Raw genomic sequence first — 70,594 nt, 5'->3', positions numbered from 1 at the left:
CAGTTTTAAATTTTTATTTGGAAAGGTTTTGCAAGGGATGCATGGCCTTTCTCAGGAACAGTATGCATTACATTGTTGATTAACAATTATTTTCATTATTACAAGTTCATGTATGAAACCAGCTAGGTGGTTAAGAGAGTAAGAACGTAATCAGATTTGATGCCAGGGATAGGTTTGGATTTGGTGCCTAGGATACGAGCTTTCGTGTCCGGGAAAAACTCCATGTTCGGCAACGTCGTAATGGCTCCGGTGTCGCTGATTTCGATCGGATATCGAAGCAGGTGACCAGGCAGATCTTGAACCACTGCATCGCTTGAATACTCATTCCATAGCTCCTCCGCTAAGGAATTGACTGTCTGAACACATTGTGGACTCTCTGGATACTCGAAAATGGTGTGTGGTCTTGGAAGTCCAAGGTGCTCCCGCCACAATGCCATTCGGAAACCATAGATTTGACCCTTGGCTCGTTGGCGATCGGTTGCTATATGAAACGGTTGAAATGCTCCCATGGCAATCTCAGTGTCTCTCCCACCATCCATTGATCTCTGTTTGATGTTGGCTGATCCAATTATGATGTATTCATCATCCACTGCAACAACAAAAATTGAACACAACTGCGAGTTTAATGGTAAGCTAAAGCTTTATTTTACATTAATGATTAGCACGATTCATGGCATTACCAATCATCATTTTCGCGTGAACGTAGATCATGAAACGTCGCGACTGCTGAGCTCTAGCGTAATCTGAATTAGGATCCGGTTTCTCAGGAGGTACATATTCTCTAGATTTTGTGGTCTCCTTGTTTCCAAGGCAGAAAAATGTCAAATAGTCCCTGGGATTTGCATTCAGTCCCTTTTTTTTAAGAGCTTCAGTAATATCAGTGTACATCATCTCCATTGTTCTCCTTTGCCAATCTAAAATTGCTTGAACGGATTGACTCTCAGGTATACCTTCAGGCCACATTGGGATCACTATGTAGACAGTGAACCTTTCTCCAGCTTCAATTTTGCTCACAATTTTCAGTGAAAGCTCCTTTGGTATGAGATGCAAAGCACCAATGTCCTCCACCTTGATACCTTGTGATTTCCAGGCAAATGAGCTTCCCAAGAAATACTGATTCTCAATATAAATGAAATTCTTCGCCCTTCGGATAGCATTGATATAAGCATCTTGGATGCTTCGATCAATGGTTACGTTTTTTCCGCTTACGAGACCCATTTTGGCGGCTTCATTGGGTTCTTCAGGGAATCCAGCAGCTGCCCCACCGTCAATGGATCTGAATATCTGAACGTTCCATGTTTCAGGGTCGTTCCGTGATGTCAATGGCGACGGTTGAATCACCATTTCATCGAGCTTGGTTCGCGGGATCAGGATATCGGTCCCAACTTGCTTTTGCCATCGCTGCTCGAAATTGTACAACACGTCCCAAGCAACTGGACCTTCTAGCTTGCAATGAATATCATGCCAAGGTTCCCTCGGACCACCCTTCTTGATCGAAGAACCAGCAAAATTCGGCTGATGGAAATCGTCATGATGGACCGTCCCTAGAGTACTAAACAGGGGATGCTCTTGTGTATCGTATCTCCCGTCGCAAAGATCAATACCACCGACAAAACTAACTACCGTCCGCTTTCCGGACCTTTCGCTTGGCAATTCGCCGTCGACGACCACCGTCTTCTGATGGTGAGTAAACATGGTGTTTATATCACTTTCCTGAACAATACTTTCATCATGATCAGGTTTCCGAGGACATAAAACACAATGCACATTAGTACCCTTGAAGACATTAGCGGTTTCTTCATCATGAGTTGCCATTAAACCATCCTTCTTCAGCTCCTTAACCGAAGTTCTATCATCCCAAACAAGCATAAGAACCGTCACACCTTGTTTAGCCTTTTCTTTGAGAAGCTCTCCGAGTGTTAGGTCGCCACCAGGCTTCGGCCGTCTCGGGTCCCGTATCAAGGTTATCTTGGTGTATACAGACCACCCGGTTATATATATAAAATGTTTGGCATTGTATATTGCATCAAAGATGTCTTCCCAGCATCTATGAACCTGATAGCGCTCACCTCCAGCCAAAAACACCGGTTGGGAATCCTCTTCATTATGAGCATCTTTGTAAAGTGTAACTTTGCAGCCTTGTCGTTGAGCAAAGTAAGTGTAGGGAACTCCATTAAAATCTCGGTTTTTAATCCCTCGAGACCAATGAGGATCTTGGGTGACATTGAAGAACTGGAGGTGAACATGGATCTTGGAATCTCCATGAATGGGAACATGGTTTTGGTCCAAGATGTTAACCCACCGGTCCACTATGTTTCCATTAATGATATCTTGAACTGGAACATAAGCTCTGCCAATGAGTGTTGCACCAATAGGGTTAACATATTTGACTGTGAAGATGATGTGTGAGATTAAGTGTCCACAATAGATGCGGAAACTCTCGTTCCATGGAGATGCTTGGCCTTCATTTTTTACCGTTCTGGTCCTTGCCACCCTTGCCTTATCTAGATCAACTGTTGCATATATTTTTGAATCAGTGATCTGCAACACAATTCGGAGATATTAAGAGGGAAAAAGATCAACGAAGTTGCATAACTCTATATATATAAAGGTTGAGATTGTATAGGGTAGGTACTGATTGGCATAGCACGAGTCTCTTAAGCTGGGCTAGCAATATTTTCCCTTTCTCCAATAGTCCAACATCCTTCAAAATCCAACAAATACAAAAACATTATATGTTTAGAATTTACCAATTTTGGTTGAATGGGCAATTGTATATATAAAGTTTGATTTTGTGTAATTTTATATTAGAATTTTTATTTTTTTTAATTTTTACAAATTATTAACACAATTATTAATATAACATCATTTTATGTTTATTTATTGCATATACATATAATTGTATTTCTCCCATATAAAAATAAACTGATGCATTTATTTCTTTAAATGAGGATGGTTGAATCAAAATTAAGATTTCATATATACATTTAAACCACAACCAAAAGTTTCATGTATATAATTACATCAAATTAAAGTTAATGTATCAAAAAATGAGACAAAAAATTAAGTATTAAAATGAGAAATTTCGATATAATTTAGGAGCCAAATTATAAATAAAATCTTAAATTTAAAATATAAGAATTATAAATTAATTTAGGTATAAAAATCAATAAAATCAGATGAATTGAACTAAATCAATGGGTGGACTTAACTTTGCTTACTCAAAAACATGAATAAAAAATGAGAAATACTCTAATGATGAATTTGGTTATGAGACTGAAAGAGCTACTGGCTTTGTTTCCCCAAGTCTCTAGTTATACTAAATACATAACAATCACAATAATATGGGAAAAAGGAGATAAAGCAAAGTTGGAGACATGACAATGGAAAAAGGAGGTGCCATAAGAGAATTCATATATGTATCTACGTAAATATCTTTTATGCAATTGGTTTGTATAACAGATTCCAAATATATCAAAGATTAATGCTTATTGATTTGATTTTTGGTGGTAAGAGAATTGTTTTTAATTGCATAACCTCATGGAGTTCTCACCATTTAAATGCATGCAATGACAAAGTTATGTTGTGAGCAAACGCAGAGATATCAATGTATATGTATGCAATAGTGACCATACTTAAAAGGGTCCTAACAATTTACCTTGCTGAGCAATCCTCCAGAGATCTTTAGTCTATCAATCTCATTTATGGTCACATTAAGTGTGCCATGCAGCAAATGTTGCTCCATTCTTGACCTGCAAATATAGCTCTTTATGATATTGCTTACGACTCTAATGAAAAGTTACTTGGAGACAATGTTGGGGGAAGAAAAAAGATGGTACCGAACATATTTATAGTTAACAAAAAAGTGGGTTTCTCCATAAGAAATGTTTCTTGTTGAATGCATAGAGAAAGATTTACACGCAAGGGGAGTTTGGAAGTTAGAATAAGTTCCTGCCTTTGTTTCATGCAACTTTGGCATGGGGGAAGTGGCCAGCTTGACTAGGTAAAGATTCTAAATTATACGAGAGTAATAATAATTAATTATAGATCAGAATCAAACATTGGGTAAGTCATCCTTTGCTTGATTAGAGAAAAGCTATGGTTCTCGCTTGGAATCTAAGGCAGTACAATTAATCGACATTGGACATGTATATTATTTATTTCATTAACTTTTGCAAATCCTAAAAAAGCATGTTTCAAAGATAAATATAGAATTCGGATATTCGAATCAACAAAGGTTTTTACTTTTTTTTTTTTTTTAAAATGTGAAAGATTATTAGGCTTGCATTGCACAAAAGAGAATGAAAGAAGTCCTTTTAGAAAATAAAGAGATACAACTTTTGAACTGGTAGCTTTAGTGGGTAGATATGAGTAAAAATTGATTTTAATTAAAAAAATTAATTGTTTTAATTGGTTTTGTCGATTGGGATATCGATTTAGATAATTTGATCAGTCGATTATTAATTTTTTACTTTCAAAATTGAACTGACCGAAAAATCGTTTTATATTATTTTATTTTATAATATATAATAAATATATAACTCAATAAATTTATACCCAAACCATTAAATCTAATAAAATACATCCTAATTAAAAAATACGTTACACCCCTCGACATCTTCCCCCAATTTCTCCAAAAACAATTGCAGGCCGCAGCATGGTGCTAGTAAATAATAACAATGAAACCCCATTCCTTGAAGAAATAACAACCAAAACCCCCCATTTCTTTTTCCATTTTGCTTGGAGAAAGTGGATTACCCAATATTTAGGGTGCTTAATTTCATTTTAGTCCATTTAATAATTAACTTGTTATTATGAAACTACGATGACTTCATTAATTTAATTTTTACTTCAAATTTCAATTATTTAATTACAACTTAATTAAATAAAAATTTGAAGTTAATTTAATTACCAAGTCATCTATATTCATAGCAAGAAAATACATTTACTGCAGATAGTGATACATGCAATTTATTTCTCTAGTTCGTCGTTTTACATTTTCATATCATCAATTAATGCAAACTTTCAAGGTAGTACGGATCTAGCGGTGCAATACCCCTAACCCATATCCATCGCCAGAATAGGGTTATAGGGTATTACCAGAGTTTACAAATTAATTTACAAACATTTCATTATTTCATCAAGCATTCATATTTATAACCAATCAAAATCAAAACATTAATGAGCTAATGTTGGCCAATTTAACTTATTCATGCCATTATAACTAGAATCAAATCATCCAAAATTACTGATAGAACCAATGGATGGTGTGATATATCTCCGACAAGCTTCCAATCCAATCGAGCTTCCGGTAATTATTTCAATGCATCTAATAATTATACATATTACCAATAATAATTTAATCTCAATAATAAAATACATATTTATATAATATTCATCACCAAATAACATTCAATTTAATTAAATTTATACAAAATATAGTTCATACGAACTTACCAGGCTAAATTGCAGAAATACCAAAATTCAGGGATATTTTGGTAATTTTCTATTTTCCTCGAATTTCCACCCAATCTTGATCTAAATTAATATTTCATTCAATTTATTAATGTAAATAATAAAACAATTCATTTCATGTAATTTGGTCACTTTTTGACATTTTTACAAATTTACCCTTAAAATTTTACTTTTATTCAATTTAGTCTCTAAACCTAAAACATGCAAATTAGCCATTTTTAATGAAAACTCATGCTAGTTGCATAATTATATATATTTTTCTCCTCCTCCTCCTCTCCATTCCACATCCTTAAGGTATATAACATGTTTATATATAGCATTATCTATAATTTTACTATTTATTTATATGTTCATTCAAAGTTGTCCACTTGAGTCATAGTCACTAAATTATTTATATCTTGAGCTACGGAACTCCAAATTAAGATCCGCTAAATTTCTTTGAAACTAGACTCACATATCTTCTTACCATAAAATTTTCAGAATTTATCGTTTAGCCAATAAGTGCAGTTTATTCTTTAAAGTCATCCCTGTTCTGCTGTCTGACAGTTTCGACCCTTCTTCACTAAAAATTAATTATCTTCTCATATGGAATTCGAATGATGTTTGTTTCTATTGAAAATAGACTCATTAAGGATTTAAACATATAAATTTAAGCCCCTAATTATTTTTCTCAAATTTTTAATTATTTTCTAAAGTTAGAATAGGGGAACCCAAATTCATTTTGACATTGTCTCACAAAATTTATTATATCTCATGATTTACAATTCCATTACTTACACCGTTTCTTCTATGAGAATATAAACTCAATAAGATTTAATTTAATATTTTTTTCATCCTCTAATTCGATCTCCACAATTTATGGTGAATTTTCAAAGTTAACCTATTGCTGCTGTTCAAAACTGTTTTAGTGCAAGATGTTGATTACTAAGTTTATAACTCCCTTTCTCTATAATATTTCTCATCACTTTCACTTATTTCCCTTCACTAATATATCAAGAACATAAGACCTTATATAAGAAAACTCTACTATAACATCATTTCTATGCTTTTTCAATAATATCAAACTTAAAAATATATTGAAATCTTGATGTTCTTACCTTGTCCTATTAGTTTCAACTTTTAACTTGATTTTATCTCTCCTCCGGCTTCTCTTTCTTGAATCTAACTTGATATTTTAGCTCCCCATAGTCTCCTTGTTATCTTTCTCTCTTGATGGATATGAAAAGTCTTTTGATTTCTAGGTGAAAATGGTAAATTTTTGGTGGAAGAACCAAATTGTAAAGAAAGCAAAACTTTCTTTCTTTCTCTCTTCTTCTCACGTTGGATGCATGGAAAGATGATGATTTCTTTTCATCTTTCCTCCCCTTTATATTAATCATTTAATAATAAAATAATACTAAAAATCTTAATAAAATATTAATTAAATAACATTGATCTAATTAATTAATTAAAAATATCACCAACATCATCATTACCTTCTAGAGTTCTCTCTCTCTAATTGACCATTTTGCCCTTCATAATCTTTTAAAATTTCATCCTTGAGTCATCACTTAATTTGATAAATTTGTGATTTAGTCCCTCAAAATTCTTCAACTTTTCAATTTGGTCCTAATTCATCATTTGTTTCTAGATTATTCCACCCTTAAAATATTTGCACTATTGGTCCTTCAAAATTTTCAAAATTACACTTTACCCCCTCAAATTTTGAGTATTTGCTCTTGGTCAACAAAACTTTTCTCATTTTTGCGATTTAATCCTTTCTTGAATTAATATATCATAATATACTTCCCAATGTTGCCATAACTCAAAATTTCCCTTTTTGTCACTTTATTTCTTTTTTTTACTATATCAAGGATATCTAATTTCTTACTGTAGTAGTTTTCGGGGTATTTCAGTAGTAATTTTCGGGATATTACAAGCGGAGGATCAATTGGACATATATAATTAGGGCTTAAATAATTTTTAATTAAGTTCCAACTCTTCATCTATTAATTACTACATTATTTAGTCATGAAGTCATTCCACTAAAGTACCATGATTGAACTTTCCTCATTCTATACATTACGAAAGCTACTACACCAAGTGCTTGTCCAATGATCTTGTCATATGTGTGTTACCTTTATAGGATATCATTAATCTCTTTGGAATAAAATATGTTCTCCCAATATGATCCTAATTTATCTCACGGTAATCATTATATCTTCCTTCATGAGAAGTCAATTACTAACAAATAGTAGTTAAATTATTCATATTAGAGAAATGGCTTGGGACCTCATTACTTTTCATCTAATATGTAATGCCAATGAGAGGATATCATTTACCCTTTATTAGGCTATAAATTTTACTATTGTAAGTTAAGTTATGTCATGCAAAAGTTATATACCCAATGTACTATAGCTTTCGACTATTACCAATTGAACTCAGGCTATCAATACATCAAAGTATACAAGTTATGCACATATAGTTTGTCACTTACTTAAGATTGAGGTAAGTCACACTATGAACATCTGAAATGAATAAATCCACAAATGGGTCTAGGATTTATCCTACTTGGGTCCTATTCGATGTATTGTTAGTCCAGTTAATCATATTTATGTCTCTATCTTTTAATTAAGAGTTATATGTTCCAATACCCAAGACAATGTATCTCCCCAACTGGACTTGATAGACAATATAATAGTCTTCCAATCGACTTACTCAATTCTAATACAAGTTGTCTTCTTGCATTATGATTCAACCACATAATACAACTTAATATTAGTTAAACATTAGATAATCAATAAATTAATATTTACTTTCATTTTGCTTTGTGTACAAAAACCATTTGAGGATATTTATGCAAAAGATATTAATAGTAATGATAAAATTTATTCAATTAATTTGTTTGAAAAATTACAAGTACATAAAGTATATAAACAATATCACTACACTAAGGGCACTAGAACCCAACATTCGAGTCCACCTAAAGCGAAAAGAAAGAATCCCAAGAAGCCTAAAGACTTGTCAAAATCTAAATGTTTCCTCTATAGTAAAAAAGAGCATGTCAATGCTAATTGTAAAGAATGGAAAGACTACCTAGCCTTTAAGCATAAAGGTACGAAACTTTTGGCTATTGAAACTTATTTAGTGGAAGATTCAGTAGACCATTGGGCCATTGATTATGGATCCATTAATCATATTTGTGGTTTTCTTTTTTTGTTACAGGAGTTCAAAAAAATAAAAGATCTTCAAGATAAGAATCTCTTGTAAATCGAAGATGGGAGCAATGTAGTGGCAGAAGTAGTGGAAGATGCATATATTTATTTTGATAGTTTTAGGAATATTATATTTTAAATGATATTTTCTATGTATCGAATTTTACAAGAAATGTAATTTATATTTCATGTTTAGTTAGAGATGGTTACACCATGACTTTTAATAAAGTTATTGCAATTCATATTTGCAATGGATGGATGCAAAATAATCTCTATTTTATCAAATCAAATATGCACTCAATGTTAGAAACTGAATTTGTGAATAAGAAACTTAAAATTTCTTACTCTAATGATGCGTACTTTTATCATCTAAGACTTGGTCATATTGACCAAGATAGAATCACTAGACTTATGAAAGATGAGATTTTAAGTTCTCTTAAAGAGGTATATCTTATACAATGTGAATCTTACTTAAAAAACAAAATGACTAAAAGATCTTTTAATGCAAAAGGTACAAAGATCGTCGATCGTCCATCTCTTAGAACTGGTACACACTAACATATGCAAACTGTACAAAGCCTTCCTTCTCTCTTTTATTATTTATTATATTGTTACATTAACGATAGAAAAATATTTTATTTTTATTTTTGAAATTTAAATATTATAAAAAAAATATTTATGAAAACCAATTTCCATTATTTACTTAATCATTTTAAAATTTTACCACTTCAATAAATTTTTTATATAAAAGAATTAGAGAAAATTTATCAAAAATCGAATGAAGCTTGTACAAACCCAATAATGCCCGGGCCTAAACCAATAAACGGGCCCAAACCATTAACAGGCCCAACAACTAATTTTCAGACCCCAGCCCAAAAAAACATCAAAATTTCCAAACCCTAACAAGCGCCGCAGCAACTGCTTCCGCGCGTCATGCTCGTCGATCCAGCACATCGTGCCCCTCGCCGCCGCGAATCTCGCGCCTTCCCTGCACGTTGAACCTACAGCAACAAACACAAATAGAACGGCAAAAATCTTGCTAACAAAAACAGAGGGGATTTCTTTTGATTTGATTTCTTTATCTTTTCTTGGCTATTTAAAGGCCGATTTTAATTTGTATTTGGGGGAAAGATTTCAGTGTAACAGAGACAGAAATAGAGAGAAAATAAAGATATCAAAGTTGTTTTACAAAGGTTTTTTTTCTTTTCGTTTTTCATAGTATTTTTATTATTATTTACATATGTTTTATTTTCTTTTATTTTCGTTTTATTTCGTATAAAATAACAAAGAAAAAGAAAAAGAAAAACTTGCCTTCCGCCGGAGTTGCCGAATCGTCGCCGTCTCCGCCGCGATCGGAGCTTTGGCACGAAGATGAATGAACGGCGGCGTCAAAATGGGGAGAAGAGAAACCCTAGCAGAGCATATGTGAAAAAAAACATGAAACAAAATGATTAGAATCGTTTTTTTTTTGTTAATTTTAAATGCAGGTGAAACGGCGCCGTTTAGGGGGGTGGATCCGCGCGTTGACCCGACCCGCAAAGGGGGTCCGCGCGTTTCCACCCTGAATGGGGAAATTTCGCGCCTAGCCCTTTCCCTTTTGCTACGTGTTTTCTATTTTTAAATGCGGCCCTTAAATTTTGTTTGGTTTTCAATTTGATCCTTAATCGGTTTTTTTAATTTTCTTTTATATTATTTAACATTGTATTATTATTATTTTTTCATTTTATTATTTTTATATCCATATGCATGCCTCGGTTTTTATGTAATATATATATATTGTTTTGTATATATTGTCTCATATTACTTATACATATATCATACATAGGTTTTATTTTATTTCCTAACTTTTATATACATATATAAATATTTTTATATTTTAGTTTTTTTCCTTTTTTTGTAAATATGTATACATATTTATATATATATTATTCTTCATAATTTTTTATACATACATATTTTAAAATATACATTCATTTCCTATAATATATACATTTTTGTAAAATTATTGTGACGTTTTTTTTTTGTTTACATATTTCATTCATTTTTCTCACATGTAAACTTATATGTTTTTTAAAAAGGTACATGCACACTCATATTTTTAATTTACTTGTAAATTATACTTGTATATATATTTGTAAATATTTATTCATATATGTTTGAAATTTAAGATTGTTTCATATTATACATTAACTTTTAACATACCTTTCGGGAAATATATTTTGGTTTTGTCAAAACATTAAAATCATCATATTTTATAAATTTTCAAAGTATTTGGCATTCATGATTCTCAAGAAAGACCGTGTCCTAACTTACTGGATTGCGATTATTCTTCGATGAATTTAGAACGCTAAGTATTCATTTTGCATTAAATTCGCAAATTTTAAATAAAAGCTTATTCTTGGAGTTCAAAAATGTTGGGTCCTAACTTACTGGTCCAGATATTTTGACTTTTCGAAATAAGAATTTTCAAAAGCAAAAGGCAATATTCGGGTATTTTGAAGATTTAAAAATATTGTGCCCTAACTCACTGAGTGTGGTGTTTTATTTCTTTGAAATAATGTCTTATTATTTTGATTCATTCATGAAATAAAAAGTCTCATTTTAAAATCTTTTCAAATTTTCGACACCAAGGCATTAAAGAATCAATTTGGTACCGATTTTGGGCGTTGCGAGGGTGCTAATCCTTCCTCGTGCGCAACTGACTCCCGAACCTGTTTTCTCAAATTTCGCAGACCAAAATTATTTTTAAGGTGGGCCGATCACACCTTAATAAAGGATCGGTGGCGACTCCAATTTTTATTTTTAAAAGTCGACAACCAAAATTTTTGTTTTCAAAAAAACGGTTTTGACAGCTTGGCGACTCCACTGGGGACTTTAGAGAGTCGAGCCATAAATTGATGATATTTGTCTTTGTGTCGAAAATCAAAAGTTTTTTAAAAAAATTCTTGAGTTCCCTTCGCATTCATTGATTTTTCATCTTGGAAAGTTGACAACTTTGCATTTGCATTTTGCATTTCACCCTTAAGTGGGAGCGAGAAACTAGTCCTTCGTGAGGTTTTCACCTCCGTGCAGGGTAGTGGACCGCTTCCAGGATACATCCGTACCTATGTCTTCGTGAGATTTTCATCTCCGTGCAGCCATAGGGAAATGTATCCCCTTGAACTGAACTCGATCCACATGAGCCTATAATGGGTGAGGATTGAGGAATCTACTGGTTCGGGTACCCTTACTCTAGAGACTAAGCCTCATATAGTGAGCTTTAGGAACTTGCCCTAGGTAGAACCACTTCGATTCCCTAGTATTCACCCGAATAGGTGTTCTATTTATTCTTGTTTGCTTTTGCTTTGTACTAACCTGTTTTTTTTATGATTGCATTGCATTTTCATCATAAAAGAAGTGTTGATTCACGTTCGGTTGTTAAATAGAGAGCTTGTCATAAGGAAATGGGTTTCTTGATAAAGTGAAAAATGATACGGTTGCCCGAATATGTTCCGAGAAAACACAACAAGAGGAAGATGATAGTTTAATGGAGGACTACACAACCATTGTTCCGTTGCCCGAAGACTCAAGCTGACGAAGATTATTCGAGAGCCGCTGAACTTTTTTTAAGGGAAGCCAATGAGCATCACAACGATAAAGGAGCAATGAGTCACGGCCCGGATCAAGTAAAAAGGAGATAGAAGAGACATCCCTTTTGAAGAGTTCGTGAGATTTATCTTAATGCTTGAATGAAGAAGAGGATCGAATGACTTCGCCTATAAGGGCAAAATCGTATATATATCTACTTTATGTAAAGAAATTTATTTTCTAGTAAAGTTGTTCTAATATAATTGAACCAAGAATCAACGTCTCTTTTTGCATTCACTTCATGCATTTGCATTACACAATATCACGTGCATTAAGGACCATTAAAAGACCCTAATTGAGTAAATTTATTTCAGCTAAAAAACCAACACTCCTGCGGTACCTGAACAGAAACTAAAGGAATGGACCAAAGGTTGGAGAGATTAGAGCTGATGCAAATACAGATGCTAGAGCAATTGGCCAAATTTCAACAAGATATGAAGGAACAGATGCTAGAAATCCAAAGAAATTTGATGAGCCAGTTAACCCAGTTATTGGATATGAGGTTAGAAAAAGAAAAAAACCCAATAGTCCACTTTGGGAATGATAATGAAGGCCCTGCATATCTTCCAGGTTTTACCCCAACAAACATCCAAGCACAACCAAACACATATCCTCAAAGGGTAACTGTTAACATTCGACCGCAGTACCAGACCAATACCTCGACACCGGTGAATTTCGTGACAGGCTCAGGTTCCAATCTTAGGGGCAATTCAACTAATCCTGTTGTTCTCGATGATCTAGCAGAAACAAAACGGGTGAAAGTAGAGTTTTTAAAACAATTTGAAGATCGTTACAAACGGAATGGGCAAGAGTGGAACTCCCAAAACAATACTTCAAAAGTCTCGAAGAAGAGGAAAAATGAGGTGAATAATGTGGGTAGGTATAACGAGAGTTATTCAAAGCCGATTACCGCAAACCAGCTAAAGACGGTTACTATTGGCCATCAGATCCCCCCAAGACAAGAATCTGGCACAAAGCAAAACATTAAGAAGTCTCAATTTACACCAATCCTAATGTCGTACCAGGAGCTGTATCAAAGTTTATTTGACGCACATGTTGTCTCCCCTTTCTACTTGAAGCCTTTACAACCTCCGTACCCCAAATGGTACGACACAAATGCGCAATGTGACTATCATGTGGGAATTACGGGGCATTTTATAGAAAATTACACTGCCTTTAGAAAGCTGGTCGAAAGGTTTATCAATATGGGCATTGTCAAATTTGAGGATTCATTCAGTACAGAAAACCCACTACTCAATCATACGGATAATGAAGGGACTGCGATGAATGAAGAAATGTTGGGAAACGTACACATCAGTGCCAAATACGAAGAAACAACTGAAGAAGAGATCTTGTTAGATGTTCACCCTTTATAAACCTGGGAATGTTCTAAATAGTTGGACTACAGAGGAAACCCTGTAGTATTTAGAGTTTGTTAGAGTAATGTTCAGAACACACTTGTTGCTTTCAGCCTAGAAGCAATAAGAATTTCTTTGTGAAATAAGCTCGCGTCTGAATATTATTATTTTTAATGAATACATTATTGTAATCATCTTTGAGCAAATGTTCTTTTAGTATTTACGTTTTCGTCGTTCTTTTTTATTTTTTCTGCTAAGCCATTCATTCGCTCATTCATATTATTCATACATTCTTTTGTATATTTTTTGGTACCCACTATGGGTCCCCAAATATGAGTGACGCTGCTACAGACCCAGAATCTCCTTTTGAGTGAGACATGTGTTTAGAGGGATTTCACAACTTTGAAGATGACATGGATTGTAGTTTATTTCTAGACTTATTAAGAATGGTAGAGCAGGAAGGAAATTTTTACCTCATGAGGAGACAATAGAAACTGTGACATTGAGGGAACATGCATGATCGAAAAAACAAAGCAAGACATTGCTGAGTTACTTCAGGCATTCAAAGATGCCTTCGCATGGGCATACCAGGATGTACCCAATTTAAGCGCTGTCATTGCAATTTGAACAACAGCTCGATATCAGAAATTTGCAGTATGTTCAAGGTGAATATCATGAATGGTGCAGTGAAAACTCTACCGGGGCAATGCCACTCTTTTTAGTTTATCACGTTTTTTCATTAAAGCTGAAATTCCTTCTCTTCGAGTTTTGACTGAGCTGAAGTAGGATAAAGATCCAATCCCGACACGATTAGTTGAACTTAATTGAAGAAAAAGGCTAGAAATTATTCATCAGGGTCAGATGTACCAAGAAATGAATGATCGAGCCTATAGCAAAAGGTTTGTCCTAGAGAATTCCACGATGGCAACCTAATGCTGAAGAAGATCCTCACTCTACAAAAAATATAACGGATGCCAAATTGGGAAAAAAATTATGTTATAGAGAAGGTCTTTTCCAAAGGAGCTTTGATTTTGAGCGAGATGGATAATAAACCTGTAAAGTCCTGTAAACTCAGGTTCAGTCAGGAAATACTCCGCTTAAAGAATGAGATGACCAAGGTGAAAACCCACAAAGGGTGCTTTGAGTCCAAAAAAATAAAAATCAAAAAAGAGAAAAATGGAGAGGCCAATGTGAAAACCCGTAAAGGGCACCTTGAGACCAAAGGGGATTTGAGTTGAAAACTCAAAAAGGACGGCTTAAATATTGATCAGAATGGGGCATGAGATTATCGGAGCAGCTTAAATACTAATCAGAATGGGGCATGCAGTGGTCTTGCTATACCTGAATCAATAGGAAAGGGTAAGCGATATCTTGGGGCATCGACAAAGTACTTCTAAACACATGTTAAACTCAGAATGGTCTTCAGAAAGTTTGTACAGAAAAGTTCAAGCTACAATATCTGGGGCACCTAATCCTTATACCATTTTTGTTATTCTTGGAACACTTCATTCATTTCCAATATACACATTTCTAAATCTATTTCTTTGTCATTTATCTTTATTATCTTTGATAATTTATTCATTTCGAGCTATGCTCAGAACCAATTCTATTCTTACCCATTGTTATGATCTCTTGCAAGCATGTTGTATTATAATAATGATTGACAGGCTAATAAAACTTTCAAAAGGAAAGTTTTACATATTACTCTAGAAGCTTCTAAATAATACAGGAACCTGAAACAGGACTATTGTTTAGAACACACCGGGTTGGAAATCTGATAAGGAAAAGTCTAAATTCAGACCATCTTTTTGAGTTTTTGCTGTCTAAAACATCGATTGAACAATACGGCAAGATGTCGTGTTGGTGACAAAGCTTCAATGAACAAGCAAGCAATGATCACCGAATAACAAGAAGAAGTTGTTCTTGGAGAAGATTTCTTCATTTGTGCTTGAGCATTTGGTACAACACCTTGGGAATGGTGTAAGAGACCAAAGAGTTTCACATCCTGTATCCTTGAATTATGATAGCAGAGGATTGAGAAAAGGTCAAATCTTTCACATCTTGGTTTACAATGGGAGAAAGATGGTACAAATTTTTGCATCCCAGTAGATTAAACTTTGAAGGTTACAGTGGGGCAATCTGACTAAGTGTTTCTTTGGAGACGCCAGCTGAGTAAGAAGGTGTTATAACACATTAGTGATGAAACCTTAATAAACTTGGAGTAATAATAACCCAAGCGTTAAAATATCATTTTCATGACATTCTGCATTCATTCAAATGTCATTCATACATGTCTAGTTAGGAGCATTTGATTCATTCTGATCATGACATCCTAATCACTAGGCATAATTAGGTTCATAAAGTTCATTATACAGGTCATGTTCCCTAGAGAACAGACCAGTGATGATAACAGATCTTGCCTTCCAGCATCGAAAGTGAAGCAGATCGAAGACACCAACCTCGCCTCCCTCGGAGACAGTGGAGCAGGTTGAAGATAGCAGATCTTGTCCCCTTGAGCAGTAGTGGGGCAGATCGAAGATGACAGATTTTACCTCCCTGTGGTTACAGTGGAGTACATTGAAGCCAGTAATTCTACTTCCCTTGGCAGCAGTGGAATAGACTGAAGATTTTAGATCTTATCTCCCTAAGCAGTAGTAGAGCAGATCGAAGATGACGGATTTTACCTCCCTGTGGTTACAGTGGAGTACATTGAAGCAGTAATTTTACTTCCCTGAGCAGTAGCGAAATAGATTGAAGATTTCAAATCTTGTCTCCCTAAGTAGTAGTGGAGCAGATCGAAGATGACGGATTTTACCTCCCTAAAGTTGTAGTGGAGTACATTGAAGCCAGTAATTCTACTTCCTTGGGCAGCAGCGGAATAGATTGAAGATTTCAGATCTTGCCTCCCTAAGCAGTAGTGGAGCAGATCGAAGATAGCGGATTTTACCTCCCTGAAGTTGCAGTGGAGTACATTGAAGCCAGTAATTCTACTTCCCTAGGCAGCAGCGGAATAGATTGAAGATTTCAGATCTTGCCTCCTTAAGCAGTAGTGGAGCAGATCGAAGATGGCGGATTTTACCTCCTTGAAGTTGTAGTGGAGTACATTGAAGCCAGTAATTCTACTTCCCTGGGCAGCAGCGGAATAGATTGAAGATTTCAGATCTTGCCTCCCTAAGCAGTAGTGGAGCAGATCAAAGATGGCGGATTTTACCTCCCTGAGATTACAGTGGAGTACATTGAAGCCAGTAATTCTATTTTCCTGGGCAACAGTGGAATAGATTGAAGATTACAGATCTTATCTCCCTAAGCAGTATTGGAGCAGATCAAAGATGGCAGATTTTACCTCCCTGAGGTTGTAGCGGAGTATATTGAAGCCAGTAATTCTATTCCCCCGGTCAGCAGTGGAATCGATCGAAGAAAACAGATCTTGTCTTCATGTATTGGCATGAAGTAGAGCGAAAAAATAGATCTTGTCTTCCCATACTGGTGGTGAAGTAGATCGAAGATACAAGTCTTATCTCCCTGAAGTTGCAGTGGAGTAGACAAAAGTAACCAATCCTGTTTCTTTGAAGTTGCAATGGAGTGGATTAAAACCGCAGATCTCATCTCTCTGAAGTTGTAGTAGAGCAGATTGCATCAGATTTACCCTCAAGTTGTAACAGAACAAGTTAAAGCTATAAGTCTTATCTCCCTGAAGTTGCAGTGGAGTAGACTAAAGATAGCAAATTTTGTTCTTTTAAGAAGCCACAAGGTACGAATCCTATCTCCTTGACGTTGCAGTGGAGTGGATCGAAGCACTGGTTCCTATACCTCTGAAGATGCAGTAGGAAGGAATGAGGCTACCTGAAGAAGAGAAGCACTGAAGAAGTCAAGGTTCAGTATGACCGGGCGCAATTGGGCCTTATAGTCTTTGCTCTGTTCCCGTTTCACGACAACGAGCAAAGAGGGGCAGCTGTTAGGCTTAATTTTTGGCCTGGGTTTAAAATAACCCAAACAGGTTACAAAGGGCCCGTATGGCCCAACAAGACTAACTCTAATCCAAAAATTGAAACCCTAAGCAGCATGTGGCCTCCCCTTTTCAGCCGCCGCAAGGTTCGGGGCGAGCCTCCTCCACGTGCGCCACTCCTCTCCGCGCGCCGCTCCTTGCGCGCCACACCTGCAACAACAAACTGGAACAAGGCAAAATCGGGCAGCAAAATAGGAACAAACAACAGATTAGATTCGTCTTTGATTTTTCTATTTTTTTTCGGCTATTTAAAGCCATGAAAGATCAGTGTAATGTGGGGGATACGAGGAAAGGAATACAAAGAATACGAAATACAGAAAAAAAGAAAGGAGAAATACATTTTTTTCGTTGAATATAAAGGTGTTTTTTCGATTTTATTCTCTTTTCAGTCTTTTTGTGTTTATATTAATTTATAAAAGGGAGAGGGGGAAGAAAGACTTACCTTTTTCGCTGGATTGGGTGTCTCCGTCGCCATCAGAGCACTGGTCCAGGTGATCGGCGGCGCAAGGGGCTGGGGTTGAAGAGACCCTAGCAGAGAATTTTGGGTTTTTTTTTTCCTTTTTCAACTGCAAGTTTTTTTAAAAAAAAAAACTGTTTTAAAACTAAATTGCAAAACGGCGCCGTTTTAAGAGAGCAGGGTCTGCGCGTCGACCTGACCTGACCCGAGGGATCCGCGTGTTCCGTTGAATTTGGAGATTTGCGCAATAGGTCCCTCGCTTTTGCAGCGCACTCCAATTAGACCCGTTTTACGTTTTTTAAATTCGTCCGCATATTTTTCTTGTGTTTTGATTTGGTCCATCAATACACAGCGTTTTGGAGGGTGGGATTATTTTCCCTTTTAGTCCCCATTGTTGCTCGCGAGTTTAATTTGGTCCTTTTTTTGTTTTATTACGAATTTTTTTCCGTTTTAATTCAATTTAGCCTTTTCTTTATATTATTTTTTTCTTATTATTATAATCATTATTTTTATATATATGCATGCATCGTCTGTATATGTATATCTATGTTGTTATATATATATAGACATGTATACTTGTACGTATATTGTACATAGTTTTTATTTATTTTTTTAACTTTTTTAAATACATATATATATTTTATATATTCAATTTTTTTTATTTTTAATATATATGTATATACATATTTTTATATTTTTATTTTATTGATTCACATGTACATATTTTATTTATATTTTATTTATTATTATTTTATCTTCACCACTCCCACATTTCAAAAACACGTACATTTTCTATAATATATTTATGTACACGTTTTTCTTCAAAATCATTGTAAATATTTTTTTTATCATTTTATATATACATATTGTACATATATACATAAGCATTTAAATGTACACATATTTTCATGGTTTACCTACATATGCATTTTTTATTTCTGTAAATATATACACATATGCATATCTTTATACTTTTATTTTATTTTTACAATTTACATATACATTTTAAATTAAAGTGTTTGTTCCATGTTGTACCTTAACCCTTTTAGCATCCATTTTAAAAATATATATTTTGATTTTCTCAAAGTATTTAAATCATCCTATTTTATAAATTCTAAGATATTTGGCATTCATGATTCTCGTGAAAGATCGTGTCCTAACTTACTGGATCGCGATTATTTTTCGATGAATTTAGAGAGCCAAGTATTTGTTTTGCAATAAATTCACAAATTTCAAATGAAGCTTATTCTTGGGGATTCAAAATGTTGGGTCCTAACTTACTGGTCCTGATATTTTTGACTTCTCGAAATAAGAATTTTCAAGAATAAAAGGCAATATTCGGGTATTTTGAAGATTTAAAAACATTGTGCCCTAACTCACTGGGTGTGGTGTTTTATTTCTTTGAAATAAGAATTGTCTTATTATTTTAATCCATTCATGAAATAAAAAAGTTTCCTTTTAAAATCTTTTCAAATTTTCGACACCAAGGCATTAAAAAAATCAATTTGGTACCAATTTTAGGCGTTACGAGGGTGCTAATCCTTCCTCGTGCGTAACTGACTCCCGAGCCTGTTTTCTCAAATTTCGCAGACCAAAATTATTTTTAAAGTGGGCCGATCACACCTTAATAAAGGATCGGTGACGACTCCAGTTTTTATTTTTAAGTCGAAACTAAAATTTTTGTTTTCAAAAAATGGTTTCGACAAAGCTGAATTAAATATGAACCATTTTATGGATCCATCTATCCAAATTACTTTCATCCGTGCCTGGTTGTAAAAGGCAGCGAAGAAATGAGGTTTTGCCATAAAAAAATCACGAAGTCGGCTCAGTAATCAACCATCCAATTTTGCATTTCCTATTAACATGCCAACCCAAAAGTTGAAAAACCCCCCTCCTATTCCCAATCATAATTAATTCTCTCACCCGCCCCTCACTCAAAATCAACTAAATTTTTCATCTACTAGAATTATGTGACCTGAATCCTGTTTATTTTAAGTGCAAGTCACTTGTTAAAAGAATAAAATAGAGGGACAAAATTAGGAATAGTGCCACACAAGTTGAATCCATATAGAACTATACTTTTTCTATTAGACGTTGATTATAAAAAGATTGTTTAACTCTTAAAACATGTATAGTCGAAAATCTCTTTTATTGTTATTTTTTCAACATTAGTAAATTTCTCCTCTTCTCGTTATTATTTTTTTGATAAAAGTTTTTCATGTAAAATCTGCTTATTTTTATTTTTCTTTTTTATTACTTTACGATCAATCGTACTACCATTATTGATGTATAATATAATAATATATAAAAATTAAAAATTAATAGATAAACTTATTTGTTTGGATAGCAAATTTTAATTTATATCTCATAAAAAGTATAATCTCTTTTGGTACAAACTCACATCAACTTTTCATCCATCTTTCAATATTGCTTACTTTTGCTAGTTCCTTTTTTGTTTATTGAGACAAGTGGTGAGGATTGTTTTTATTTTTGGTGGTTTGGATTAAATTCAAAGTTTGAGTGAGATGAAACCTATTTCAAAGGGAAGAAATTGTGAAACAGTGTTATTCATTTATTCTTGGAGTTGTATGATGGATGTGTAGGTGAAAATCTTTATTGCAACAAAGCACACTAATTACTTGGATGACTTTTAAGACTTCCCAATCAATCCAATCCAATCCACCGACAACCTCATATAATTTCATTCTCATATAGAGAGAGACCTCTCCATTATTATTTTTATTTCATCCCCTCTTAAAAGCTACACACCTTATCTATCTCTGAACTTCTCTTAAGTGTTTGTTTCTCAAGAAAATTAAAAACATGGTACAAACAAAGAAATTCAGAGGTGTCCGCCAGCGTCAGTGGGGCTCTTGGGTTTCTGAAATTCGCCATCCTTTACTGTAAGCTCATCCACTCACCATTATCACCAAAATTAATTACAACGCACACATATAAATTCTGGATTTTAATTGTGTAGGAAAAGAAGGGTATGGTTGGGCACATTTGAGACGGCTGAGGCGGCGGCAAGGGCATATGACCAGGCTGCCATTTTGATGAACGGGCAAAATGCGAAGACCAATTTCCCAGTACCCAACAGTGGTGGTGATGATAATGGGTCTTCTCCGTTGCCTGCCGAGACTTTGTCTGAGTTTTTGGGTGCTAAGCTAAGGAAGTGCTGCAAAGACCAATCTCCATCACTAACTTGTCTCAGGCTGGACACCGATAATGCTCATATTGGGGTGTGGCAAAAACGAGCGGGGAGTCGTTCAAGCTCCAACTGGGTGATGAGAGTTGAGCTGGGGAATAAGAAGACAACAATGGAAGATGGAGCAGCTTCGTCTTCGTCAGAGTTATCGCATATGGTTGAGGAGACTGAAGCAGTGGGAGAAGAAGATAGGGTTGCAATGCAGATGATTGAAGAATTACTCAATTGGAATTGTCCTATGAACTCAACTTCAGCTGGAGTTTAGAAATATATATATATATGATGTACATCCTCTGCAAAATTTATCTGCCATACATACATGCATGTAAAACTAGGGCAATATATGCAGTATATATCTTACTTTCGTAATAGTGAAAATTACTATATGAAAATATATTATATATGAGAACAACCTAATCAAAGCTTATAGGCCTAGAGAAATGTTCAGTCATTGGAATCTTGATATCCCAAGTTTGACTCCAGCGTTGCATAAATCATGCTTTTTAAAAAAAAAGAAATTTAAGTGGAGATATATTTTCGATTATTTGTTATACTTTGTAATGCTTCATTGTGATTATTGTTAATTTAGATATATATTACACGTAATGAGGAGGGTCCACTTATCAGTGACGGAATCAAGGAGATGCTGATAAGTCCCGACTCCTTTAAAATGAAAAGTTTTTTTATTTAAATTTTTTATAATTTATAAAATTTTAAATTAATAATGATTAAATTACACTTTGGTCCTCTCAAAAATAATAAAAATTTAATTTAATACTTTAAAAATTATAAAGATATAGATTATAAAAATTGTAAAATTATATTTTTACTATCGTAAAAATATACAATTTAATTTTGCCCCCCCAAAAAAAGTTTCTAGCTCTACTACCGTCACTTATACAATTAATATTTTAAAAATTCAATTGTTATATTTTATATTTCATTCATATAGATTATGCATGTTAATTTGGCATAAATTAATTTTTTTAACTATTTTCTTTATGTAATAAAAATTTCAACTGTTCAGTAACTACCAATATATATAATATTTTAGATCAATATGATAGATATATCGGATGATCGTTAAAATATTAATAGTACAAAACTATAATTAGAACTACCCATAACCCCCCTCTCCAAGCTATAAATAAGAGAATAATACACTTCAACACATTCGAACTCATATCCTCATACATTGACGACGAAAACCATATCAATTAAGCTAAAACTTAATCTACTAAACTTTATAATTTTAATACATGATTATTGTAAGCAACATTGACGACGAAAACCATATCAATTAAGCTAAAACTTAATCTACTAAACTTTATAATTTTAATACATGATTATTGTAAGCATTGGTTTTGGAAAACACCCAAAAATCAAATCAAAATTTTGGTGGTTCGACTTGACGTGGATGAACGCTTTTAGCACAAAATAAATGCAAATTTTGTTGAAAGGTAAAGTACATGGAATAAAAACTTAATTAAAGCATGAATGGAAATACATTTTTGAGTCTATTTCTTTTTCAAATGAGAATGATGTTTTAAGAATTAAGAATTAAAACTCTCTTTTACCTTATATTCTACCTAAGTATATATACCTCTTTAATTTCAATCATATCACATATTTTTTTAATAAAATTATTTTCGTTTTATCAATTTATTAATATTTCTTATAATAAATAATTGGGTTTTTTTTTAAATTATGGTTCTGTAATATGATTTAACTTAAATGAATGGAATAAATATTTCATAATTTCTTTTATCGTATCTTTCTTAATTTTAATTGGATTATTTTGTCGATTTTGTTCGTTGCTTTGGACTATTCGGAATTGATTTTCTTATTGTGATAGATGCTTGCAATCTTTTCAAATATGTCATACTTGAGTTGTGACAAAACCGATTGTCAATATATTGTAATGTTCTATTGATGTTGAGGTTAAAACTTTTGTCGTGTTGATAAAATTTATCTTTCATCACCGATAATAAATGTTTGTTTTTTTTTCTAAATTATATAATCTCATAGAATAAATTAATGAATTTTCTTTTTAAAAACTACTTATTAAACTGCTGCACTCAATCATTTAGCTAATTGGTGCTAGCTTATTGTCAAAATTTATGACTTTACGCCAAGACTTTTTTAAAGTAATAGTTGAAGTTTTATATAACATGACACGGATTCAGAAAATAATTATAATATTACGAAATATTAATAGCCCTGGTCATGAGTCCGGTCAGGTCGGATATATAATTTTAAGCCCAAGTTCGATTTAAAAAATTGGTTTAAAATTTTGTTTAAGTTCGATCTAGATTAAAAATGTTAAGCTAGAGTTTGACCTGACTTGTCCATATTAAAATTTTTTGAATTATTTTTTATATAAAAATAAATTTAAAAAATATAATACATCAAATATACTAAAAAATATTAAAATAAATGCATCCTAGCAAATAGAAAATACATTAAAAAAAGGTATTTATACTTAAATAAGATAATTGTAACTTAGCATACAAATGCCTTTAAAATAGTAGCAAAATTAACAATAAAATAAGAGTTATACAATATACAAATAATAACAATAAAATAATATTAATATAATAGTAAAATTGTTGCAAAACAGTAGCAAAAGAGCATCAAAACAATTCATTTGGGTCGAGCCAAGTTTGAGCCAAAAAATCTTACCTTAGGCCCGACCCATTTACAAAATAGACCTTAATTTTTGTTCAAACTTATTTTTCGAGTCTATATTTTTATCTAAACCCTTCTACATTTCAAACAAGTCTTCGGGCCTAGATGAATAATCCTACCCATGATTAAACCTTCTTTCTAACATATCAAGATTTACTTAGATATGTATAAAACATACATCAACAAATAATAAATATAAGAACAAATTTTCTCAAAAAAAAGTATAAGAATGATCATGTCTATACTCACTCGTGTATATATATTTATGATATAGAACAAAAAAATTATGATACTATGACTTATTAATGCATCAATTTTATATAAATATGTGTTGAAAAATGTGTCCATATTATAGTAAACATGAAACTGTTTTCTATGCATTTGAACGATGAATAAATAGATAAAGTTAATTTCACATTTCACTATTATATTTTTTATTTCACTATTATATTTTTTGTGTTTTTGTCTTTCACGTTTTGCATACATAGCGAAATTGTGACAAACAAATATTAGCTCATTAATTGTCTAAGTTCAAACTGATGATAAATAGCACTGTAAGAATGTTTACATTGCGAGAGAGACAACTTACTTCAGTAGATAATCTAAACGAGTCTGTAATCTCGTAAAAGAATCAAAGTGAGCATTTGATTCAAATGCTTAGAAAGATTATTATGTCGTCTACAATTCCAATTAGGGAGATGACTAGTTTTGAATATCGAAACAGTTGACTCCACGAGTAGAGATATAAATGTACTCATTGGAAGAATGATATATTAGATTGGACCCAAGTTGAATTAATTCTTAATCCGTTTGTGAATTAATTCACTTATAACGTTCATGGTGTGACTTACTTAAATCCTGAGTTAATCACTGACCATGCGTATGTAACTCATGTGCTTTGATATAAGTGGAGGCTTATACTCTAAAGATGATCGAGCCGATATTCGATATATTGGGTACATGAGTTGTGTATGACATGACTTTACTAGAAACAATGGAATCCATAACTCAATTAAAGAGTTAATGATATCCCCTCATTGGCATTGTGTAGATTGATAAATATGGAACGTGGTCACGACTTGCTAGTTCTTGAACAAGCAATTTATCACAACCATTAATTGACAGTGATCATATTAATCATTAAGAAGACACAATAGTGACAATGAGATAAAATATGATTGTATTGAGTGACGGATTTAACTCAAAGGAATCAAGGATATCATATGAGGGTAATACACACATGGCGAGGTCATTGGATATGTAACACCCCCTTACCCTTATCCGTCGCCGGACTAGGGTTACGAGGCATTATTGAACAAAACACACCTCAATACAAACGTTCAATAGAATTCAAGAATTTAACATTGATATGCAATTCGTTTGAATACATGTTTAAATCAACTATTTCTAAATCAAAATATAAGCATTGTATATATATATAAATGGAAATATATTAAGCTTAGCGAAATTTTAAGTAAGTATAATTATAAATTCTATTTTAACCTTTTTAAAACAAAACATAACATTTTGATCCCGTTAAACCATAAGAAAATAAGCCATTTTCGTATGGCTATTAATTTCATATACAATATATCAAAGTACGACTTTCCAAAACATTTATCTAGCCTGTACATGCCAAAGTTAAAATTTAAACAGTTTAATACCGAGACAGTAGATAGAGTGATGAACTTGCTGACGATCCCCGAGCTTGAAGCTTGATCTTAAGTCTAAAAATCAGAAATACATAAACAAACAAAGTAAGCTTTTATAGCTTAGTAAGTCTATAGCATAACAGAAATTATAAAATAATTATGTAATTTCCTTATACTCTTAATGAATTCGCAAATACTATATATGTTAACTATTACATATAGTCAAAAGCATACTTAATTATCAACTCTTAAAGCCGAATGTAAATTCACCATAAACATGAATAGCCGAATGCTTATATACATATATGCTTAACAAATATTAGCTCCAAATGTATATACACTTATTATAACTAAATGTATATATGTATTTATCACCTGCATATATCTAAATGCATATATGTGCTTATCGCTTGCACTTCATCGAATGCATATATATATTATTCAAATACATATGCCAAAAGCATATACTTATACTTATCAACCACATGTGCCAAATGCACATATATATTTTTACTATAATCCACATATGTCGAGTGCATACACATATATATATCCAACAATTTCATGATAACCAACATATATATATGCTCACTAAACACAAAGATTCGAACGTTTATATGCTCATCAAATACTTAGAAACAAATGTTCATATATTTATCCATTACATATAACCAAAATCATATATATACCTAATGAAAATAATCACTTAATTTAAACAGATTCACTGGCACTTAGCTTGTTAGGCTTAAAGCCTGATTTAGATTACCGGCACTTAGCCTGCTAGGCTTATAGCCTAATCCAGCTCACCGACACTTAGCCTGCTAGGCTTATAGTCTGATCCAGTTCACCGGCACTTAGCCTGCTAGGCTTATAGCCTGATTCAGTTCACCGGCACTTAGCCTGCTAGGCTTATAACCTGATTTAGATCACCGGCACTTAGCCTGCTAGGTTTATAACCTGATTTAGATCACCGGCACTTAGCCTGCTAGGTTTTAAAACCTGAAATCTCAATTTCTCATATACAGAATAATTCCTCAAATATTTATTAACAGCAAACACATATTCACCGTAGTCCATGCTCAAACATAAATGAGTTTGCAAATCATATTTTCAATCCAATTCAAGTACTAATAACTTATAATCATATAAATATATATATTCGAACCTCATTTATAAAAACATAAAGTTTTATGTCTTTAATTCAATCTAAAAACTTGTACACAAATGTACATATAGATATATATTCAAACTCCCGTATACATATTTAACATTTGTACCTTTTAAATAAAAATTAAAAGCCCATACAAGTATGTTTATTTATATTCGAACCTATATGAATTTATATATACACATTCTTGCCTTTACCTAAGTTCACAACTTATTCATGTATATATAAATATACATAACTAAATTTAATACAAATAATTTACATGTACTTATGTATACACACCTATTCGAGCATAATATATATATATATATATTTTGTATCTAAGCTCAATATGAAAACATATTTATGTACATCCATACATATTCAAAACTATACATACATGCTTAACATTCATATCTTATAATATAATCAATACTTAATTATATATATAAATGTTCCATCTCACATATAATCACCTTATTTAAAAAAAATTACCTATACAATTACAATATACATATCACTAATCAAAACCCAAAGTTTTTTTTTTACATATATATATGTATATTCGAAAACCCATGTATACATGAGTATAATACGTACCTTTTATCAAAGCAAGAATTTATACATGTGTTTATTTTCTCATATTCGAATCTTATGTGTATATATATATAACCTTCAAACAATCAATTAAATTCAGAACATATTCATATAGATACATATATAAATATTAATACATTATATATTTATATATATATGCTTTTATAGCATTCCTACTTTAACTTAATTCAAAAATTTATATAAGCATATATATATTCGAACACTTCATACACATATATATACCATTTATAATTCTAATTTATTCAATCAAATTACTTCAAATTAAAGCTCAACAACAACTACAATCGATATACATACATATATACTAATTTAATATCATTAAATAGCTAATAGACTTACCTCGAATATAGACGGAGACGTTCGACTATTCGACTACTTTTGTTTTTCCCCGATCCAAATTCGACTTCTTTAATTCTTGATCTAAATAAATTCAAATTAAACTTATTTAAACATTATCCATCAAATTTAGCCTAAATTCACATAAATGGGAAAATTATAATTTTGCCCTTAAAATTTTACATTTTTCACAATTTAGTCCTTTTTTTGCACAAAACACAAAATATTCCAAATTAATTTTACTATAGTATGGCCGAATACTCATAATATCATATAGGTCCTTGAATGTCATTTATTTCACATTCTAGTCCTCAATTTAATATTTTCTTAATTTAGTCCTTAATACACATTTTTATCAAAAATTACTAATTATAACATGAAAATCTAACATCATATATTTATTTTCCACCTATTAACATCATAAAACTCAAGCATTTATTAATGACACATTTCAAAATTATCCACAATTCACAAAATTATACGAAGCAACGATCTCAAAAACGTAAAAATTATCAAAATCCAAGCAAAATACATACCAAATTTTAGCTTCCTAACTGCCGAATGTTTAAAACACCAAAGGTGTTCTTTGTTCTTCAATTTTCGGCAAAACAAAGTCAAATGCATGGCCACTTTCATGTTTTATTTTATTTAATACATATAAATACCTAATTTACTATTTTAACCTTTATTTATTCATTTAAAATCCACTAACACTTGTCTATAATAGTCCACTTATAATTTATTTGGTATAATATCAACATAAGGACCCCACATTAGAAAAACCATAGCAATAAAGTACTTTAACAATTAACTAGCCACTTTTGCATTTTACGCGATTAAGTCCTTTTATCAAATTAAACACACAAATAGTCAAATTATTTTACGAAAATTTCACACAATCAAATTCAAATATCACAGACACAGAAAATAATACTAAAATATTTTTTTCAGACTTGGATTTGTGGTCCCGAAACCACTATTCCGATTAGGGTCAAAAATCAGACTGTTACAGGATAAAGCAGTTGGATGAATTATTCTCGTAAAAAATATACAAGAGTTTTTAATCATGGTACTTCTTGTGGACTGACTCCATAATTAAGTAAATTCTGAATTATCAGAATGATGCTTCTAGATATAATTACAGTTAAATCAAGCTTAATTGTATATGTCTGATTGATCCCATCACTAGCTTAACAAAAGCTCAATCTGATTACATTTGAATCAGAATAAAATTCTACAACTTTGGAAATAATTTAATTGAGTCAGTTTATTCGATGTGGAATTAAATTAGGCAGTCGTGAGAATTGTTCAATTAGAGAATTTGATTAAAGAATATTTTTGAAAATTAATTTGGAAAATCTCAGTATTTTTGGGAAAATTAATTTTGATCAAGTAAAATTAAATTAATTGAAATAAATATTATATTATTGGAAATTAGTTTTCAAGTCAGACAATTGATCCAATGGATAATTGAACTTAAAAATTGGATTCGAGATCAAAAATTGAACCTGAGACCGAAACCTAAAAACTGGTTGAACCAGACCCTGTGTATGAAATTGGGTTGACGATCCAACCGGTGGCTAGATCGGACCAGCCAGGTCGTCACTGGCCTAGACTGAACAAGCAACAGATAAATCAATCATGCTCATTCAGGTAAAACAACGACGGTTCGAGGTGCTGGGGAGAAGTGGCATCGACAATGGCACCCCCGACACGGCGGTTGCGATGGTGGCGATCGGCGAATGGTCAACGACAATGATTCTTCAATGGTAGAGCAGTGAAAAAATTATACTCGTAGTAGGATTCTACCAAGTAACTTGATTTCAAATTAACTTTTCCAAAGATAATATTGTTTTAATGAAATTAATATTACATTAAATTTAGTATTTATCTAGATAATATTTTATTAATTTAATATTAATGTGATTAATTCTAAACACTTGAATTCAAGAAAAGTTGTAGAGAGACAATTCTCTAAAAAAATTATTTTAGAAAATTTCTAGAGATATTCTTATTATTTACAACTTCACTCCAGAATTTTAGAGAAATTATGAAATTGTCCAACTGGTAATTTTGTGAATTTTTTTTGTTCGAAGTGAGCCCACACTAGACAGATGTGCACTTGAAGATAGTGAAAAAGACTACTCGGTCGAAGCGTTCATCCTAGATGAATCATAAATGTATGATTTTGATTAAGTGTTTGTTACTTTAGATAACACAACCAAGTTTTTGTTTTTGGAAAAATTTTAAAACTCCAGTTTTTCCTTAACCTATTTTCTGCTGCGTTTTCCAAACCCGATCTTCCAACAATATGTAGAGTCAATTTTTTTTGTTAATTCATGTACTATGCATAAATTGTGGATTTAGTTTATCTACTTTAATTTGGTTAAATTTAGTCCCAGTACTTTTCACACTTTGAAATTTCAGTCTTAACACAAATGGTAGCAGTTAAATTTGTTAGGTCAAATTCTGTTATTAATCCTATATTATGCGTAACTGACATATATAGTTTAAATGGATGATTTTTAGTATCTATATTTTTCTGATTTAGAAACTTCAATTTCTGTTCAAATGGTAATCATTAAATTTATAAACTAAAATGATGTAAATTTTTTACGAGTATTATGTGAAAATAACAAAATTATATACATAAAATATATTTATCACATAAAATTTTTAAAATAATTAAATTTAATTCAACGAAGCAAAATTTGAGCAACATATAAAACATAAGTCAGCATGGTACAAATATAAAAATAATCATATCTACACCCACTCAATACAAGGGAAATATAGATAGAAAGGTAAGGGAAGAAATGGAAAGATAGGCCTTTAGGCAGTTGGGTGAGAGTTAATGCTGTTTGTTAAATAAAAGTGAATATCTTGTGATTTACTTAAATACATATTTTACAACTAAGTTAAGATTTTTTTCATATATTGTATTTTTATTTTTTTAATTTTAAAAATATAATTTAAGGATGTTAAAAAATTTCACCACTTGTGTACCATAGTGAGTGTGAGGGTTTCTACTTAGTGATGAGATATGTATACTTGCCATTGGCTAGTTAATGTAAAAATAAGTAAAAATGTCATAAATGTCCCTATATTAAAAGGCGGATTACATTTTTTCCTTCTAAAAAAAAAGGACAAATTAGCCTCCTATATATTAGAAAAAAAAGTATAAATTAGTCATTTCGTTAAAAATTTCGTCCATTTGTGTTGTTAAGTGATGGTTTGACTTTTTCATTTTTTATATAAGTGATCTAGAAATAAATGATGAGTAGACTTAGGTAAAAGTACCATGAAAGCCCTTATATTAGAAGTCAAGTTGTATTTTACCCTCTCTATTAAAAAAATAGTAAATTAGTCCCTATATATTAAATCAAAGAGCAAATTGGTCATTCTATTAAAAATTTCATCCTTTTCTAGTGTTAAAAATTTCATCTTTTTCTACCAACGGTCCTGGTTTACCTTGTTTATTATTATGTATTGTATTTAGCTAGTTTAGTTGTTGATTCATAGGGATTGGTTTAGATCTTCATTATGCTAGCAAGCCTCACAAAAAATTTGTATAATTGAGAGACTTGTTTAAGTTATTGTACTGATTATTAAGAGCACTTAATCGATTAAAGTAACCAAAAACATTATTTGTGAGAGTGAATTTGATTATAAAACCTTTGTATTGTAGTTTTACAAGCTAAGTTCACAGAGGTGAATTTAGTGGTCAGAATATCAATTTTCTAGGATACAGAAGTGAGGAAATTGTCACTGGTGTGATAGATCAGGTTCACATGTTGTAAGGATAAAAAATAATGGATACTTCTCACCGAGCTAAACTTTGCAGATATAAGAAAATCGAACTGTGTAAACAATTTTTTTATCCTTTTTTTGGTGCATTGTTTTGCCGTACTTGAAGAAGTGCTAACTTTCCAATCAATTCTTTCAAGCACTTAACTTGTTAATTAACAATAAAAATAATTAAATATATATTATATTAACGTGGAACATAGGTAAGGCTGATTTACCAATAAAAGCTTAAATTTTTTATAAATTTACCGAAATAGGCCCTGTATTTTATTATTTACTGGAATGGGCCATTTTTTGACAAATCACGTCCACGTCAATGCGATGTCAGGGGACGTGCCAGGAAATCGTGGCCACGTCAGAGCGCTTTGCTAACGTGGCAACAAATCGCCCCCTCGTGGACGCGATTTGTTGCCACGTCAACAAATCGTGCTGACGTGGCCGCGATTTCTTGACTTGTAGTTTTTTGGATTTTAGGGTTTAGGGTTTTTAGGATTTTTAGGGTTTTGGAGAAAAAAGTAAACAGATAAGTCGCGTCCACGTGTACGCACTTCTTTACGAAAACATCTGCCCTTGAATCTACAAATGTTGAGCATGCATTCACTGAAGTACTAACTCAAATAAATCATGTGATCAATCGAAAAGCACTCGAAGGAGGGAATGATCAAACAACATTGCCCAAGGGACAAACCATCAATGTCGGCTTTCGGGATAATGTTTCAATTGTGAAGAAAGACGGCTGCTGTTCTGCATAATTGTTAGATGATTCCGAGTGTCCAAATTTGCTTCCTCGTTAAGCACAAGCTTTCCTCACCGTGATCTTTCTCGAGATCTTTCGTTGAAGACGAAGAAATCACAGCATTCCAGGGATTTTCTTATAGTTTGTTCAGACAGATCTAGTTTTAGTATTTTAAATGATTTTCATTAGTTGTGGAGAATAAAATTTAAATTAGCTATCATAATGTTTTGTATTTTCAAAGGAGTATTTTATGTAATATAACAAATAAATAGGGATAATTTAGGTATTATAAATAATTTAAATAATTTAGTGTAACTATATACATGAAATTTCATTAGTTCACGCGTTGGGCAAGTCGCGGCCACGTAAGCACGCTTTGCTGACGTGACAACAAATCGCCCCCTTGTGGACGCGATTTGCCGAAAAAAACTCATTCCGGTAAATAATAAAATACTGAGCCCATTTTGATAATTTAAAAAAAATAAGCTTTTTTTAATAAATTGCCCCACAGGTAATATAGAAAAGCCAATCGAATTAAACAATTCATGGTCATATTAATAAGAAAGTGAAACATGGATAGATAATAGCCAAGGGCAAAATCAACGGGGTGGTGTAGCAATTTATATGTGGCCCTCTGCTTTTTACAAGCTCAACCATATAATATACGACCCACACTTTTTTTTTTATTCATTTGCTTATAAAAATTTGATAGTTTTCAAGTTTTGACCTTTGCAATGCCATTTGAAATGACCGTGGGTCCCTTACCAATACCCCCATTTCCATTCAAGTCTACCACTATTGTAGCATGTAGTAAACAATTTTTGGAGTTGCCAACACTTTTGATGGAAAGTCTAGGTGACAAAGTTGTAGTTGGCATACCCCCATTAATTAGCTTTTTGTTGGACAATTTCTCAATGCAAAGATCTCTAACACCCAAGTCTTTGACTCTCTACCTTCTTAATTGTGAATGGCCTAGGATTGGTGTATCTTCAATTATGGTTGACAAAACGTCTTTATGGTACCCATTTGACTTTTGAGGTCAGTTTTACATTGTTTTGAGACTTGGGAGGTATCTAAATATATAAATTGATGAAAAACATCAATTAATTGATTTTTTACTACATTTTCAATGTTTCTTCTATCATCATTTAAAGCTTCGCGGTAAAAGCATCATCAAGGCTTTTGTATTGGGAATTAGTCGTAATTTGTTCTTTCTATTTAAAGGATATGAAAATTAGTTTATGCATATTAAATTAAAAAGTAAATTAGTCATTTTTATTAAATTTCATCCTTTTATAAAGACAGAAGGCTTCGGCCATTATAAAATTATAAAATATTCATTTTAATCCCTTAAGATATTTTTAAAATTTTATTTTAATATTATAATTAATGTCTAAAAAAATGATTATTTGTGTTTGTCCCCAAATTTTAAAAGCTTTTTGCAGCTTGATTTCTTTAATATAGTTTATAGATTTTTATATTAAAATTGATATATTTTTAGTTTAATTTGATAAATTAATATAAAGTGGTATCCAAATATTAATTTGGTAAAAAAATATTTAGTAACATTTTTAGTTTAATTTGATAAACTAATATAAAGTAGTATCTAAGTATTAATTTGGTCAGCAAATAATGTTAAATAATAGCCGTATCTAAATAAAAAAGTAGTATTTAAATATTAATTTGATTAAAAAATAAACTTAAATAATTACGGTATCTACTACAAATTGAGCATTTAACCTATTTTGCTTTTTTAAATTTAACTTGGGTATCAAGCTTAACTCAAACTTAAAAACACCTTGTTCAAAATAGGCCCGGCCCTGCCCACTTTAAAAATGTCTACTTTATATAGATATCTCAATCCCCCTTATAAATATTTTCAGTTTTGCCTATGTTTCTTTGTATTGTTAAAAATTGACATGACTAACAGAATAATCAACTAGTGACATATGGTGTACCATGTGTGCTAAGCTGACATACAGAGACTAGTTTTTTAACAATGGAAATAGATTAAATTTTTAACAAAAAAAAACATATTTACTCTTTGATTTAACGTATAAGAATTAATTTACCCATTTTTTGAGCAAATGGGCCAAAATGCAATTCGACTTAGTATAAAAGTATAAACTTATTCATTTAAGTATAAGGTCGTAAATCTCATGGGGAATGCTGTTCCTCAATAAGCTTGGAGTGATCCATTTGTCTGGAAAAAAATCATTATTGGCATGTGAAATTTGTGGGCTTATTGTTAAATTGCAACTTAAAGGATTCTCCGAAAGTGAGTACCTTTGCAGGCTCAGTAATAAGGGATTGAATTTGAGTTTTACATTGTCGATAGAATCTTAGCTTAGTTAGTATCGATATTGTCAATGCAAGAGGACGTAGGTTTGGGTGCCGCATTATCCTCTTATTTAAGAGTTGGGGAGAGATTGTGAATAGTTTTAGGCATTGTATCAAAAACCAAAGACTAGAAATCGTGAGGATGCTATACATTCATATGAAAAGAAGTAAATAAATAAAAAGCGAGTCTCACATTTTGGTTTCTTTAGTAAATTTGGGTTGAGTCATTTATTTAATTTAGTGTTTATAATAATTGATTTTAATTGAAACGGGTGATACTGTTGATATAGTTGTAACTTAAAAAAAATGAACTTGTTATGGAACAACATAGTTAATAGAATTTTTTAACTAATCAATTTAGTCACTCAATTATTAGTAAGTTTTTTCGTCACTTATGAAAAGTTATAAAAATGTCACCCAAATACTCGATTTTGACTCTTTTTTGGTCCAATTTAATCTTGATTCAGATTTCTTTTAAAACAAAAAATAAAAACAAAAATACCCAAAATTATTAACGGTGTAACATATGTGATATTGTACTTGGAAATTGGATATGCACCACTAGGTTTTGAAGACATCTTTGCAATGTGGATTGTTGTTCTGTGCGCAAGTTATAGGTGAACCCGTGGTTGGATTGTGTGCTGGAGCATTATCAATGTAACGAGTCTCAATTGATCAATTGAATTTGTAATCTCTTTTGAACTTTTAATAGACTTGGCATGTACCTAATTGACTAAATTATCTTTACAGTACCTATTTTGACACTATGGTTCTTGTTATAGATATATTGTTGGTTCATTTTGGTAACTATGTTACACCTTTAACAAAACTTGTGACCTTAATGGGTTGCATGATGGGTTTAAGTTGTTACATTTACTTGCATAGTCAAATTTCAATGTAATATGTTTATAAGCATGAGTTTAGGTGTTTAAGATTTGTTTTTGCATGTTACACACATTCGTATTATGTTGGTTTGATATCTTATATGTTTGAGGATTGATTACATTACTTAAAATGTTTTTTTCTTTTTTTTTTTAGGTTTAAGTTGAATTTATCTCGAGACAAGGTGAGTATTTTTGTATGAAACATGAATTTTCCGGTGCATGTTTTTAGATATACCATACTTGTCTTGAGACATGGAAGGCAAAATCTCAAGACATTACAACCATGTCTCGAAAAATGCAGATGAGTAACTAAATTTTAAAAACAAGAAAAGCTTGTTTTAAGAAATGATCTCTATATCTCGAGACATGACACTGTGTATTGATATTTTAACTCAAGATTCAGACCTAACTTATGTCTTTAGACATGACACTAAGTATTGATATTTTAACTTAAGATTGAGAACTAACTTCCCATTTGATCAAAATTTAATTTAAAAACATTGAATAACTTACTGTGGAAACACAAAGCATTATCCAATCCATCCATGAAAACCATTCTTTGCATGACAAACCAATGCTTTATTAACATCAAATTTCAGAGCTACTTTGATGAATTATTTTAAAAGCTACCATGATGTTATTTGTAATTAATTGACCTGGTGGAGCAATCAATTTCGACAAAATTACTTTCAAACACTTCTCTAGGACTTTCACGGCTAAACGAAACTTTTCATGGCTAAACGGGGCTATCAAATTCGCATTATCATTAAAGATGTGGTGGCGGAGTTAAAAATTTTTTTGGAATAAAATTAAGTTATATATTTTTTACAATAGTAAAAAAGTAATTTTAATAATTTAATAGTTTATATCTCTATAATTTTCAAAAGATTAAATCAAATTTTTATCAATTTTAAAGGGTCAAAATGTAATTTTATCATTTTATAAATTATAAAGGGTATAAATAATTTTTTTTTATTTTAAATGAGGGTCGGAGCTCTTGTCAGCCTTCTAGCTCCGCCACTGCAGAAGTGATGAAATTAGCTTGAGCTTAAGAACCCTACTTGAAAAACTTGAACTTGAATTTGTTTTAAACATAAATTTTTTTGAAAAAAAATCAAACTCAAATAGGCTTGAGAAACTTAAACCCGAGTTTAATAAAAAAAATAAAAAAAATATTTTTATAAAATATTTAATTATTTGTTTAATTCAAATATTTTTCTTAATAAATTAATTAATTGTTTCATATATAATGAAATAGTAATTTGTACGAAAATGATATTATCACTATTACACAAACATCAGAAACTCTATGATATTAGCCCCTAATTTAGACGATTTAGATATAAGAAATATTTATATACACTAAAAGCTATATTCGAAAATTTAAACTTTTGTGTTTTCAAATGAAAAAAAAAAGAGCTTAAACTTGTATCATTCCAACAAATAATTTTTTTAAACTTAAAATAACTCAAAAACTTAAAAAAAATATTCAAACTCAATCCTAAGATTAACTGCCATCAACTTGCCCAATTGTCACATTACAAGTGACCAGTATACTAGTGAAACCGTCAAAGTAAGCATCAGCAGAAATAACAAAATCATGAGAGTTTTTATATTGGTATTTGTACTTTTGACTAATCATCTATATTAAAAATTACATAAATATTGTTTGTTGTTGTCTAGGTTTTACCGAAAACCGCTCGAGAATTATATTTAAATTGTAAAACGGATGAGAACAATTATGATTATATCAAAGATATAAATATAAATGTCTAATATTCTTTAAAAAATGTTTATAGTGAATAACGGGGTACATGTCATCTATATTAAAGGACTGGTTAGTTTAGAATGGAAAATTGAGGATAATGAGAAGGAATGATCGACCCAGTTTGCAATAATGTGTTGACTTATGTTGAAAGTCGTAACGATTTTTATTTTCAATAACATTCATAACAATATTAATGATGTTGTCAGAATAAATCGTAACGATTTTATTTTCAATAACAGCCATAATAATATTGATGATGTTGTCTGAATAAGTGTAACGTGAAGTCCATTGTGTCCAAAGAGTAGGAGGTGAACGTTGGATGATACCAGAAAAAGGGTGGATTAAGCTAAATATACTAATGGAGTAGTCCCGGTCTCTAATGGGTCTGCCTCGATTGGAGGGGTATTCTAGGACCATTGTGCTAAATGGATTTGTGGTTATACTATCCGAATTGGAGAGGAGTCAATGTCCAAGGTCGAGGTACAAGCCATTTTATAAGGCCTAAAAATTGCACCGGATTCTGACTTTAGGCAATTAGAGGTAGAGTGTGATAATACTTTGGTAGTGGAAACTATTTTAACTGGCAGTGCAACAAGTAGGATGCCAAAGCTGCAACTGATTCATCATTTCTTGAGTCGTGATTGGAGAATATAGAATCACAATAAACCTGCTTATCATAGGGCTAAAATTCTAAATTCAAATTACAATGAGATGTAGGTATTTACTGAAGCCCCGATTTCGACGGAAGAGCTACTTAAGTCGGATAATTACTACTTGACTGACATCATTTAATAATAGTTTTTAATGTAATCACTTTTACGTTGTTTGCTTTTAACAAAATCAGGTACGTAATCGGAAAAGTGACCGGCCATAAGCTTATGAACAATTAAGATAAAAAGTAAAAACAAAATTATAATATATGGGGATGGACTTTCCATCAAGTCTTAAAACTCATTTCAACATTTTGTCGAGGTTTTTGCCATTTTTCAGACATAAAACAAGTTAGAAGTACTGAACGTACAAGGTCTAAGATGAAGAAGGTGTTTGTTGCAGTGAAAGGCTATGTACGCAGGGGCATTTTTGTAATAAAGAATGAGGCTTAAGGACATTAATTCTTATTTAATGTAGTTCAAATGTCCAGCTGAGCACATTTATGGCATTCAAAGAAGATGATGTGGAAGAACAAAAAAATACAAGGAAAGCTTATAACAGCGCCAGCAATGCATTTTGCCACTTGTCATTGCTCTTACTAATTTCAATTTTATCAGTGGAGGCCACTATTACAAGAATCCTAGTTCAACACCCACTACGTATGTGATTTTCAGTTCTAATTTACCGTTTCACTACACCAGCAGATTCTCTTACATTTGGACCAATAACTGATCAAATCAGTCTGCAACTTACCATATAAACAAAATGCTTGTAATATATAATGTGATAACTTGTGAAATGATCTTTTCAAGTTTTTTTCTCTAGAATTCCATCCTTTTTCCCACACACACAGCACATATAATCATACGCATATTCCATAATGGCCTCGATCACTCTTGAGGAGCTCCACGCATATCATGCCATTGATCGCTCGGTGTTCTCTCGACTGGTAATAACACTTAGAAGGGATCCAGCTGAATCTCTGTTAGTTATGGCGATGTGGTTATGGTTAGAAGAGAAGGGTTATCCCAACATAATAGCCAAAATGGTGAACCTATCAGATCCATTGCTGGAAGCACTAGCCGGTGAAGCGGTTTCGTGTTTGAATTGTCTCGGATCCAAGAATCCTACCATTCCACCTAATGGCATTCTCCCTCTTACTACAAGAATCATGGAGAAAGATGTTTCCTTGCACATGTTCTATCAAAACAAATTCAGTACCATCAGTGGGATCAAAAGTTTTATGACCACTGTTTGTTCTCGGATTTTTACTGATATCTTGCAACATGTGGTGGGGAGCACATCACGAGTGATTCCAAACCAGCCTCTTGTCATCCCTGGTTTCCCTCACTCATTATTTGGCAGCGTCACTATAGTGCCAAGAGCCATGGACCATGATTTTCCTATTGGGGGCTTATGGGGATGGAATCCTTCCAACAACGTTTCCGAGGACGATCGGACCTTGTTTCTGACGTTCTCGCGGGGTTTTCCGGTTTCGGAAGATGAAATAAGAGAACTGTTCACAAATATAGGCGTTTGTGTTGATAGTGTACGTATGCAGGATAATGTCCCCTATGGTGAACAACCTTTGTTTGCTAAAATGGTGCTACGATCCGTTGCGAATGTCGATCAAATTTTGAGCGGGAGGCCCATAGCTAAGTTCCGGATCAACGGTAAACACATATGGGCACGGAAGTATGAACGAAGAGAGTAGATACACCGAGGAAGGCTGATGTTAGAACTTTTATAGATAATACATATACATTTGTCTTGCCGCAAACCTTTAGTACTTAAAAGCTTGTCTTCTATGCACTGATATTCATAAATATTTGCCAAATATGTATTACTTTATGTGAATCAAAACTAGTACAGTAAACATTATCAGCCTTACTTTTTATCTCCATAGACACAGTTCTAACCCTGTGGTTTAACGTTACATATCTAGAAGGTTTTTTTTTGTTTTGGGGTTCTAAAAGAACACCGTTTTGAAAAAAAGAACCATGCGTTTGCCGGGAGTCGAACCCGGGTCTATTGCTTGGAAGGCAATTATCCTAACCGTTGGACTACAAACGCTTAATTACTTTGTATCTGGTTTTCACTTAATCTTCCATAATAGCCGAAACCAGATATAATATTTGAAGTACAGAAGCGTGATTACAACTACTCAGGTTTTGATGCATGATAAAAACACCGAATGGCAGAAGAAGGATGCGGCGTGTTTATAAGAAAATGAAGAGAATATCCAAGTTTGTTGTTTCTTCTCTGTTCTCCCATGTCCTCATCTTCCACCATTTATGTATCAATGCTATTTGCCTCATTTCCTGCTTTGGGTTAATTTTTGTTTTTCATCATTTAATTAAAATAATAATTTGGTCATTGAATTATTCAAAAGTTTTCATTTAAATCATTGGGATGTTAAGTTTTTTTTTTAAAGTTCCACTAATAAGCTCTAAGTAACAATTCGACTATCGTACCGCGAATCAATATTCATCGATGACAAAAAAACATACCTTAAATTTGAGTTGATCCGATAATTAATGTCAAAGATAAGAAAAAAATGTGTTTAAATTTTGATTCGTAAATTCGTAAAATTAAAAAAATTTCATAAAAGAATAAACTAAATTATAAAAGAGAAAAGAAAAAAATTTAATTTATGTAAATAGTACAAATTAAGAAAGTCACATAACATTTTTAACGATTTAATTACTTAAATAAAATTTTTTGAATAATTTAATAATTAAATTATAATTTTTTAACTTATCTTAAAATTTAAGGGTTTTTTTACAAATGATTTAAAAGCCCAATTCAAAGCATTTAAGTCTATGTCCTCGAAAGGACAAAATAGCAACACTGATGATATTTGTTGCTAACTTTTCTCTGAGGTTTTCTTGGGGGTTTTTTTACAAAATTATTATAAAAAAATAAAATAAAAAATTAAAATATTATAATTTTTTTATTTACCTATTATAAAAACAGAAAAAAAAACTTGACACAGCCTGATCAGGCCAATCACATTGGAGGCACCAAAGGTGCAAATGAGATTGGCGGCACCAATGGTGCCAAAGAGATTGGTGGCACCAATGGTGCCAAAGGATTAAAATGTAACTTTCTACAGTTTTAAGGATCTGACATGCAAATTTACCATTTTGAATTTTGAAAGTAAATTGCCGCTGTGCGCACTAAAATTGAAATATGACTAATTGCCTTCTAAGCCCTCCTTATTTATTATTTTCTTTTTATTCCCCTTCAACTCACTTTTTTATTTAATAAACAAGCCCTCAACTTATTTTTGTAGTTAAATAAGCTCTTAATTTATAATTTTTACTCATAAAAGCCTTTATTTTATTATTAAAGTAAATATATTTTACCTAAAGTAAAACTATTTAAAAAAGTATAAACTAATTCGCATTTTATGTATTATTTTGGTAATTTGATGAGAATAGTTTATTTAAAAAATTTACTAAATTTGATGAGAATAGTTTATAATTTTAATTTATTTTTTCTATTTGGGTTACATTTATGGGTGATCAGTTTTATTATTACTTCTGGTTTTTCAATAAGGCATGCCTGGTATTCTATTAATTTTTTAATTAAATCTAATATTATTTAAGTGATAATTAAGATACTTAGAATTCTAATTAAGTAATAACTCTATTTTAATTTAATAAACTATTCTCATTTAATAACTCTATTTTAATTTAAAAAATTAAATTAAAATAGTTTACTTAATTTTTTAAATTAAAATAGAGTTATTAAATGAGAATAGTTTATTAAATTAAAATAGAGTTATTAAATGAGAATAGTTTATTAAATTAAAATAAAGTTATTATTTAATTAAAATAATAAATAAGGAGGGCTTATAAAGTAATTAGTCACATTTTAATTTTAGTGCGCCGAGCAGCAGCAATTTACTTTCAAAATTTAAAATAGTAAATTTGCATGTCAAGTCCTTAAAACTGTAGAAAGTTACATTTTAATCGTTTGGCACCATTGGTGCCGCGAATCTCATTGGCACCTTTGGTGCCTCCAATGTGATTGGCCTGATCAGGTTGTGTCAGGTTTTTTTTGTTTTTTTTTGTATATTTTGGTAAATAAAAAAATTTTTATAATATTTTGATAAATAAAAAAAGTTATAATATTTTAATTATTTTTTATTTTTTTAATAATAATTTTGTAAAAAACCCTTTTCTTGGACCATAAAGTGGCAGACGAAACGTGACGTGACATGACGTAAAGCATCCTGTATACAATTGCTACCATTTTCCATGCGTTGGCTCCGGGGAGGAAGGGCGTTAAATGATGCGATTCTACTTTTATTTCTTTTTCTTAATTTTAAGATTGAGTGGTATTTAAATTATTATTTTTGTCTAATTTTTTTCTAAAATCTAAATTGTCCACTTATATCAATGTTATTTTATTTTATCTCAAAATATAAATAGATAGGTATCACATCACGTTTTCATTTTATAATGTTTTGGATAAAATGAGATAAATTTGATAATTTGGGTACTATTTTTAATTACAAATTTTAAGTATTTAAATAAGAAAAATAATATAGTTTGAAGATTAATTTTGCATGTAAATCTTTTTTTAAATATTAGTATTTGTATTTTTTTATAAATATCTTTTTTTAAATTAAGTTATTATTCTTTTAGAATTATAAAAGAATAATAAGGTTTTTATGAATATAGCAAAAAAAATCAAAATACGTATGTAGATAAGTTATTTCTTAGAATAATTCTTTTTAAAAGGGTTTTCGACATTCATAGGTGATGAGGTCAGTGCATTGTCAAATTCTCACAAAATTCATGCCCTGATTGTTAGGAGAAAAAACTATAAAGTATAGTGCAAAAATCTTGGGTGTCAAGTTCATGTTAGTCAATATTGACTGAGTATATATTGTTTATATAGGCGTCGAGGTCCTTTCTTATAAATACTCATCTCATTTTCTTTTGTTTCATCGAAAATTACCTTTAAAAGATCTCTTAAACTCTCCCCCTAACAAAAAAACCCTAAATTTTGTACTTTCTCTCTAAAAATGATTACTTTAAGATTTCCAGAAGAACATATAACTTATTATGCAATTGATATGGTAAAATTATTTACTTGGTTTTTTAATTCCATTATGATGAAACTTTGAAAATGTTTTACGAAATTAAATATTATTTTTGTAATATTTTAAATCATAGAGAGATCAAAATTGTTTGAGCATGGCATAATTTAAGCATTCGAAGCTATATAGGCATATACAAGACCACTTAAAGAGTATTGGTTTATTTGCAACGTCTATAATTATAAAATTTGAAACGACCCTAAAGTTGATTATTGCCTTATTAAGAAAATGGAGTTTGAAAACCCATACATCACAATTTTTCATGTAAGAAAATGGCCATAGCATTTAAAGATATCGCTTTAACACGAAGATAGTAATAGACACAAAGCCATATTGTTGTATTTTGTATAGTCTAAAGAGGAGAAAGAATTGGATGGAAATCGGGTGAAATGCACATGATTAAAGGGACTTATCAAATCAACCCATTCACTAAAAATGTGGAAGAGATAGACTAATAAGTAAAACTTCCATGCTTTGGATGATAGAATGAATATTACTTTTAGACAAGTTTGGTAATAAATGTCCATGCCATGGATTTTCATCTATTAGAATCTTTTGATATGGTTGATGCATTCAATTGGAGACTAACGACTTAATCATATTTATAGTTGGTGTTTTGGTGTGACTCAATATAAAATCAATAAAATAAATGGTTGTTGTATGATGTTGCAAACTTAAGCATAGATATAGATGTTGCGGTTAGCACTTATCATTCTAGTTATAAGAATTCCCTCTTATCTAAAGGTAGAAATAAATTTGTAATAAATATCTTAAATGCTTAATGTATGATTTAACTCTTAAAAGTAATAAATATCTTAAATGCTTAATGTATGATTTAACTCTTAAAAGTAATCACTTTTCTCATTTTAGTACCTAATTTTTCAGGAGGAAACCCGCATTAAAGTTGAGAGAATAGCTGTGGAAGTCATAGCTGAACTGTGTGCTGCCTCTTTGCAACCTTATGGCTTTCCTCCTCGGGGGCTTGAGCTTCAAAACAAACTACTTCAACGCATATAATTTAGGGCAGCAACACAAAGTCGGCCCTCGATAAGTTTGATTGTGTGTCAAGGTTCATGGCCGATTGGTTCCCGATTGCCAGAAAAATACTTTTCAAAGAACTCAGAGAAAGAAACATGGAGTATTCTGGTGGTACCCGATCGGAGCTCCGACGGATGTAGACTGCGACGGCGATGAACAACGGCTGTGATGTTCAATATTTAACAAAAACCCTTTTTTTTTCTCACTTTAATCCAATGAATGAGATCATTTCGATATGCACGATTCGCATGAGACATGCTTGACACATCTTTTCTCGGGTAAGAAAATAAAAGAGTACACAATCTAAAAGATTCATAAACATTATTACAATTTCGCTGCTAGCTCGAAAAACATGAACCATGACGCTCACCAACCGAATTGTTTGGCCGCCCTGTCCAAATATATTGCACGACCAACAATGGGGCTCTTAGAATCCCTGGTTCGTCATTTTATCGAACACTTCCCGACCAACATTCCTCCATTGCAATTAACATGTGAACCAATGCGCTTAAAAACATGGTTATTCACTTCAAAACCAAATTTTAACAACAATCCATGAAAGAGCATGCCTAAATTCAAGTCTCTAATGCCAAGACAGGCCTTTAAAACAAACGGGCACGTGGAATTGTTGGACAAAACTTGAAAACCCATAAAGCGGTTTTGAGCATCAACTTTGATAAACTTTGTAAAATCATAATGAAATCCTTCTCAGAAACACAAAGCAGGGAGAACCCAGAGTTCCCTTAATCCAACAGTCAACCAGCGCTCCACGTCAGTATTGCTTTTTGGTCCCACGTGGCTGGTTGATCGTTGGCCACGTCACCTTTCTGTTCAACTATAGAACAGAACTTTCTTTCTCATCTTCCTACCAATTCGCTGGTCTAGAACAACAATCGGAAATATGAGAAAATTTTTTTCGATATCTTCGCTTCTGAATAAGGGATCTATTCAACGAAGAGTTTCAAATAAGTATCTTATCAATGCAATTCGTCCATATTCAGAGGATCTATCTTCCCCGAAATCTCCAGGTTTGTTCTTATACTTGATGTTTTCGTTTTACATTTGTTTTTATAATCTTCTTCATGCTTTATCCGGTTAATAACTTGACCCCAAAATTTAGTATTTCTGTTAACTTAGATATGAATTTAGGATTTTGAACCTTGAAGTATGAATATGATTGTGCTAGTTTGTTTCTTCTAGGAAAAATAAATTATAGAAAAAAGGGATAACCTTCTTTGGGTTACTTTCTTTTTATTGGAAGGTTGGAACTTGCTGGGAAAGGAAAAGTATATATATTTTTTTAACTGACAGATAGGAACTTTAACCACTGTTACAACCAAATCTCGGCAACTAAAATATCATTCTTTTATCACTTTTACATTACATCAAGAACATTTTATTTAACCTATGATGCTCTTATTCTTTAATTTTCTGGGTATTGGACACTTGCATTTTATGCATATTTGGATTCAAATATATGAAAAATTTTACCCATACCGTTCTAGTAACATAGCATTTATTCTTATATATCTGGAATTAAGCAAGCTAATGCTTTCAGGGCCTCTATTGCAATATCGCAAGTTAGTGGAGCAAGGAAGGCTGCAGCATGATCCTTACCAAGAAAGGGTTGCTTTGGCATTGGAAAATTTGCTTGGGAGGTTGGAACAGTATGAAAAAGAGATGGAGGACTATCATGTATGTTTTGAACTCTTATCTAGTGATGTACCATGAATATATTTCTTGTGATTCAATTGCCTTGACATTTTGTTTGTATGATGTGGTGTTTAAACTTTTCTTCTATTTGTAGATTAAGCTAGCTGAGTGGGAGAAAAACAGGGAGACTGAGCGTCGGAAGCTTTTGATGGAGGAAGCTGAGCTCAATCAGCGTGGGGACCTTTGGACATCGGTTAATAAGCGGAAGAGTGAACTTTTAGAAAGATGGTCATTCAGGTGAGGCATGCTAGTTCTGTTTTTATTTGACAAAATACTTTTCAAACATTTGGATGGAAATTCAGATATGTTCATATTTTGGTTCTTTTGGTATTAATGAAGTTCCATTTGATTCAGGAGAAAATCTGAAGATATAGAACCTGGAGTTGGTAAGTGGGTTTCATACCTCAATCGTGAGAAGAAGTTGGATTCACTTGTTGGTCGCCGTCCTACTGCTCCTCCAGCCCCAAAAGGACTCTATATATATGGGAATGTTGGAAGTGGTATGTTGCCGAATTTTATCTACATAGTAACTGAGGTTTTGTGCACCAATAATCAAACCAGAAAAAAAAAATGGAATTGATTTCCCATTTTTTTCAGTTTCATCGCCTTTATGTTCTTTTCCTTGATTCTTCCAGGGTTAACAGACTGATTGCACAAATTTATTAACTTAAGATCTTTTCTTTTTTTTTTGTAGGGAAGACAATGCTTATGGATATGTTTTATAGTGCCACTGAGGGAATAGTTAAACATAGACAAAGGTTCCATTTTCATGAGGTGAGCTCTTGGAGGTGAGCCTTTTCTTGTGTAATCTCGTTCTGTCTGTAATGATCCTATTTTTGTAAGTGAAAGCTTACTGTTCCCAAATACACACAAAACAACATTAGTATTACCTATCTTTCCTAGTATCCGCAACCCTCCCTGTCCAAGAATAAGCTCTTTCTCATGCAAACGTTCACCAGTTTCTCAATATAAGTATGTGTTAATAGGGAATGGCTTTATGGTAATGAGTAGTTTGCACTCTTGTTATTTATATATATAAAGAAAAAAAAACATGGAAGTCACAATCGCTTTACACTTTGGCAGGCAATGCTCAAAATAAATGAAGCTATGCATAAATTGTGGAAAAATCAAGTTGAGGAAAAGTCTATTCAGTCAAGCATATCTTCTTGGATTATGAATCTTCCCTTTGATATGAAAGCCAAGGAGTGGTTAGCTGCTGAAGAAAGATATAAACAAGAGGTTCAGATGAAAAATATTCTTCCAGCAGTAGCGGATAAGTTTCTTGTTGACAGGCAAGCCGGTGAAAGAGGAGCTAGTATTCTTTGCTTTGATGAGATACAGGTAGCATTTTTATCCAAATCATGACCATTACTTAAGTCTCAGATACTGAGATATTGGTGTCTGACATGAACATTAGATCTCTAACTGACTAGAGAACTGTTTCCCAACTTTATAGGCATAATATGATAGTTTCTTAGAAAAGAACCGCTATTTTCGTATTGTTTTAGCAGTGACTCAGTTCCCTTTCTATCACTTTGTTGACGTTCTTCACCGCACTCTAATGTTGCTAAAAAAGGAACAGTTTTCAGAATGCCCAGCTCACGATGTATCTCGATCGGTCTTGCTTTTTGTTACAGGCAGTTGATGTGTTTGCTATTGTGGCCTTGTCTGGAATTGTAAGCAGATTACTTAGTACTGGAACTGTTCTAGTTTCTACCAGTAATCGGGCACCAAAGGATTTAAATCAGGTGTTTTTGGAGAGATCAATTCCTTTCCTGTCAGTTGGATGTTTACGACTTCAATTATTACTTGTTTAACAATTGATGTCTCTTCTCACTTCTTCTTTTTTCCCTCTATAATTTTCTTATGCAGGATGGTATGCAGCGAGAGATCTTCCTAAAATTTGTAAATAAGTTGGAAAAACACTGTGAGATTATTTTGGTTGGAAGTGAGGTCGATTATCGCCGACAAATAGCACAGAGGTCTGTAGATAAGGTGATATTTCATTCTTCTCTACGAGGATACGTATTTGTTTTCACCTTTCTTTCCTTGAGATAAACAATGTTTTTCGTTCTATATTTCAAACTGTACATAATCATTCTCTTTTCCTACTTTAAATGAACCTGAAAATCTATTTAGTGATTAAAATTTGAATTTGTTCATGCAGGTTCATTATTTTTGGCCTCTCGATGGAACTGCTTTAAAGGAATTTGAGAAAATTTGGTGTCAGGTTATAAACCAGGCTGGAGGAGAAGTCACATCCAGTACTGTTCCAGTGATGTTTGGAAGGTACTTGTTAATTTAAGGGCATCAGTTTTAGATCTATCAAATTCTAAATCTGAAGGCTTTTTTCACAAACAGGACACTGGAGGTTCCTCAGAGCTGTAACGGAGTAGCACGGTTCACATTTGACTATTTATGTGGCCGGCCGGTATAATTCTTTGCTTATTATTAATTGATACATTATTATTCCTGTTTTCTCTCTGTGCTTTTTTGGGGGGAATAGGAATAGCTGCAAAATCAGAGACTTGTTTATATTTCTAACCTGTAATTCGTATGTTAATTCACTTTTATTCTCTGGATATGCGCTCTCTCAATCTTGTTTAGACTTATTAACAGCGTATGACTTTTCCAACATCTATAAAACATGAACTTCTTGGTTCTTTACTTCCACTTTCTCACTTACAATTTATCTACAGGTAGGTGCTGCAGATTATATCGCTGTTGCTAAAAGCCACCACACAGTCTTTATCTCTGATATTCCAGTTATGAGCATGCGTATCCGTGACAAGGTACAATTTCTATAGAAACAACAATAATGCGTAAAAGAAAACGGGAATTGAATTGCCGATAGCTTTAGGTGCTGCATTTCCTTACCCTACAATAAGTGTTGTCTTTCAACATTTCAGGCACGTAGATTTATTACTCTCATCGATGAACTATACAACCATCATTGCTGCCTATTTTGTTCAGCGGCTACTTCAATTGATGACTTATTTCAAGGAACTGAAGAGGGTACACTTTTTGATCTCGAAAGGTAAGCTTTTTCATTGCGGTTTCTATGACCGTTTTTTAATGTAAATCACTAAATCTTAGCATTCTTCACAATGAATAAGCTTTTTCATTGTCGGTTATCTGATGATCTGGTTGGAAAGATCTGGTATGCAATTAATTGAAAGCATCAACCTTCTTTATTTCCAGTTTTCAGTTCGAAACTGAGACAGAAGGTGCAAAACTTCGGCGAGATGTTTTGGCAGAGGGGAGTGTGAGTTCAGGAGGTGCACCAGCTGGTATAACATCCATGCTATCTGGTCAAGAAGAGATGTTTGCCTTCCGCCGAGCAGTAAGTTGCCCTCTGCTTTCCTTTTTCAGATGTAATATCCTTTGTCTTATGCTAGGAAAGTATATTTGAAGACAAACCGAGGAGATAGTTACTAGCTAAGCAGAATTACTACGGATATAATAATATAATCTACTTTTGTAGGTATCTCGCTTGATCGAAATGCAGACACCATTATACCTAGAAGGAGTTCATTCCCTTAATCCTTACTTCCAGAGGAAGCACCAAAGCTTCAAAAATTGTAGTTATAGTGCAAGCACAGTGCACCATCAAGTATCCCATTGAGCAGTAAGTTTATATAGTGATTAGACTCTATGCATGTGTATTCAACTCATTTATTTCTTATTAACAGAAGTAATGAAATGATATAATAAAATCAATCAAGTTGCCAGCAGCCTTTCTTCTTCGAGAATTAACATGAGCTATAGTTGGAACTGAAAATCCGAAGCTAAGAACTCGGATGTTATCTCCTTATGGTATCCTCCTTTTTGAAGGGTATTTCAACATTGTTGTGGTAATGGCTGTAAGGGAGATGTTCAATTATTCTCTCTGAAGTTTTCTGTTTGTGGAATTTATTCACCATCTTATTCAGTGGTATTCGATCATCTTATCCAGCTTGATTCTCTATCTGATGATGTTTGCTTTATTCCATGTGATTTAGGATCTGCTTTATTTTTATATCGACATCTCTCGACACATTTACTATCAGCTGTGTCCATTGAAGGAAAGCTCCTTTTTCTGTTGCTGCTTGTATTAAAAAGTTGAAGGACACTTAACCTTCCCTTTGTCTTAATAGAAGGAAAAGCCAAAAAGGTAGAGCATATATGTGGTCACTTCTTTTTAAGCCAAAAGAAAGTTAATGAATCTCAAATTGGGACATGATAACCCATTCATAAGGATTAAGGGTCATGTTTGTCTCTTCTCTTCATGTGTTTTATGATAATTTTTGTATCACTAAGAGGAGAATATGATTTATTTTATGGTGTTTTTATAAACCTATAGCTTCAACAACGGTTCAAAAAATTCATTCCCGAACGCTTTTGAAGTTTGAAAGTAGGTTAAATTATTATTGTTATAGAATGAAAAGATAAATTCGACTGATTGAGTGTTAGCTTGATTGGTATAGTATTGTTCTTAGTGCAAGAGGACGTGGGTTCGAGTGCGCTAAAACTCATTATTCTCCCCTATTTAAGAGGTAAAAAATTTGAATATTTATCTGTCTAAATTCATTCTGAATTTATAAAAAATCATCAAAATTCTAAAAAAATATTAAAATTTTAAAAAGAAACCATTGAGAATTTGGGTTTTTCCTATTTTGATTTTTGAAGTTTTTTGCCCACTTTAACCCTAGTGTTATTAAAAAAATTCAATTTAGTTCCTACTATTATCATACATTTCCGGTTCAATCTTTTGGACATTAAAAAAAAATCGGCTGTGATATCCAATCAATTGGAGCGGTGGAATGAAAGGGTTTTTTTATTTAATATTAATATAATTATTTTTATTTAATATTAATTTATTATTATATATTTTTGAAAATATTTATGTATTTTTATATTTTTTGAATTTTTAAAATTAAGATCAAATTGAGAATATTTGTAAATTTGAGAGTTAATTTTTTAAAATTATGAGTAAATTGATATAATATGTAAAAAATAAAGATTAAATTAATTATTATACAAATTTTTTTAATTGTTACTTCAATTTGCTATTTGTAATTTTAGCAAAAGTGACTAAAGGTGGGTTTGTAAATTATTTATTTTGAGTACTTAAATAAAAATTTTAAGTTTTTTTTTTCCTTAGCTCCAGTTTTAATGCCTGTAAAAGATGTTTTTTTTTCTAAATAAATAAAATTTAATTGGGATAATTTGATTCTTTCACGTGCCTAGAGTTCCCAGTTTGCAGCACGGTACTCAGTATCGTACAATTTCACTACCAATCATATCGATTGCTACTTTTAAAATTTTAGGTAGAATAACTTATTTAGTCCTCCATTTTTACATCACCTCACTCACTGCTCTCTGCCCCGTCCTCTTATTTTTAAACACATACATCCCGCTTCGATACAACCCGACGCGCGTAAAGGAAAAAAAAAATTGATTTGTCGTCCTCGTAATGATAAGGATAACTTAAAATGACGTTAAAATGACGATTTCGTACAACCCCTTTCCAACGCCCATATTTGGTGTAAACCATCCTTGCACAGCACACCCCTCTGCAAAAGCATCACTTCAAAACAACAAACTCCATCTTTCAGACTAATGGAATTCAAATACAGAGCTGTTGATGAACGGCCGCCGAAGGATTTCCCTCCACCCTCCTCAACTTTCAATCCTTTACCGCCTCAAGGATTTCTACCCCACCCTGTCAACCTGGAATTGGGGAAGGCCCAACTCCGAGAAGCGATCGTCGCCTCGGATATTGCTCGTCGGAGAGCCTTAGAAGCTCAAGTCAGAAGGGAGTTAGAAACGGGCTTACCTTTAGACCAAAGGCTCACATTGCACCTCCACTCTCACTCTACCCTTCCTTTCATGCATCACTTTAATAACTATAATCGCTGCCGCTCGGAGTCGCCTTTCAGCTTGTTTCCACCGTCACTTCCCCTGTCGCCGATCTTGTTACCCTCACCTCTGACACAGGTTTTGGAAAATGAAGTTAAAAATACTACGGAGAACAAGAAGTTGATTATATTGGTAAGCACCTTTTAATTATTTATTTTACTCAATAAAATATTTCAGCGTCAGAAAGGCATAGTTTTTTTTTTTTTGGTTAAAGCCACAAGCTTGAACGAACTTCATATACACGCTATTTTATCATGTAAGAATCTTATGCGCAATGGCAATGAAGGCATGATCCCTTTTGAATTTACGGGTTGGGTCGTTTAAGTAGAAGATCAAAGACAAACCTTTGAAATCATAATTTAATGTTGCCGTAGTAATGTATATGTGCTTGTACGTTAGTTTTATGGCGATTTAGTTCTGTTTCTTGTGTTGTTTTTTTTGTGTTTGATGATGTTGCAATTGGAACAAGACATGCATCTAGAGTTTGCTGTCTGTTCATATAGGGTAACCCTTTCTCTTTTCAACTGGACATTCAGAAACTAGTCCTAATGGGTCATTGATGCATCACTCAGGAAGGCATTTTTCCTAGATTGCTATAGCTGCTTTTACTCTGTGTTATCGTGGTCTATTGTAGAATAGTATAGATTGATGATGAATTTTCTATTCCATTTGGAACAGCTTTTCCATTTGTTTTGGATTTGTTCATGCATATGCATCTATGTTTCTACAAACTTTATTTATCATTTTCTTTGGGATCTCAATGCAACTTCATCTGATCTTTGATAATCTGTTGGCTGCTTCAAAAGTTTCTTACGACAGTTGAGACACCAAACCAATATGTTTAGTGTTTCATGTTAGAAATAGAGATATAACTGAATCCATCTAAAGTTACTTGGATTTTGTTTATGTTTATATGCTTAAATTAATTGATTTTACTTTCATCATTAGCATACATTTATACAGATATTTGTCTGTATGCGTGCCCCTAAATTTCTTAATAGATTATATAAATATCATTAGAAGTGCTAGATTTTGCATAGAAGCAATCTCTGGTGCTTTGAATCTTGTTATAAAGTTCTTATAAGTTTTCGTTGGCTCCTCTTCTGCTGAGAAAGAAAGTATATCGGCTCAAATTATTGATGACTTACGTTTGAGGTCTATGCTGCTTTTTTTGACTGATTCGGTTACATGTAAGATGTTAGCAAAGGCAGAAAGTAGAGAGATTGACCATTGTTTAATTGATTATCATCACAACTTTCTGGTTACAGATTCTTCTCTGAGTGTTGTATTGCAGGAAAAGCCTGATCCTAATCGTGTTGTCGGAGTAAAGCGGAAAACACCACCTCTGGAAGGAACTGGTGAACTGCCTCTGCCTTCAATTAGCTCGAAGGGGAAACAGCATGATGAGTGGAGTTGTGCTATTTGTCGAGTCTGCACCACAAGCGAGAAAGGTTTCACTGAACACCTTCAAGGTAAGAAGCACAAGGCTAACGAAGCAAGGCTAAGAGCTAACATACTGGAGAAGAGTTCTAATACCAGTACCAAGACCATAACAGTGCAAAAGAAACTCGGACTCTCAAATCAGAATGAAAAGGATGAGCTGCTGAGTAAGGGAGAGAAGGCAGAAGAAAGGTTTACAGAGAAGAAATATGCAGATTCCTTCGAGAAAGAACAAACGGATGAGGTGGAGATGACACCAGAACTTAGCAAAAAGAAGAAATTTAAGTTTTGGTGTGACATCTGTTTAGTTGGTGTGCATTCTGAGGTGGTAATGGAAACTCATAAGAAGGGGAAGAAGCACATTGCTGGGCTCCTGAAACTTGACAAAATATAGCTGCCCTTCCTACCGCCACCGCCATCACCGAGCAGGCAAGATCAAGAGCTACTGATGTGGTCTCTGACAAAGCAAAGCTAATGGATGTTCCAAAGGTTGATAGAGTTATAAACTACCAGCCATGCAAAATTGATTGTGATAACCATAGAGAGAACATACACTACAAATGTATTGGGAGTTCTAAAAATTGCACTGTCTGCATCTTATTACTATCTGAGACTTGATTAGATGTTGGTATTACTTATGTGCACCCAAGATTTATTTTTTGCTTAAATGCCTAGGGTGTTGGGAGTAAACATGCCATTCGATTGCCCTTACTGTACCAGTGGCAGTGCAGATAACTTGGCTGGAGGGTGCATGAATTGATACTTAACCTAACATCCAAGCTCTGTTTGGTGACATTTGAACTAACTTCACCGTGCACTTGAGCATCATTTGGTGTTTGCTTTTGCTTTGGGCCCTTGGTTTTGGTGGGTCCAAACCAAAACCATGGAATTTTGATTGTTTGTGGTTGCATCCTAATGGAAAGTGACAACAACTTCCAGCCTACTCCAAATACCCATTTTCAAAAGTACCAGGATGGAACAGGCCACACCTTCCATTGCTTGGCAAAATCTAAACTATGGATGCTCGGCGACAAAGTTTGGTATCTTTCAACAACCATCCCCACCAGAGATAATTCCAAGGCAAGGCAAGGCAGCAATTTAATATATGCCAACTATAATTTTCTTTACAAAAGGAGGAAATGAAAAAGGAACATAGCGCAATTAAAGGAGGGGGAGGGAGGCTATAGCTAAACTCACTTAGTCCTCAACCCCTCCAACTAAGCACTTCTATTACAAGTAATGACACTTAAACCCTCAATGCCACCTGATCTTGCCATGAGATCTTTCTTTTCCCAACTCTGTTCGGTCCGTTCCCGGTGTTCCTGCAGGCTGATATTTTGATATCATTGTGCTGCTCATCACTTGCCATTCGGATTGAACTTTTCTTGAATTCCTCTATTCTCATTGAATTGTCCATAGCTTGTAGTTCTTCCTCCTCTCTCTACAATGGAAGACAACTAATATCACATTAGCTTTGTTGTAGAAGATTATAGTATGCAAACTGCAATGAAAAACACTTGTAATAGTTACAAACAGACTACCGAAATCTGGTTTAAATCGAAAATTGGCGTCATGGTTGGAGCGGTAGCCTCCTTTCCACTGTAAAGCCTTTCCCTCTGGTTTAAGTCAAGAATTGGTGAAGAACTTCGCAGAATAACTTCCTCGCCATTGATATTTTTGTGCTGCTTCTGATTTAAGTCAAATATCAGAGAAGGATGAGCGAAAGTGGTTTCCTTTTCACTATAAGTCTTTCCCTTTTGGTTCAGATCGAACCCAATAGCTAGATGTCGCAAACTGTGTTCCTTTCCAGTTGATTTCTTTTCCTTCACATTTGATTTGCTTCTTTTAACCACCGTACTCTGTGGTTGCACAAAGTTTCGGCCGGCTAGGGTGTTGGAAGATCGGTTTTGCATCAAGAACTTGTGCCTCCGTTTCAAAAACCTAAGAACAAACATATGGTCGAAATATTAGCTCTACATTGATAATTGTGATTCTAAAGCTTGTCAATCCTAAAATGTTATGGAGGAACAATATATCATACCGAACTTCGGCCAAAAGGGTTAATTTTTGCTCTTTCATCATCTGCAATTTCATTCTCATGGCTTCTGTTTCCTGGAAAACAGAAAGCACATATTAGGACTATACTAAGGCCTTAACACAAGTGTATAAACAAGCCATTAAATTTGACATCATAGAAGGCAAAGGAACCCCAATATTTTGGGCCCTCAATTTTTTTGGAGGAGGGTTTGAACATACTGCCCTTATAGTTAGTGAGAATCCATGATAAGTCCTTAAACTACTAAAAGCATTCCCTATAGAAAAAGTTAAGAATTTGTGTGGGAAACAATCAACAATCTTATCATCAAACATTCCAATGAATTGAAAACAAATACATATAATCACCTTCATCAATAAATATCAATGGATCAAAAGACTATATCTCCATCATATTTTAACCCAAATAACAAAGGCCTTAACATGTTCCCATATAACAACAATCAAAAGTTTTCATTTCCTCATATTTTAACCCATAAAAAACAGATACAAAAAGGGATCATTTTGGATGAGGCAAGATCTCCATCAACAGAGACGAAAACATAAGATCCAAACAATCAACATACCCCAATCTTAAAGATTGAAAAACAAGAACGTAAGCCCCAGAGAATAACAGAAACCGGATCTAATAAGATATGAAAAAAAAATTTGTTACCTTGTGCAAGTCTTCAAAGTCTTGCATAAGGCTCTGGTGCTTGAACCTGGTCCTTTGGTCCTCATACATAGGATATGGAGAATACCCCATGGAAGCAGCAACCCCTTTCATCTTTTTCATGTTTCCAGATCAGAGGGATGAGAAAAAGTGAAGAACCCAAAAGGCCAAAATAAGGAAATATGGAGGAGGAGAAGAAAGAGAGAAAGAAGGGTATTTGATGAAAAAAGGGAAGAAAGAAAGAGATATGGGCAAGAAATAACAAAAGGAATAGGGAATAAGAGTAGAGAGAGAGGATAGGAAGGTTCTCGTTTTGCTGTTTACTATAGGGAAAAACTCTGACCGAGACAAAGAAAACCCAATGAAGCCCACATAATAACTCGGTGAAAAACATGTTTCTTTTGAGAGTTGAGACACTGATGAAGATGGGATTTTTTTTTTGGGTGGGTTGCAGAAGGGTATTTCAGGTAAAAACGTTTTTATAAAAATGGTTTCTTTGAGGTGGGTTTTGGTTGGAGGACATTTCAAGACATTCCCCCCATCTTCTATTTACACAAATTTTGGTCCAGCTGGGCCATTGAAGAAAGAGAGAGTTAGGTACCCTTTCTTTCTTTGATTTCGAAGAGGGTGCGTGGAGTTTCCATGTTTCTTTCTTTTCTTGGTCTTTTGTTTGTTTCGTTTTCAATTACCCCCCCCAGCAAAGTAAGGGTTTTTTTTTTTCTTAAGAGAGAGAAAAGGTAAAGGCTTTGATGCGAGAAGGGTGGGCTGAAAAACAGCAGCAAAGGATAAAAATAATATAAGCTGATGCTGTTTTTTCTGATGTTGTTGTTTGTTATTTTGTTTCTGTTTTTGAGTGCTGGCCTGCCTGGGTGTTTTCACCTGTTTGAGGGTCACCCTTATTTTTCGTGGATCAGTCCCTGATCCTGAATATATTAAAGTTTCAATCAGAAAGAGATGCTTTTTTTCGTTTCACATTATTAGGTCCCATTGCTTATAAATTTCCCATCATACCCTTCCCTTCATTCATGAAAATGCTTCCTATCTTACCTCCTTTCAACAATGAATAGGATGGTGAATCCAGCAAATCTTGTATTAGAAAACCCCTCTTTGAATAGCTTAAAAAGAAGCTAAAAAGCTGGCTGTGCTTGAAGATTTGGAGCTGATTCATAAAGAAAAAAGATACAAATCACATGTATGCATATGAATGTATTTAAAGAGAAGGATGGTTCGGCATCTGGTCTCTGCGTCATCATGGTAGCAAACCTAATTAGCCTTTAATTTTTTTAGTGGTAAAGAGCTGTGATTTATTTACTCTGTAGTTCCAAAATCCAGATGTACATGTGAAAGTGAAAACAATCAGTCCCTTGGAATTATGTCTAAAGTTAGACAGTGGAGGACCAAAAAAGGTTGAAAGAAAAAAAAAATTGTACTTTTTGTTCATCTAATCTAATGGTCTCAACTGTTTTAAACAGATTTTTTTTGCTTTTCTTCTTTTCAACAGTTTAAAGCACCCTCTCTAGGCTAGCAAGCATGCACTTTCTCTAAACCCCTTTTCTTTGATTATGAGTTAAGACAAGTGAACCATTAAATAATAGAAACAGAGCCAAAGTGGACACTTCCACCATTGATGACTTTTGGAAAGAAATTATGGTGGGAACTTAGAAGAGAGAGACTGAAATTGGCTTTGTGTAGAAAGTTGACCATAAAAAAGAGGGGGAATACAATAGTAATTTCATAGGGGGGGCATATTATGGATGGTTTCAAATTTCAAAACTACCATGACTCTGGGGTTTGAAACTTGTTTGCTGGGTTTGGAACAAGTCAAGGAATTAGCCGGCTTTTGTTTAATGTTCAGTGCATCATTTTTTACGATACTGTTTGGTTCCAACCAAAAAGCTATGGCACCTGGTACTAAGTTGCATGTACCCTTCTAAAAGGATTGGGTTAGATATTTAAAATCAAAATTGAAGTAAAACCGACTACCATACCAACCCTTTTTTTTTTTATGATTCCATATGAACAGGCATCGATTTTTATGTATGTCAGCTCCCATCTAAAAATGGAGTGTCATTTGGTTTTTGGGCCTTTTGAAGTTGGGTTTGAAACTATGTAACACCTTGTATTGTAATAGTGAAAACCATTTCACAAGCATAAGCAACAAAAATTGGGCCTGAGAATATCATTATCAACCCTAAATGTAAAAAAGAAAGGCAAAAAAAACCTTATCTTGTTCTGAAATCTCTGTTTTTTTAGTCTATAGAAATATCTGAATTTTCTGGGGGAAGGGAACCACCTTCGTAAGCAATGGCTTCGTCAAGTGTCGTGACTACTCAAATATCAAATCAACTTGGAACCACTGATTGGAAGAAGTCCATCCCTTCACTCTCCCTTGGTAACTCTCTCTCTCTCTCTCTCTCTCTCTGTGTTTGGTTGCTGAGAAAATAGAGGATCAGAATAGACTATGGAAAAGTTTTAATCTTTATTGATGGATTTGTTCTAGCGATTATTTTTTAGTGTATGAACATGACTGAAATTGTTTTATTGGATCCCATTTAATATTCTTTTTAATTAATAAAAAAGGTTTGAACTTCCAATTCACTTTTGTTTTTTTCAAATGATAGAAATTTTCTCAGTAACCAAACCGATGACTGTTCCAATTGCATCAATTATTCCCAATTGATGAATTTAAAGAGTGAATTTTAATATGTTTTCTCTACCGACGGTTTTCAGGTAACTTAAACTTGAATAAAAATCTAGCTGGTAAGCAGTTTTTATCATTGTCAGCTCCTCAAAAATCTGGGTTGAACTATAAATCCCTACGTGTAAATGGTCTGTTCGGAGGAAAAAAGGAAAATGGTGAGAAGGGTGATGATGCACCTTCCAAGGTAAGCTATGGTAGCATTCGTTTCTGCTGTATATTTGGATTATAGCCTCTTTATCATTGCTAAATTCTGATCCATATTCCAATATTATGATGACATTTTTTGTTATAATTAATGCCCCTCTCTTTAAACTAGTAGTAAATACTAGTTGTGTCGTGTCCCAGCCTTGTCTATAATTGAAAACGATGCTTCAAGTTATGCCTTAGCCCTTAGGTGATTTATGTCAAGCATTTATTGCTGGCATTTGATCCTGGTAGTTCGGTAGATCAGTCTACAAACTGCATGCCTTATGTTATGGTAAGCTGTATTTGCAATCCATGCTAATTTGATGCATGTTTTATCAAGGGTAATGATAATGAGAAAGGAAAGAGCTTCTGCATATTCATAGGCCACTTTTGTGTCCATGAATAACAAAAATTCCATGTGTGAAACATATCCAATGAGACTGTGTACAAAAATAAGGGAGTCTAAGTCAATATGCTATGGTTCTTCGTGTTTTTTCCCCTGCTTTATCAGACATATTCATATCCATGGTGAGAGGTTATGGATCTAATCCACTGTCTTATCATTAGATTTACAGTCTGTCAAATAATCACTAATCCATTTCAAAGTGTCAAATTTGATTGATTGCTCGATTTGACTAAGCACCATGCTCCGCTTGAGTGCTACACGAGCTTCATCATCATTCATAATTTGAAGACTGAACCATGGTTGACTCTCTACCTCCTTTGAAACTAATGCTGCTTGCCTTCCTACTAATTTGATTTTAGGCAGGAATTCTTGGGAACATGCAAAACCTATATGAGACAGTAAAGAAAGCACAAATGGTTGTCCAGGTTGAGGCTGTGCGAGTGCAAAAGGAACTTGCCGCGTATGGATTTTTTATTACACTTACTATTACTTTCACTGTCTTAAACTTTTCATTTCTCTGTTTGTGAGTTTCATTTGGTTTTCATTATGTTATGCAGAGCAGAGTTCGATGGCTACTGTGAAGGTGAGCTGATTAAACAGATTACCATCCTCTTTCTATCCCTTCTACCAATATCATGTACTGCCACACATAGCAAACTATGGAAATGAAAATAGTTCTAGACATATCAATCTTTACTTCTTAAATATAGATTATAATTTCCTCTACCACTTATTGTTCCATTGAACAACTTTCCACTTATTTTGCGTCAATTGAATCATTCAGTTTTTACAGTTGGAAAGATTGTTTGCTTGTCAAAATTCAAATGAATGACTAGATTGGTTATAATTCTATTTGTGATCTTGGAGATTAGGGGTAGATAGAATGATATAAGAGGCCTTGGATTAAATTTAGTTCCATTTCAGTTCCCCCAAAGAACTTTTGATGCTTTACACTCAAGCCAACTGTATGGCGTATCTCTCTATCATGTTTTACAGACTTTTGACTCCCAATATATTCTCTTTTTCAGGCAACTTTATCTGGAAATCAGCAACCTGTACGCATAGAGATCACTGAGGCAGCAATGGAATTGGGTGCAGAAGTGAGTCTGGTTATTAACTATTTTTCCTCGAGACCATTCGAGATTAGTCCTCTATTATGGCCGCATCTTAGGTTCTTTTTGCTTTCAAATTCCTTCTAAGGAATGTGCCAGGAAAGGATCAATTTTCTGAACTTCCACCTGGTTTAGTTGGGCTGCCATTGTAAGGCATTAAGAAGAACTTAAAACACTGTTGTGTGCAGTTTTACTTGATTCCGGTATGAAGTTGCTAATTTTTTATGCTTAATTCATGCAGAAGCTATCTCTTTTAGTTAATGAAGCATACAAGGATGCACACCAAAAAAGTGTCCAGGTGATATTCTCATGATTTTTCATAATTCACAGAGATGGAAACGAGAAATCTTTTCCAGGTTCACTTTTACTGATGATTTTTTTTTGGGTTTTCACAGGCCATGAAGGAAAGAATGAGTGACCTTGCACAAAGCTTAGGTATGCCACAAGGTCTCAGTGAGGGATTAAAACAACAATGATCTCTCAACTAACACCTGGATGGAGCTTAGTGAGGGATTGAAGCAACAATGATCTCTTGACTGGCACCAGGATTAGCTTCAGTTTTGCATACAAACCAATGGTAGAAATTTTCATTTGTACTTTTTACTGCGAATTCATGTTGTGATTTCCGTTTCTCCATAGAACTGGCACACTCTGTTCTAGAACTCCTTCACAGTTACATCTGTTCTCATTTCTTTTTCGAGTCAAATTCTGTGCCTTTCGTAGTCATGCTCTGCACCCCTCTTCCACGGATTACCCGAAACAGTAACAGCAGTATCCTTAGATAAGTTAGATTCAAAATAATTTTACTAGTTTCCAGATATTGTTTACAAGGAAGAAGGCAATGTTTTAACACTTCAATGTGACTTGAAAATGACAATGAAACTTGAGATTATATTTGTTAAAATCCCATTATCTAGGCAACAGCATTTTCCCATTGTTCAAGGTGAAATGTAGAAATATTAAGAGCTTGCGCTCAGTAAATTAACAATTTTAGTTTAGCTCATTACGAAATGGAATAGAACTAACAAGTCTTTAAGTGAATTACAATCAATCCTAATTCAAATGAATCATTCCTAACTCCAGAAACCACACATAAAACTAATTAAATGGGGGATTTTGGCTGTAGCTGGTAGGATCTGCATTGTGTTCATCTAGAGTTTGGCAATTTTTCCCCTCTCAAGAAGGACCTGAAAAGAATGAAAGCTCTCCTAGGTTGAAATAGTGGAACTTCATGGCCAGCTCCCCTCACTGTTGCAAAAGTTAGCCCTTCATAAACCTCTGTCCATCCTCCAACCTGGTCAAAAATAATTTCAAATTGAATTCATAACACATTTTTTTAGAAATGCAAAATGGGGTTTTAGAATCAAACATGGTGTGTGAGATTTGAATACCTGATTGCCAGAATACCAAGGATACCATGGTGTTTTGATACGGAGGTTGAGATGGCTAAGGGAAAACCTGGTGGCTGTCACAGGTACTACTGAATCTGTGTCTCCACTGCATCAACAATGAGTACTTATAATGGCTTATTACTTTCTGTCAGTTTTTAGTTATTGGGGGGAAAAAACCAGTTCTGCAGCAGATTAAAATCATCAAGTGCAGTCAAACACTCAACCTCTCAACCCTAATTTTCTATTGTCATTCATATGATTTGACACATCTTGAGCTAAGCTATTTGAGCTAGAGAATAGTAAATTGTCAAAAAAAACTCACCTGAAAACCCATATCCTTAGACCTGCTGCAATGAGCTCTTTGTATATTGGAAGCATTGAATTTTCAGAATCATTCCAGTTTTTTATGAGAACGTCACTGTCCAATGACAAAAAAGACAAACATTTCTCAATTGAAAAAAATCCCCTCCATTTCAAAAAGAGTTCAAGTCAATGATAAAACTAAGGTAAAACCTGCAAGCAGTCCATTTATAAGGAATTCCAGTAGTATTTGCATGCATAGCCTTTTGCACATCTGGTCGATTATAGTACTTCTCGGCATAGTTCTCGGTACACGGATCGTAACCCGAGATCTGTCGATGCAAAAGAGTGTTTCCGAGCCTAATATGCCTGGCTGATTTGTTTGTTAATGCCAAGCAAGATGGTGTATAAATGCTGTATTGATCGATGTCTCCGAACTCATGGTTAATGGCATAACTTACAACATCATCACATCTTGTAGAGCTTTTTTCTGCAGTGAAATTGCAGTGTTTCATGATGGATTTATATGTTCTATCTGATATCATGGAATGGCTCCACCAAAATGTAACAGTTCCAATACTGTCATAGTAATTGTCTGTCACAGCATTTCCTACCTGTATGTATATATGATCAAACAAATGTGAAAACTCCATTAACATGAAATGAAGCTTTTTGGTTGATTGTTTGTGATGCTTTATAAATGCTTTATTTACTTACCATAAATCCTTTAAGATTGATGATTGGATTTGAGTGAGCTTTATTGTAATCATGGATTTTTTTGGCCAACTGGGGAACATAATGCCCTACGCAAACATTGACAAAAAAAACTTACATATAACATGTTGCAGGGCTGGATTTAAGAATAGTTTTGCTATCGAAAGCTCGTTAGGGCCATTTTGTACCTGCATAACTTTCTCCGGCAATGTAAAATTCTCGGTGCCTGTAGGCCGGAAACCTTGACATCCATCTGGTGAGAAAGATTAGAGCATCCTGAGCTGTGTCATGAACAAATTTACCGTCATTAGGATTAAGGAATGATATACATCAATAATAAGCTCTCGAAAAAGCTACGGCTCACTGCAAAATCGAAAACATTGAAACACCTGTCCGGTCGTCACCAGAGTCTTTAAGATCGGAGCTCGTATTTGTGTAGGAGAATCCAACTCCAGCAGGTGATTCCAGGAACAGAATGTTTGCTTCTGTAAACCATATGAAGATATCGAATTTGTTTAATGAACATTACTATTAACTTAATACAGCTTTCATATGATTATCATATTTGGACATAGATCATGCAATGAGTAATTGATTATTTACCCATATTCCATGAATATTTGTTAAGATAAAGGGATGAGCCAGTTTTATTAATCCGAAATGGTCCGATTTCCTCTGATGCTCCATATGCCACTGATGAGCAACCTGGTCCTGCCCACCGTGAACCAAAGACAAAAATAAAAATCATCAAATCACAGTATTTATTATTGTTGACAGGCAAAAATATACGAATTTTTAAGGTGAATTGGCTGGTTTAAAATTAGATCAACAAGGCTTTTACTGAATTCGTATACCCCAAGTGCTTGTTTCAGATAAAATTAATCCAAAGAAATCATTTTATTGTTCTTATAAATATTAAAATTCGAGTTTTCATCGTTTGATGAGAAATTCATATAGGAAACTGTGGAAATAAAGTGATACAAAAATTGAGGAAGAGATGTGACGGTTGAAATGAGAGGTTTGAATGGTAAAGAAGATAACGAAAAATGAATGATGTGAAGCAGGAAAAAGAAAAGAGGGGAAGGCAAGGCAACATGGAAGAGTGGTCCAGTTTCAGTTTCCACTACGTAAAACGTGATGCTTCTATTCCTGTCTACCTATCTAACAACTTGCAGTAGGGTCAAACGTTGTGTGAACTGTACAAATTGGGGCTCTCTAACCCCAATCAAATCACCCTTTATCTTTTCCTTTAAATTTTATGTTCTAGTTTTGTACATCGATTAAAATATGCAACTCGTTTATTATAAATTATATTATATTATATTTTATTTTATTTACACGTTAGATTAAAAAATAATTTCTTTTTAATAATTTCATCTATTTCTATTGTACGGTTACATAAAATGCACTAAAGCTAAAGCAAGTCACTCTTAAGAGAAATAAATGAATTTTAAAAATCTTGAGTAAAAAGTTACACCTAACGTGCCATGTGTAACTTCTACTAATGTATATTGACTAGTTTTAACCGTGAAAATGGCTGCAATTTTTAGTAAAAAGATAAGTTTACTCTTTAATCTAATATATAGAGATTAATTTATTCATTTTTAAATAAATTAAACAAAATGTAATTCGACTCTTAATACAATGACTTCCACAATACTTTTACCTAAAATATAAATATTGTATTAATATTTTTTTTAAATTAATCCTTAATTTAAGGGTTAAAATCCCAATTCAAATCTCATAACCACATAAGTTAATATCATAAACAAGTTGCATTTAACTTGCTAAAACAACATATAATATTAATAAATTTAAGCTATCCATCGACTTACAATTTGATGAACCATTAACTCTCTTTTCAGAGCTAAACCTAAATTCAAGTTTATTTGCTTATATGAGATTATTAATTTAATATTCTTCTTACTAGACAGAACAAACTAGAAACACACATGCAAGGGGAAAAAACGTTGCTTTCCTTGAACTATATTCAAAGTTTAGTAAACCCTAAACCAGTAGGTAAGATTGTGATTATTATTATATATAAATTACAAATTATGTGTATATATATCTTTTTCAGAAAAAAAAAAACAATTAATGGTGTCACTGGAACAACCTGAGAAGGAACACCTACCTTCATTGCTCTTAATAAAATAGCTAAGCTAACAGTGTTCTGATATGTCAGCTTCTGTTATTAATATGCTAAGATAGGGACCCCATGTTATTTATATTTACTATGCTTCAGTTTTTAATGAAAATTTCTAAATAAATAAAATACTAGTTAAATCCCTCCCCCACATCATCATCATCATCACCATCACTGAATGCGCGTGCTTCAAAGAAACAAAAGCAAACAGTTGTGAGAGTTGTTCCATGGCTGCCTTGTGTCTCAAGTCAACTCAAACAAACTACAAGATAGAGAGAAAGGGGGAGCATCTTTGCAGAAACATGGAAAACTTTTGGACGGTTCTACTGGGAAAGAAAAGTTGGTTCACTTTGTGGGTTTCTTTTCTTTTTTGCCTTTGATAAAAAGACTATCGAATACAAACAAACGGCATAAGAAAATGACAAAAGAATTGGGCAGAGGGCGAGGCTTTTTTGAGGGAATTATAATGGGGTTTATTCAGAAAAACAGGCATAAACGTCAGTTTGTAGAAGGAATAAATAAAAACCCTAAATGGATACAGACACTGAAAGATGACGAGGTCCCACTTGTGGCAACTTATTCAGATCAAAAATGGGGTTCAATTGCCATTGCTTAGAAGGTGCATTGTAGCTATGGTTAAGGGAAGTTTACTAACATGTTCTTGGATTTGATAGCATCAGACAGATTAGGGCATGAACTGGGACATTAACATGTACGATGCTCTCCATTTATGGAGAGCCATAGATATTTTTATTTTGGCTCATAATTTTGGAATCAATTGCAATAAATTTCGAGCACTGAACCAATAAAGAAGGCTCTAATTGCAGTGAAAATGAAATGCTCAAATATCAGTTTATGGCATTGTGATTGCATGCAAGGTAAAAGCTAGAAGATAGATACCAAAGACTGACTGACCTCCATTGAGCCAAAGAAGAAGAGGTTTCTTCTCAGGAACTGTAGTAGCTTCAGTGAACCAGTAAAATAGAGCTCGCCCATGTTTTTCATTCACAGTAACATAGCCTGAAAACTGTGAAAACCCCACCGGTGGTTGCCCTGGAAGTGATGAAATTCGATCCAGTTCTTGTTGTTTTGGTACAGCATTAGCAGCAACAATGCCAAATAAGAAAAGACTGTAACATATAGAGATGACAAAGCCTTTGCTTTGAACTGCTGCTACCATTTTTGCAACCACCCTTTTGAAAATGAAGCCCAAGGCTAAAACCGTAGAGTTATTATGGTGGTGAATACATACACACATATATATAATATGAGTGTGATGTTGCTGAATTACTTACTACACCATTTCAGGTTAGGCAGGTAGCTATATGTGGTGTGGACCTCTCACTCGAGAATCAGATGAGAGAGGGTCCTACAAGAGAGCTGGATCGGAACTTTGGTTTTAAACCCATAAACCACATCATAAATGCCTCACAACACACACACTATCTCTCTCTTGCCATACTGTAAAATGTAAAAATACCAATAAGGCAAATAACCCAGAAAATTATTTGGTTTCAATAGGAAAGCTATGCACTGACTTTCTATATCTGTAATATCTTAGCTAAGCAGTTTAGATTCTTACAATAATGAATATTCAACTTGTTAAATACCTAATCCCATTAATGGAGAGTAGTAGATGTGTAAACTTAGGTTGTGAATTAGTTTTCGCAGAAGGGTTATTCGAAGATCATCGAACTCGAAAACTTGATCATAAATTCATTCACATTTATAATAATCTTATTATATAGAGCAATAGTGGTCAATATAAGGTATTGAATTTGATTATTATAATACAGGTGTTAATTTGGATTAAATTAAAGCTCAAGTAGTTTATTTGAGAATGGAATTTGATGAGTGTTGTAAACATCTTTGACTTGTTTAGTTTGATATCTGATAAGCAGATATCACAGCTAGCTTTAATTACCAACTCTTTTGTCTAATTTAAGACTCCAAAAAGGGTTTGTAAAAGTAGTAAATAAGCTGATCTCAAGTAAAAGAAAACAGTAAAATTGTTGCCATTTACCTACTTTTTCATTTATTTCTTGGTCTAATTTTGTTTTGATCCATCATCTACTTGCTGATGTCAACCTCCTCTTATCAATATGTTGAAATTAATAACACCCTTAATTGGTATAAATAATATGATGTTGCACTGTTAATTCATGGATAAATTTAGAAACTTTGCGATTTTATTATAAATAGTTGAAGTTTAAATTATAATTATTCCAAAAAAATTAAACGAAAAATTCCATATTTAAGCCTTTTGGTCTTTTGGGTAAACAAAAATTTTACTTTTGGCACTCTTAAAAATTAATTATTTAAGATTATTTAAAATAAATTTTTTATCTTTTTTATCTCAGTGCAAAGTTCCTGAATTTATTTTTGTCAGTTTCATGAAAATCCAATTAATTATGTTCAACTAATAATAAATTCACATATCAACCCAACGTTTAAGCTTGTTTAAGAAAAACAAATTTACGTCATTAATAGTTATAAAAATAATAATAATTCGATAAAAATGATAATAAATTTGTTTGAATTTTTCAACTCTTAAGATAATTTTATTAGTTATAAAAAATCATAAACGTAAGGTATCTGAGTCTGGTATCCTTCCTAACCTACAAACTCAATGAGAGCTGATTTTAACCACAAAATCAAATTAAGCAGCAAAGCAAAAGGAATGCTCCCTCTACATCACGGCCTTTTGGTGGTCCAAAATGTGACCATTCAAAAGGCCTGTAGTTTTTATATTACTTTTTGAAAGTGGTACAACTTCAACTGCAATGATTGGCTACATGAGAGGATATACTGTTATACTATGAGCAAGCCTGAAGCAGAAAAAAGAAAGATGCTTTATCATCATCAAATCCCCAAGGAGTTGATATCGCCTCTCTTTTGGTGGAGGTGTCAGCCATGCATAAATCTTCCCCCCAATGCCTTTTTTCTTTTCAATGGAGTTGTGGATTATGGTTTAAAAGCATGCAATGGCAAAGTGGTTAAATCTAGATTATTATCTATATGTTTGAGATTCAACGGTAACAAATTTGATGTTTTTAAGTATGGTCTTAAACAGAGATGGAGGCAAAAAAAACATTTCTCTTTTCAGAGGTGATATTTGAATTGTAAATATTTGAGAGAGCTATAATGTATTTTTTATACATAAGATTTTACAATTTTTTAAGAGATTAAATCATAAATTTTTTATTTTTTAAAGGAATCAGAATTAAATTTTAAAATTTAAAGGTCAAAATATAATTTTAGCAAATTTTGTAATTTTTAAAGGTACTTAAGACTACATGTCCCCCTAACTCTATCCTTGTCTTAGTTCAAATCTAGGGGATGGAGGTAACATTGGGATGACACAAAATAACCCAAATTTAATGAGTTCTAACCTGATCCAACTTAAAGGGGGCGGATTTTTTTTTTTTATAAATCAAGTTTATGGTTGGGGTAGAATAGGTTTGGAATTAAAAATTTTGAGGTCGTGTTTGGGTATTAAAATTTTAAATGAAATTGGGTTTAAAGTTGAGTTAGGGACAAAGGTATAAAAATTGAGTTAGCTAGGATCGAGGCAAGCAAAAGATTGCTCCGCCTTGTCATCCTCACTTTGATATAAAATTCTAATTTTATCTAACTCCAAATTTAACTAACGGATACCGAAAGATAAAAAATAAAAAATAAAAATTATTGGGTTGGTCAACCTTCCAATTATTTGTAGCATCACCCCATTACATTGTCAATGCAAGTTGGTGAAACTCCTTTATTATATAATCTTCTTACCCACCAAACTTTGCCTAATTTATATTCAATCCTCTTTTTAACTTCCAACCCTATTAACGTCCTACCCTATTTTTCTTATCTATTAAAAATATCAATAAATATTATTGCAAACATCACCCATGATTAAAAATGAACTTACAAAGAACCCCGAATTGTTATTATCAAAGTTTTGTCTTCCTCTTATAATTTTTCAAAACAAAAAAATAACTTACAAATCGTTTAAAAAAAGCAATACAACAAATATTTTAAAATTTACAAATGAAAGTATTTTATCTTTATTTCTCAAACAATCTCGTTGACTTAATTATTACTTTTAACCCCCCAAAGGTTAAGAGTTTTGACATTGGACAACCACACATTTGTAACAGGTTTGGGTACTTGCAAACATGTAGTACTACTGTACTTGTTATGATTATTGAGCTTTGACCATATACATTTGTCCAAATTAATAAAAGAAGTGTTTTTTTAATTAAAATATTAATCTCAGATTCAATCTTTAATTATATATATTTTTTTAAAACCTTCAGCGGTGAAACAGCTAGAGAATTAATTTCGAGAGGTCTAATTTATTCAACTCTTACAATATTTGAGATCTGCCCATGATTTCCGAGAGGTTGCCTCTACCGTCTTTACTCCGTGTATTAATATATATAGGTCTAATTGTAGTTTTAGTACTTTTACTATGCTGATATTTTGTGATTTAATCCCTTTAATTTGGTATAATTTGATCTTTTTATTTCTATAATATTATTATCGTTACTTGCTATTGTTAAAGTGTTGATGTGATTTTTTTTTCCTTTTCAAGCATGTAATTGACATGTAAATTTATTATTGATTTAACATAGTTAATTGGATTTTTGTATGCCCTATCTCTTAACTGTTTAACAATAAAATAAAAATAAAAATCATGTCATCGCTTTAACCACAACGATTAATGGTATTATCAATTTGGACTTATTCATGTAATTAGTTTTGGGTTTTTTTTAAATATATAATTTATATTTGTTTAATCTAATCATTTTTATGGTTAAATTCTACTATTCATCCCTGTACTTTGTAAAAGTTGTGAATTTATTCTTTGTACTTTCATTTGATCAATTTTAATCGTTATACTTTTCGGATTGGTCAATTTTGAAATTTTAGTACCCAAACAGTAGCAGTTAAATTGTTTGGTTAAATTCAACCATTAATCCTATACTATCCATACAGTTATATGTTTAGTTCGTATTCTCCAATTAGATTATTTAAAGTCTCTATACTTTTCAAATTTCACCTTTGATGTAAATGATATTCGTTAATACATTAATTGGATTTTTAGTAAGTAATAGGTAGAAATAGCAAGCCGACATGGTATTACATGTTTGTTAATATGTTTACCACATCGGATTTTGGAAATAGCAAAACTTAGCTTAATAAATTTAACAGTTATCATTTGAGAGGGCTGGAATTTTAAATTTTAAAAAATATAAAACTAAAAATAATTAAATTAAAGTACATTAATTAAATCCACAACTTTTACAAAATAAGAAAATAATAACAAAATTGAACCTATTATTTTTCATTCATATAAATAAGTCGAGCAAATCAAAATGTTCAAAACTTTTAACAAAAAAGGATTATTGATCTTTATATATATATATATGGATGGATTGGGAATTTTATTTACATCGCAAATCGACAAATACAGCCATATTATCCAACTTGATATCTAATTTATTAAAATAATCCATCAGCTAAATTATATTAGTAGTTACTTAATTATATTTTTTTTGTTATTTAATTGTGAAAGCTACAAAAGAGTTATCTAATTATTCAATTTTATCTTTTTCTGTCACTAGCTAACTAATGTAAAAATAGAAACATCCAAAAATTCAAGGATAAACTACACCCATGGTCACTTTTGTTTACCTTAGGTTACATTTTAGTCACTTATGTTTGAAATGTTACGTTTTTGTCACTTATGTTATCGTGTTGTAACATTTTAGTCACTGAGC

General features: G+C 32.8%; 8 protein-coding genes and 1 non-coding gene across 12 annotated transcripts in view; 5 read left to right on the top strand and 4 right to left on the bottom strand.

Annotated features, from left to right (window-relative positions):
* The window catches only part of LOC107953783 (phospholipase D alpha 1), a 3,870-nt gene extending 41 nt beyond the window's left edge, over positions 1 to 3,829 (bottom strand). The window contains exons 1-4 of the mRNA XM_016889191.2: positions 3,659 to 3,829; positions 2,636 to 2,704; positions 681 to 2,541; positions 1 to 589 (exon numbers count right to left, since the gene is read on the bottom strand). The exon at positions 1 to 589 is cut by the window's left edge and continues 41 nt beyond it. Of these exons, the coding sequence (XP_016744680.2) occupies positions 123 to 589; positions 681 to 2,541; positions 2,636 to 2,704; positions 3,659 to 3,745 (2,484 nt within the window). The 5' untranslated portion in view covers positions 3,746 to 3,829 and the 3' untranslated portion in view covers positions 1 to 122. The remainder of the gene's footprint in view (positions 590 to 680; positions 2,542 to 2,635; positions 2,705 to 3,658) is intronic.
* A 16,828-nt stretch (positions 3,830 to 20,657) lies between these two features.
* On the top strand, positions 20,658 to 21,869 carry LOC107953784 (ethylene-responsive transcription factor SHINE 2). Its single transcript, XM_016889192.2, has 2 exons — positions 20,658 to 21,020; positions 21,098 to 21,869. Exons 1-2 carry the CDS (start codon positions 20,941 to 20,943, stop codon positions 21,588 to 21,590), a joined length of 573 nt encoding a protein of 190 aa, XP_016744681.2. The 5' UTR covers positions 20,658 to 20,940; the 3' UTR covers positions 21,591 to 21,869.
* A 16,958-nt stretch (positions 21,870 to 38,827) lies between these two features.
* Positions 38,828 to 39,777, top strand: LOC107956586 (uncharacterized). The gene has a single exon (XM_016892196.2). It carries the CDS (start codon positions 38,833 to 38,835, stop codon positions 39,664 to 39,666), a length of 834 nt encoding a protein of 277 aa, XP_016747685.1. The 5' UTR covers positions 38,828 to 38,832; the 3' UTR covers positions 39,667 to 39,777.
* A 176-nt stretch (positions 39,778 to 39,953) lies between these two features.
* Positions 39,954 to 40,025, bottom strand: TRNAG-UCC (transfer RNA glycine (anticodon UCC)). The gene has a single exon. It is a non-coding gene; the product is annotated as a tRNA-Gly (tRNA).
* Positions 40,026 to 44,761: 4,736 nt separating this feature from the next.
* LOC107953785 (putative ATPase N2B) lies at positions 44,762 to 50,257 on the top strand. The gene is made up of 15 exons (XM_016889193.2): positions 44,762 to 45,131; positions 45,662 to 45,798; positions 45,911 to 46,053; positions 46,171 to 46,316; positions 46,511 to 46,590; positions 46,900 to 47,157; positions 47,454 to 47,564; positions 47,689 to 47,811; positions 47,984 to 48,105; positions 48,178 to 48,247; positions 48,516 to 48,608; positions 48,726 to 48,853; positions 49,018 to 49,159; positions 49,301 to 49,444; positions 49,818 to 50,257. Exons 1-14 carry the CDS (start codon positions 45,005 to 45,007, stop codon positions 49,439 to 49,441), a joined length of 1,821 nt encoding a protein of 606 aa, XP_016744682.1. The 5' UTR covers positions 44,762 to 45,004; the 3' UTR covers positions 49,442 to 49,444; positions 49,818 to 50,257.
* A 971-nt stretch (positions 50,258 to 51,228) lies between these two features.
* LOC107953788 (uncharacterized) lies at positions 51,229 to 53,791 on the top strand. The gene is made up of 2 exons (XM_016889196.2): positions 51,229 to 51,849; positions 53,012 to 53,791. The coding sequence occupies exons 1-2, from the start codon at positions 51,418 to 51,420 to the stop codon at positions 53,549 to 53,551; spliced, it is 972 nt and encodes a 323-aa protein (XP_016744685.2). The 5' UTR covers positions 51,229 to 51,417; the 3' UTR covers positions 53,552 to 53,791.
* Positions 53,792 to 54,230: 439 nt separating this feature from the next.
* Positions 54,231 to 56,977, bottom strand: LOC107953789 (uncharacterized). Of its 2 annotated transcripts, none has more exons than XM_016889199.2 (4): positions 55,868 to 56,977; positions 55,199 to 55,269; positions 54,699 to 55,098; positions 54,231 to 54,614 (listed from the first exon to the last, which is right to left on the bottom strand). In XM_016889199.2, the coding sequence occupies exons 1-4, from the start codon at positions 55,985 to 55,987 to the stop codon at positions 54,516 to 54,518; spliced, it is 690 nt and encodes a 229-aa protein (XP_016744688.1). In that variant the 5' UTR covers positions 55,988 to 56,977; the 3' UTR covers positions 54,231 to 54,515. The 2 variants fall into 2 exon arrangements, with proteins under 2 accessions (XP_016744688.1, XP_016744687.1); XM_016889198.2 differs by having other exon boundaries at positions 54,231 to 54,598; positions 55,868 to 56,929.
* Positions 56,978 to 57,804: 827 nt separating this feature from the next.
* On the top strand, positions 57,805 to 61,163 carry LOC107953790 (nucleoid-associated protein At4g30620, chloroplastic). The gene is made up of 7 exons (XM_016889200.2): positions 57,805 to 58,256; positions 58,595 to 58,749; positions 59,517 to 59,617; positions 59,715 to 59,752; positions 60,184 to 60,257; positions 60,511 to 60,567; positions 60,665 to 61,163. The coding sequence occupies exons 1-7, from the start codon at positions 58,169 to 58,171 to the stop codon at positions 60,743 to 60,745; spliced, it is 594 nt and encodes a 197-aa protein (XP_016744689.1). The 5' UTR covers positions 57,805 to 58,168; the 3' UTR covers positions 60,746 to 61,163.
* Positions 61,141 to 66,125, bottom strand: LOC107953787 (serine carboxypeptidase 24). 3 transcript variants are annotated; one of them, XM_016889195.2, is made up of 9 exons: positions 65,736 to 66,117; positions 63,278 to 63,385; positions 63,064 to 63,159; positions 62,863 to 62,955; positions 62,678 to 62,763; positions 62,174 to 62,574; positions 61,983 to 62,078; positions 61,661 to 61,766; positions 61,141 to 61,563 (listed from the first exon to the last, which is right to left on the bottom strand). In XM_016889195.2, exons 1-9 carry the CDS (start codon positions 66,076 to 66,078, stop codon positions 61,417 to 61,419), a joined length of 1,476 nt encoding a protein of 491 aa, XP_016744684.1. In that variant the 5' UTR covers positions 66,079 to 66,117; the 3' UTR covers positions 61,141 to 61,416. The 3 variants fall into 3 exon arrangements, 2 of the variants coding, with proteins under 2 accessions (XP_016744684.1, XP_016744683.2); XM_016889194.2 differs by having other exon boundaries at positions 65,721 to 66,113; XR_005915917.1 differs by having other exon boundaries at positions 61,399 to 61,563; positions 61,661 to 61,842; positions 65,721 to 66,125.
* Between the last annotated feature and the right edge of the window lie 4,469 nt (positions 66,126 to 70,594).

This window comes from Gossypium hirsutum, chromosome D07 (assembly GCF_007990345.1).
Source record: "Gossypium hirsutum isolate 1008001.06 chromosome D07, Gossypium_hirsutum_v2.1, whole genome shotgun sequence".
Taxonomy (NCBI): Eukaryota; Viridiplantae; Streptophyta; class Magnoliopsida; order Malvales; family Malvaceae; genus Gossypium; species Gossypium hirsutum.
This window is presented reverse-complemented; position numbering and strand designations above follow the sequence as displayed.

What these genes read in the sequence shown, in the direction of transcription:
- LOC107953784 (XM_016889192.2), top strand. Translation starts at nt 20,941, where the DNA reads ATGGTACAAACAAAGAAATTCAGAGGTGTCCGCCAGCGTCAGTGGGGC. An exon ending in GAAATTCGCCATCCTTTACT is followed by an intron (nt 21,021 to 21,097) that starts GTAAGCTCATCC and finishes TTAATTGTGTAG; the next exon opens with GAAAAGAAGGGTATGGTTGG.
- LOC107953789 (XM_016889198.2), bottom strand. Translation starts at nt 55,987, where the DNA reads ATGAAAAAGATGAAAGGGGTTGCTGCTTCCATGGGGTATTCTCCATAT. An exon ending in ACTTTGAAGACTTGCACAAG is followed by an intron (nt 55,270 to 55,867) that starts GTAACAAATTTT and finishes TCTGTTTTCCAG; the next exon opens with GAAACAGAAGCCATGAGAAT. An exon ending in TCGATTTAAACCAGATTTCG is followed by an intron (nt 54,599 to 54,698) that starts GTAGTCTGTTTG and finishes CTTCCATTGTAG; the next exon opens with AGAGAGGAGGAAGAACTACA.
- LOC107953790 (XM_016889200.2), top strand. Translation starts at nt 58,169, where the DNA reads ATGGCTTCGTCAAGTGTCGTGACTACTCAAATATCAAATCAACTTGGA. An exon ending in GTGCAAAAGGAACTTGCCGC is followed by an intron (nt 59,618 to 59,714) that starts GTATGGATTTTT and finishes TATGTTATGCAG; the next exon opens with AGCAGAGTTCGATGGCTACT. An exon ending in CAATGGAATTGGGTGCAGAA is followed by an intron (nt 60,258 to 60,510) that starts GTGAGTCTGGTT and finishes TAATTCATGCAG; the next exon opens with AAGCTATCTCTTTTAGTTAA.
- LOC107953788 (XM_016889196.2), top strand. Translation starts at nt 51,418, where the DNA reads ATGGAATTCAAATACAGAGCTGTTGATGAACGGCCGCCGAAGGATTTC. An exon ending in ACAAGAAGTTGATTATATTG is followed by an intron (nt 51,850 to 53,011) that starts GTAAGCACCTTT and finishes GTTGTATTGCAG; the next exon opens with GAAAAGCCTGATCCTAATCG.
- LOC107956586 (XM_016892196.2), top strand. Translation starts at nt 38,833, where the DNA reads ATGGCCTCGATCACTCTTGAGGAGCTCCACGCATATCATGCCATTGAT.
- LOC107953787 (XM_016889194.2), bottom strand. Translation starts at nt 66,078, where the DNA reads ATGTGTGTATGTATTCACCACCATAATAACTCTACGGTTTTAGCCTTG. An exon ending in CTCTGGTGACGACCGGACAG is followed by an intron (nt 62,956 to 63,063) that starts GTGTTTCAATGT and finishes TTCATGACACAG; the next exon opens with CTCAGGATGCTCTAATCTTT. An exon ending in CTTGGTATTCTGGCAATCAG is followed by an intron (nt 61,564 to 61,660) that starts GTATTCAAATCT and finishes ATTTTTGACCAG; the next exon opens with GTTGGAGGATGGACAGAGGT.
- LOC107953785 (XM_016889193.2), top strand. Translation starts at nt 45,005, where the DNA reads ATGAGAAAATTTTTTTCGATATCTTCGCTTCTGAATAAGGGATCTATT. An exon ending in GCATGCGTATCCGTGACAAG is followed by an intron (nt 48,609 to 48,725) that starts GTACAATTTCTA and finishes TCAACATTTCAG; the next exon opens with GCACGTAGATTTATTACTCT. An exon ending in TGTTTGCCTTCCGCCGAGCA is followed by an intron (nt 49,160 to 49,300) that starts GTAAGTTGCCCT and finishes CTACTTTTGTAG; the next exon opens with GTATCTCGCTTGATCGAAAT.